Here is a 72,089-nt window from a genome sequence, read left to right as displayed (position 1 = left end):
AATTATTTGTCTCTAAAACAACAACACATTTATTGAAATGTAAACTGGTATAGAATTTTAACCGACTTTAGATTGTCGTATTTATTTATTTTAAATGTATAAAATATTAAATAATAATGCTTTATGAACTTAGTTAATTAATTAGGTTAATATGACACCGGTTCTTTAAATTAATTTTTCCCAAAGCTTTTTCTAATCGCCCACTAGTTTGATTGTTTTCATGTCGACATGATGTGACCTGCACATAAATTGATAACATCGATAGCTGGTACATAATGTGTACCTACAAATATTATATCTACTTACAATTATTGGCCTGTAATCTGAATACGAACAACCCGCTGGGTATAAATAGATAAAAATATATATAATGTATAATAATTATATTTAACATGAATTAGTAGATAATCTAGGTAAACTAACCTATATCACAGATGCAGGGTATCGTAGCTGTCAAATTATATTATAAACAAGTACTTAATTTTTTGAAACAAAGTTTAATATCATCGCAAGTTCCTACATAGTTTGTAAAAAAAAAGCAACACTTTATAATATTAAAATAAGCATTGTTATTCGCAATCTAAAGTGATTGTAAAAGAGATTAGTTTCCAAAAACTAACCTCGAAACTGCAACTTGAAACGTCCGCATTCTCTTGCGTTACGTGAGTGCGAGGGTCCGGGTTGTTTGCATGGCTAGTCTGTGTGTCAAACAAACGCTTGCTTTCTGTATCGGAGTGTGCTCCATCACATTCTCGCTTTACATCCATGTTAAGGGTAAATATTTCAAGAGCAACGTGACAGTACTCGGCCGTAGTGATTTGGCGGGCGCGGCGCGACGGCGTCTTGCGAAACTCAAACGTATAACCGTGTGTATTATGCCCCAAAAAAGACACTGTCTACGAACATTTTACACACGGTTATATTTTTGAGTTCCGCAAGACGCCGCCGCGTCGCCCCCGTGCGACCACTGCATTCTTGCACAAGGACAGGATCCATTCAAGGTAATGTTAGAAAAGTCTTGCCACAATACTGAGACGTATTTTCAGTAGAAACTATCGTAAATACAAACTAGATACGGTGAAACATGAATGGAGATATCATAGTAGATTTTTGGGTTTCCAATGTGTGTCCTTCTTCCTTCTTTCCTCGACGCTTCGGGCTCGTAGCAGAGGCCATTATCAAGAAATGATATATGTCCTATCGAAACGTCGAGGAAAGAAGGAAGGACACCACGGTGGAAACCCAAAAATCTACTACGATAAAAAAACAACCGAGAATGCCTCAAATATTATATGTATGCAGATATGTATTGTTCTCAAAACAAAACAATGGAGCGAAAATTATCGTCAGGATTTGATCGTCGTGCCAAAATAAGCCGATTTTTTTTTAATTTGTGGCGCGTGCCATTCTCTTTTGGCCCACACATGATATAATATAACAAAATCATATTTATTAAAATAAAAATAAAAGTCCATTGGTACCTTACTTTTTGCTTATATAAAAAAATGATACACATAAAATGTAAGGAAATTTAAAAACATTTATTAACATACTAATTTGTGTTTTATGTTTTTGCGAGACTTTTTATATCAGGCTGATAAGTATATCGTTCTAACAGCGGCGGCCTTTACACGCACATTCTTTACCGCGTGCTCAGGATCGTACGCGCCAGAACTCCGGTATTGAGCATGTCAGATGTCTGGTGCTGAAATTTACATCTCAACTACCTATATCTACCGCGATAGAACAACGTTTTGTCTGCAACGTTTTGTCTCCAACGTCTGAAGGCATATTGCGCGTTCATTACGTTCGTTCCTGGAAGTCGTTGGAGCGTACGACAATTCAATGGTTTTAGCAGGAGTGTGTGATTTTATTGTCGAGTAAACTAGTTTAGCTTTATTTTTATACAAGAAAGCATCTGTTCAGGCTTGATTTGTACATTATAATGGATATACAAAGAAGAAATCTAGCTGTAGCTTGTGCAGTCGCAAGTGTAAGGTTAAGTCAAAATAACAAAAAACGAAAAATCTGGGTTAAAGACTGACAGCGTTTTGGTCACCTTACCTTGGTTCGTGAATTAGGAACGTCAAAACTACCCCGATGAGTTTAACAAATATGTAAGAATAAACAGTTCGACTTTGTCAGCACACTTTCTCCACTGAAGAGAACTGCAAGTTTTTAAATAAAATTTTATTCACACAACAAATGCAACATCGTGCAGTGAAGGATTAATAAATTAAACTTCAAAGAAACCCTTCCATATAAATATAATATTATAATATACACAACATAGATATTATATTATATCTATGCTGTGATGTGAAACCCGGTGATTTTTCGATCTTTGCCAATTGTACTATTTTAGTCCTCGTTTAGGTGATTTTAAACATAAATTTTGCTGTCCGGTCAGTCTCCGTTTCAGTAGAGCTGTCAGTTAAACTGACGTGTATTTCGATTTTAGAGTTTCCAGTTCAATTGACGTGTAAATTACTGTGTATTACCGTATTATAGATACTATTTTTCCAAATTTCGATTGAAATATTATTATTTTATTATTATTTATTCAAATATAGGTTGGTACTGTATTATCACAACCAATATAATATGTTTAGAAAGTTATTGTAAAGAAATAGTCATTTTAGTCGATAAAAAATACGTAAATATAATATATCGCTGCTCCCTAACTGCGCATCTAGTCTATACACAAGACTACTTTCGGCCCCTACGGCAGCTATCTAGGGTAGGTTTGTATCGAAGTAATAGCACTTATTGCAACAATTACAATAAGTTTTCCGTCTAAACAGTCAAAACTGTCTTCTAAAATTTATCACAGCCAAAAGAGGTGCTTTAAAAATTACAACTGACGTATAGTAATTATTCCAATAAGTGTTAATACTTCGATACAAACCAACCCTAGATAGCTGTTGTAGTAACTAAGCTGATCGTCTAATGCACCGCCGTTTTAATACTGAACGGACCAAAACGTAAACCTCGACTAAACGGACAACAGAACTAACGTCTAAAATGATCTTTTTTGAATATCTTTAGGCGTAGGTATGATACAATTTATCTTAAAAAAACTAACCTCAATAATACTGTTGGCGTCATCTGTGCATTCTTGCTTTATGTAGATATCGCCATCCGTTGCGTCTGCATTCTCTATGGGTACATCAAACCAATGCTGCTGCTCTGCATCTGATTGAAATTCGTCTGGTTCGCGCTTTACATCCATTCTGCGTAAGTATTTATCAGCTCGAGGACAAAGACGTTCTTATGACTTTCAACTGACAACTTTACTGTCATCGTAGATTAGTGTTGCTATCTCTCTACGTGGGACAGTGTTGCCATATTTTTATATTTTTTATATTTCGGCAACAATTACCTATAGTTAGCTACAATCTTATCTGTAGAATGGGTGGGGGAGTCACAGTCGAAAACTACCCAATCATGACTCGCAATTGGACAGAATCTTAAATTCGAAAGTTCTATTTTTGACTGTAGGTAGGTAGTACGCGTTGTCATAATGTTGAAAATGTATCAGCTTTTGCTTCTCACCAAAAAAATGAGAGAATTTAAGACATTCTGAGATCCCTTTTTATCCAGGTACCTTTTCCAACAAAAAACGCTTTCCCGATGAATTAAAAAAAATGTCATTCAAACCAAAGTCAAGGGGTTTATTTACATTTTTCAAGCATTTTTTCCAGTATCTCCAAATGTTCTTTAATTTCGAAATTAGAGTCGGTACTTTGCATCAATTTCTTGTACAAAATTATAGAAATTTTAGTGCTTACATACCTACTTTTGTGTATTTTTTCCGATATCAAAAATATAGTATTTTCGGCATACTGAACGATGGAACCCACCCCAATTTAACGCCTCCGCGAGTCAAGCACGCATTTACAATAATTATAAGTACATAGGTAAAATAATATTGCAAAATTTCAATGACTTCCAAGCTTTCGAATACGAAACACCACTCACTCGTTCGTAGTAAATTTGTAACGCCGCACGCATCAATTTTCACTACCTACACTAACCTCGCCATTTTTTCATAGTAGAAATAATACTTGTAATATTGTAGCGGCGTGACTTCGAAAAGACACCCATAGATGGCGCGGCCCATTTACTGGACGCCGGAAGCACGATGTAGACAGTTTAGGATTTAACTATATTTATATAGCGCCGTGACTTCGAAAAGAGACGGCGCTGCCTATTGACTTGACGCCGCAATCACTATGTAAATAGATTAAGATTGAACTCTATGTTGACTCCGTTATTGATATCTCTCACAGTCTTACAGCCATATCAAAATGACGAATTTTTTGTTGCAAAGTGCTTTGACTCCAGATTATTACACCAGTCAATTATTCTTAACTGAACATGGTGGCTTTGCTGGCAGGCTCTTTGAGCTTGGCCTTGTTACCCGTTCAACAAGTCCATGTGGCGGGGAAATACAGGATGCAAACCACCTCTGGGAATGTCCTAAAATGTGTACAAAAAGGGAAGAGCTGCTCAAGTCGGTCCAACCAGCAGTTGGGCCCATCGGAACGTCCGACCCGGTCACCACAAAAGCAAATTGTCTTGCATTTAAAAAAATTGCAGCGTCCTACTGCAAGCGAGAAGATCTCTTCACATAATTAGCTTCGTTTTTTGTTTAGTTTTGTTTATATATGATATATTATTTAATTCATTTTCTATTTTGTTGGTTCCCTGTGCTTTTTCTTTCCAGGCACTTTGCATTCAAGTCAAATCAGTAAACTAAGTCAGAGCACACTTAGAGCGTGGCGACGTTACTCTTGGGTATGAGCTGCTCCTGAAACATCACCAGGGGTAAACAACTGCACAAATGATTCACATCAAATAAAATGTAGTACCTCCTACCTCGTGATACGTTCGATTAAGACGAGTGTTGTGCGGGGCGGTTTTGGTTTGGAGGGTGTGTTTGTGTTGTCACATGATTAATTATTTAATTGTCAAATAAATTATTTTAATAAAACACATTAACAATTAAGTACCTACCTATTTATTATTAGAACTCACGACGCAGCGGTGTGATTTTCGGCCACGCTTTCGTTCGGGTTTCTTGTGTACAAACTCATACCTACCTACTTATTTAAAAATACCGATCCTCTTTGTCACGGTGCGGGGGTGCAGGACGGCAGGACAGAATAAATAGTGACGATTATACATTAGGTACATATTAAAAGATGTTTTTCAAAATGTATCTCTATATTCAGATCGTGAATTATTATATTACCTATTATGGCGTTTTAGTAAGAGATAGGAACTTACCTACCTATTAACCGTACACTGCATGACATTTTCTTTTTGAACGATAAAAATATATGTGCTGTGAATTGTGGTAAAAACCATGGGGGAAAAAAATATATTATTTTTTGTATTTTTTTATTCAAAAAAATAATATTATGATGCCAAATAATGGCATCTGCATGCAACCGTTCGTTTCTTTCAACCTGAACGAAACAAATCAAATTAAACCATAGAAATATAACAATACAAATTGTATGAGTAGAAACTTGACCGGAATTGGTTTGAGATTTGACGTTTGGTTCAGTGTATCATTGAAAATCAAACCGTTCTCGGACCATCAGAAATGGTTTGACATGAACCGTCAAACCAATTCGGACGATCCATAGATTAATGGCAATATGTCAAAGTGTTGATAAGCATTATTCGGCATTTATATATTATCGTGAGGTATTCATAATAATATGTTAGACCAGAGGGGGGCAAACTTTTTGGATGGAGGGCCAAATTCAAAAATTCAAAATGAGCGGCGGGCCGCAAGTCAAATACTATTTTTAGATATACACTATTTATTATCACGAACACTAAACATTACAAAAAAATTAATGAGAAGAATGAAACTGTTGTAATTTTTTTTTAAATCCAGGTGTTAATTTTGTAGTTGATATTCTCAAAACTACTTCTAAATGGGCATCGGAGATATTTGATCGTAAAGAATTTTTATTGAGGTTCATGATCGAAAATGTTTGTTCACATATATAGATTGATCCAAAAATAATGAACATTTTTCTTTCATAATCTTTAAGTTGGTCGAATTTGTCTGAATTAAGGGCATTGTAAAATTTGGAGATTTCTTCACGACGATGCAATTCTCTTAAATCAGTGTCACACTGCAGATCAATAATCTTAAGTTGTAGCTCTGTCGGTACACTATCAATATTTATTGAAAATGGATCGCATACTATTGCTAAACTTGTCTCAATTTTTCGGAAGTCACCAAATCTTTGTGAAAAATCGTCATTCAGAGCTTTAATAATTTTACCGTATTCTTCAAATTTATATTCTGGTAGGTATATTCAGCAACTTCAACGTTGGAAAGTGGTCCACGTTGTTATTTGATATTTGTCGAAGGAATAACTTGAGTTTTAATATTGTAATCCATTCAAACTTTTTACCATACCATGGGCATATATTTTTTTTTCCTTGCAACGCGGAGCTAAAAGTATTTAAATGTATCACGATGTTCAACGTAGAAAATAGAGGTTACATAGTGTGAGACGAGACGCAAGGAAGACGTACCTACTGAGATAATACATTTACGAAACAACAAATTCTTCAAATTTTAATCTATTGTCAATATTTTTTAAAAAAATATATAAAAAAGTTATTCGTAATCAGAAGTACAATTAATGATGGCGGGCCGCAAAAAAATAGTTTGCCCCCCGCTGTGTTAGACATTTACACCATAGGAGTTCACATGAATTATGTATATTATAGATTAATAATCAATACATATTATTCATGAGTAGGTAACCATATTACGCGAACATGACGCCGCTTTTGGTCTTATTATCTCAAAATCCAGCACATATTTTCCATGCCAAGAGTTCGATATATAATTATTACGTCAGACCAAGAATTTATTTTCATTTTGCAAACTGTGTTAAATCAACCCGGAATGATCTTTATATTACCTAACGAATTTTATCAATTTAATATGTTCGAATGTCGTCTAAGTCACAATATCATACTGTCGACATGAACAAGTGGTCAATTATTATGAAAAGCTTTAATCAAAAGTAATTTTTAAAAACTCGCCATACCTTTAATCTTTTAAATTAACTAAATGGCTACCTATTCATGAGGCATTCTTTATATTTTTTACATTTAGATTAGATTAGATGGCGTCTGGCATGGTGCCGGCAGCCCACTCCTCACTTTGTAGTAAATATAGTGTCATGTACTCTTAAGTGTTAACCTGTGTTTGAGATGTTCAGAAATTTGCTTTTGATTTCACTAAGAATCTATCTGCTTCATTTTATTTTATATTTGTACTTTGAGTCTCTGTATTGTACCCTTTTAGTCGAGTTTATAGTTTCTGAATACAGAGAGGTCCAAGTATCGCTTGACTTTTATTTATCAAATTTGTTTCCCGTCACTGATGATTTCTTTCAGGATGTTTGTGAAATACGGCGCCCGCATTTTAATAGATTCTGGTCAATAATCATCGTCAACCACCGAGTCCATGGTGATTTCGTAGCACATCTGCTCGAGGGCGTGCTTCTCCAAAAGAGATGCACGGACTCAAACCTTGAGACGAGGTCTCACCGGAGACCTAGCCGGAGAGTCCCGTAGCATCCAAGAGGCTAAACACTATATTTTATTAACCACTATAGTTTCATGATAAGCTAGCCTTCTTTCTAACATTACACCATGTCCTTGGTTATTCGTAAAAGGCGGTTGTTAGTAATTTTGAACAACCACAAATACCCATGCTTTGAGAAAATAACATAAATATATTGTCCGCACCGAGAATTGAACCCGGACAAGGCTCGAAATGGACCGGAGCGCAAAGGTGCTCCGTTCCGGTTTATAAGATCCCCAAAATTAACGCTCCGTCTCGTGGATAAAAATAATTTGACCGTCTGAGCAAAAAATGCCATACTTTTAACAAAAACTAACAATTGTTTTTATAAGATACACATTAAATTAAATCCTACTTGAGTAGGTAACAATAATGTTAAAATATAGATATGAACCCAAAACCACATTGAAATTGCTTATAGTTGCATCATGGTTAATTAAGGAATTACAAAATGGGTGGTATATTAATTCCTTTTTTAAGTACTACATAATGATTTGAAATCCACAAGTTTAGTGGATTTTATCGGAAATCAGATTGTATTTTGGTTACAAATTAAAACAACTAACATTACGTTAAGATCTATAACACTGCATTTTTTTTTTAATTCAGCATCTCTTAAATTTTTTTTCGACTATGTCCGATCCTAATAGGATCATATTATGGGCCTCCACAGAGTAGAGGTTTGTGTATTAACAGATTTTGTTTTTGCGAGAAATGAATGTCAGCACTTGCTCAACCTATTAGGTCCATAACTTGACTCATACACAAATTGACAAACAATTTGTGTACTTGCCAGACCCAGGATGCGAACCTGGGACCCACGGCGCTATAGTCCAACGCTTAAGCCGCGCGGCCACCGTGGTTGCACTTCTGCTCTCTCTCGCTCTCTCTCTTAAATAGTAGGTAGGTAAGTTTTAAAAATAAATACCATCTAAATTATTCTTAAGGTACTGGAACCAGACTATATTTTTTAACCAGTTTTTTAATGCAGATCATCAACATCGTAAAAGTTCAATTCCGCCATCTCTATTACACGAATATGTGATGTGTTTTAATAACAATAATTTATTTTGGTTACTATTTTATTTATTTAACGGATAATTATTCACAATATTTAAGATTGTAGCAATCGTTTCATTGAACAAACATAGTTTGAGAAATATACTTAACCAAAAGATAAAGTTTTTTTTTTAAATACGTCACACAGCAGGATCGCACCTGCGTCCCTCGGGATTCACGCCCACGCACATTGATCCCATTGCCATAGGAATCTTATCTAACTAATTGCGACGAATTTTAACTAAAGACTCACAATACTCTCTCAATCACTTTCAAAATTGATTTACTATTGGCACTAAAATTATCCACATCTCACCTTTTTACAAAAATGACTGACTTGATGTCTTATTATGACACGTCACTGTTTCATAGGATACAACACTAGGTAAGTACTCTAATTTGACATCGATGGTTTTGAGTAAAAAATGAAAATGTAGTAAAATAAATTTAAATATTATGAACAATAAATTAAAATGACGCTTTGTCAGCTTAAAAAACCAAATAAAAAAAATCCATTTCTAATAATTATATTATAATATTCTTATAATGAAACTCCACACTTTATAATTCATTCAATGAAAGAAATATTATTCTTTGAAACAATATGATCAGAAAAACACGATTACGTTGATCATAAATCTTTTAAGATCTTTTTCTGATTATAAAACGAATGGCCACTTTGACACTTGATATTAATTGTATTACCTATGTTAGCTAGATCATTCAAATGACAAACAATTGAAGCAGTGTACTTATTTCAACTGACTAACGTGTATAAACCAAATTATTATTTTAAAATAACAATTAGCCAAACTTAGATTATTAGCCAAAGTAAACTTGGCTACAATAATTACGTGTCCATATTATGGACACGGGTGACACTAGCGTGAGCAATTGGGTCTGGCACTAAAGAGTTAACTAGCTAAAAATTGGTTGTTTCAAATTAGAAACACAAATATTGAAAGTGTTGAATATTTATCTACTCCACTGGTCCTTTCTTTCAAAGAAATCGTATTCGGTACCTATTCTCAACATGGTAAACGAAGGTCTGGAATATTTTAACACCAATTAAGCATTCAGCAGATGTGCACCAGATGACCTGTCGCTGATCTACAGAGAAGTGTATATGCCAAACCTCTCGACTGGTAATGACACGAGAGGACATACTGACTAAAACACTTCACGATGTAGCATTTGCCGTGGACTCGATGGACCCAGGACATAAGTTTGAATGTGAGGTCAAGATACTGGGTCAGAATAAGATATATTTCTCACGATTGGTAAAGGAGCCAATTGAAATACATATTAACTTTTGAAAATTTAATAGGGATGATGGGCTACGGGTAAAAAAGTCATGGCTTTTGACACTGTCAGCGATATTCAATATTCGATCCGTATCTCCGGTTGTCACAACTGATACAGCACAATAATACTCTGAGCAACGTTTTCTCTCAGCTAATGGGATTCATGACATTCTTAGAGAGGCGTTCGTATTCATATACATGCACTACACTTTATTATTACACATTTTATTGAGAATGGTCTTAGCAACGAGCCCGAAACGTCGAGGAAAGAAAAAAGCACACCCCAGAAATCTATAAATACGATACAAAATAACCGTTACAGTCTCATTCAAGTCAACATTTTATTGTTTAGTTTTTTAACTCTCCAAAAACTATTTGAATTGTTTTGTGTTGAATTTATATTGCCATACCTGCTCCAAAGTGAGGGAAATTGCGGACATCTAAGGTTGTGGATTCGGTCAACACTTGTTGGTCGAGCTATAAAATCCCTTAATGTATTCGTCAGAAACTTTTACGTTAAATGTTTAGTTATAAAATTTATATTAAGTAAAGATTTCGGTGGAGGCTTAACAATTAATTAGAAATAATTTAGATAGAAACTACAAGCAAGTTATTTAAATGGGTTTACCTTAAAATGCATTATTTTTTTGTGTTTTTAAAGTACTATAATCTATACCTACCACTGAGGTTAAGGGCAGTATGATGTTCTACAGTAGTATTCCCCATATGATATTCCGTGGAATCCCTGGGTTTGTCGAGGTAAAATTAATGGTATTCGGTGTATTTTTAGCGATTTTTTTTGTATTTTTTAAATAATTAATCTACTTGAATTATTGAGTTGTTGGCTTATTATGAACCATTGATCGCGACTCCCTTCCATGTTAACATAGCAGGTAACATGCGACCCTTGTACGTATTGGATAAATAGCCATTTTTGATAGTCGGAAAACACACTACAAAATAATTATAAAATAAAATTCCAAATGTGAATTATCATCAGATTTAAATAATTTATTATATCACATCGAATTGCATCACATACACGCAAATATTATAACATCTTGGGTCAGGTTGGCGCTAAGGTACAGATTTGGATCTAAAAAAACAAAAATATGAATTATTCAAAATCATTTGAATTTGCGCTGCACGAGAGAAAAACCAATAATCATAGTGTGAAAAACATAACCATAAAATAAAATTTATTAATAAGATGGTATCATTGCACAAATTCAAATTTTATGGTACCTACTTTTAATAATATGTATCTTTTAAGTGGAGAATTTATATTAATAAATTATAAAATAGTTGGGGTGCATCGAAAAGATTAACAGTAGGCATAATACAGAATGATTTAATAAACGCCAAATATAAAATTTAATACAGTTCTAAAACCTAAAAAGTTTTTATAAATAAGCACGGCATAAAATGAGTAATTTTTCAATTATTAGTAAACAAAAAAAGGTAGAAATTGTTTAGTAGAAAAAAACCCAAGCAGTACAGTGGTAATAATGCTATGTATTGTTTTTACATGCACTTCAGATGGAATGGAATGTCAGATAATTTTATTCATACAAAATATTATTTGGTATTATGGGTGCCACTAGCACTGGAGACATATAATTGCCGAACAACTAATTAGAATTACAGTTCACACCTTTATAGCTGTCTTATCCAACAGTATGTACCTACCTGCTTTATTTTATTGAGAATCAAATAATATACCTATAGGTAATACATAATTCCATTATTTTTTGTATTCCCGCACACCTAGTATCCCTCGAAAACATTTATTCTCGAAGCCCAGTAAAGCTCCCTCCACCGTTTTCTGTCCCAAGTTTTTAGCTGCCACGTGCATCCACCGAACTTTATGAGTTAATCTATCCAGCGGGTTATAGTGCGTCCCTATGGGCGTTTATTTCTCTCTGTGTAATACTGGAGCACAGCATTTGTCCAGCAATTGCCCACTCACTGAGAAATACGTCCAGCCTATTGCCATTTCATCTGTTTAGCGACATCTATTATATCGCGTACTCTTGTCTGCTTCTGCTTTAAATTAAGATTTCGTGTTTTATGTACATACGTGAGCAATGGTAGTAAACATGGGTTGAACACCTTAAGCTTACGACACATTGGGAGATCACTTTTGAAAATACTATTCAGGAATGCGAAAAATATCACCAGCATTATATGAATATACATTGCATTTAAGAGGTTATTCACCAACATGTCTCATTTCATGTTTTTTAAGTGTATCGAGTCGCGAGCTGCTATTTTTTTTTTTATTTATTTATTTTATTTATTAAGGAAAACAAACAGTTACATATTGATGACAGAAATTTATAATACGAGGGTGGGTCAATAAGTCCTTAGAAAAGCCGACAAGTGACGCGACTAGTACTGTAAGCGGTTTGTTTTCATGCAGCGGCACTACCGATTCAGTATGCTGCGAAGTTTCAATCAGATTGGTCGGGTTGTTGTGTTTTTCGTACATTTAAAAAAAAAATTTGCTTGTGGAAAATGGGAAAATGGAAAATGGAGAAAATTGAGTTTAGAGCTGTTATTAAACATTTTAATATAAAAGGGTTAACAGCAAAGGAAATAAAAAATGAGTTGGATTTAGTTCACGGCATATCTGCTCCTTCACTTGCAACTATTTATAACTGGTTAAATGAATTTAAACGTGGTCGTACATCAACAAAGGATGAACCACGCTCAGGACGTCCTGTAGAGGTGACTACACCAGAAATGATCAATAAAATCCACGATATGGTGTTAAGTGACCGAAGATTAAAGTTGAGTGAGATAATTGAGGTTACAGGGATCTCAAAAGGTAGCGTCATTTCTATTTTACATGACAAATTGGGCATGAAAAATATTTCTGCAAGATGGGTGCCGCGTTTGCTCACAGTCGACAATAAACGCAATAGGGTGGTGGCCTCTAAAGCCCTGTTGTCGCTCATGCAACGCAATCCGGATGAATTTTTTCGTCGCTTTGTGACTGTAGATGAAACATAGATACACCACTATACTCCCGAGACGAAAGAACAGTCAAAGCAGTGGATTGCGAAGACAAATCATGTCCAAAGAAGGCGAAAACCGTAAAATCAGCTGGTAAGGTTATGGCTACTGTAATTTGGGATGCACGTGAAATTATTTTCGTTGACTATTTGGAAAAAGGAAAAACAATAACAGGGGATTATTATGCATCTTTATTGGACCAGCTAAAAAACGAAATTGAAGAAAAATGGCCTCATTTAAACAGGAAAAAAATCCTCTTTCATCAGAACAATGCCCGTGTTCACACATGTTTACGATCAATGGCTAAAATTGAAGAATTGAAGTTCGAATTGGTCGACCACCCACCGTATTCGCCAGATTTAGCCCCCAGTGACTTTTTCCTTTTCCCAAACTTAAAAAAATGGCTAAGTGGACAAGGTTTTTTTGCAAATGAAGAAGTCATCGATCGGACAAATGCTTATTTTGAGGACCTTCCGAAAACTTATTTTTCTGACGGTTTAAAAAAAATTGAGAAACGTCTAACCAAGTGTATTGAGCTCCAAGGAGATTATGTTGAGAAATAAAAAAAATACAAAAATAAAAACTGTTTTAATGCTTTTTTCTAAGGAATTATTGACCCACCCTCGTATAATAATAAAAAGTTAATGCAACCAGCAAAGTTTTCATATATACATTATAATATAGTTAAGCCTAACAAGATAGAGAGTAAAATAACATAAATATAAAGAAATTACATAAGAAGATTACATGAGAAAAATGAGGAAGAATAATGAATAATTAAATAATATACAAAAGATAAAAAAGAAAAATAAAAAAGTAACATAAAAAATAAAAGAATTAATATATATGTATAAGTAAATGCATTATATATCTATTTATACAAAATTTTTGAGATAGCATGTTTAAATGAAACAGGTGAATTATTAAAAGGGTCAACGGTGGAGAAATACATATTATAATTTAAACAAGAGCGCCGAATAAAGGAGTTTTGTGCATAATTAGAACCGCTACGACTGATATGGTACAAAGTTTGGTTTCGTGTAAATCTTGATGGACAATGGAAACCCACCCTTTCGAGTAGGTTTGGCGAGTCAACAAAACCATTGATAATTTAAAAAAAAAAATATTGATCAGATATAGAACGTTGACTTTCCAAAGATGGTACCATAAAAGTTGCAGCGGTCGAAGTAGAATTAGATAAATCATAACAGTAGGCTTTAAAATTAACGTGCTTGCGAAATCGCTTTTGCACCGCTTCGAGCCGATTTATATAAGTAACGTACTGTAGATTCCATACGACAGAGGCATACTCAACTAAGGATCTAACATAAGAGAAGTAAAGAACCTTCAGAACATCAGGTGATCTGAATGGTTTAGAGATCCGAAGGATAAAACCTAGTAATTTTAATGCTTTATTGATGGTTTCATTGATATGAGCGTTAAAATTCATTTTATTATCCATTATAACACCCAGGTCACGTATTTTTGAGCTGCGTTTCAAGGGTTCGACTCCTAGTTTGTATGTTGTGATGACGGGGTTCAAACTTCTGGAGAATGTTATTGACGAGCATTTGTTGACGTTTAGATAAAGGTGATTCAGTTGACAGTATCTATACAGTCTATCTAAGTCAGATTGTAACTCAATACAATCATCGACTGAAGAGATATTTTTATATATTTTTGTGTCATCTGCATATATGGAAAATTGTGAGTTAAGAAAACAGGTGCTCATATCATTAATATATAAGATGAATAATAAGGGACCAAGGTGGGACCCCTGCGGTACTCCAGATGGAATGTGTATAAAACTGGAGACGAATCCTTTAATTGCAACAGCTTGCGACCGATTTGAGATGTATGAAGAAATCCAACGGAATAAATCCCCGTGAATCCCCAGGGCCCAGTTTTTTAAGTAAGATGCAGTGATTAATTTTGTCGAACGCTTTAGAAAAGTCCGTATATATAGCGTCCACTTGTGTTTTACTGCCCATTGAATTAAGTATGAAATCAGTGAATTCGAGTAGGTAAGTTTCTACGGAGCGTCTCCTAAAAAAACCATGTTGATTTGGTGTGATGAAGTTACGTAGAGCTGCAAAAATATGGTCGGAAATGATCTTTTCTAACAATTTTCCGAAAATATGAAGTTTGGATATCGGCCTGTAATTAGTAATGACGCTTTTGTCCCCACTTTTAAAAATTTGAGTAATTAATGCTTTCTTCCATACATCAGGAAAACATCCGCTTTTAACAGAAAAGTTAAATAAAATTAATAATGGGGAGGCCAATTCTTCTCCACAAGAAGCAATCAAAATGGGAGTTATACGATCAGAACCGGCGTCTTTATTTATGTTTATGTTGTTGATGTATGAAAGAACTGATGACGTAGTGAATATTATTGAATTAATTATCATAGTGCTAACATCTTGCAAAACAGGTGTTTGTAAGGATGACGGAATAAATACAGATTTAAAATAGTCGTTGAATAAATTACATATAGATTTGCCACCCGAAACAATTTTTTTATCAAGGGGCATTTCACCGGGAATATTGGACCCATTGGATTTGGATTTAACGAATGATCAAAAAGATTTTGAGTTTCGCTTCATGGATTTTTCTGCCCGTAAGATGAAGTCTTCATAACATTTTTTAGCAAGGCGTTTTTGCCTTTTTCTTAAAATGACAAATGTATCGTAATCTATGGGGCTACTGTACTTTTTCCATTTCTTATGATACTTTAGTTTTTCATTTATAACTTTTATTAGGGGTTTGGAAAACCAGGGAGGATAACGATGAATTGGAGTTATGCATTTTTTCGGTACGTTAGTATCAATTAACTCCCAAAGTTTTGCATAGAAACAAGCCGATGCCACTTCCATATTTATGTTTGGTAACATAATAGTTTCCCAAGATACTGCAGAGAGATCCTTTTTGAGTTTGGTATAATCGCAATTTTTAAATAAATGTCTCACGAACAGCCGCTTGTAACGTTTTCTTTTTGGTTATACTAAAATTAATAATAAGGGATTTATGATGTGCGTCTTCTGGAGTAAGGGGTGTAATACACGAGGTAACCACGCAGTTACTAATGTCAGAAATTACAAGATCAAGAATACGATTATTAATATTACAATTAGAGTTAAATTGATGCATGTTCGTGAAGGATAAAAAATCAGTTAAACTGGTACAAAACGGACCAATGTTGTAATCAGGGTTGAGATAGTTGACGTCTTCAGATGATGTCCAGTCTAAATTTGGAAGATTGTAATCTCCTACCATAATAAAAACTTCATCAGTATGAGAATGATATATGGTACAGCTTTTTTCCAAGTGCGCGCTAAGATTGGTTTTAAAATCGGTTCCGCGTGGATGGTAGGAATAACATAGATTTATAATTTTAGCGAGACTTTCAGTCTTCAGGGTGACCCAAAAATCCTCAGCACTACTATTCCATTGAGGCTAAAGGGATGCACTGAATTCCAATTTCACTGCGATTAATACACCACCACCCATTTTTTTCCCAACTGATTTATAATCGCGATCTCGACGAAAAATGTTATACCTAAAGTCAATTAGCTCGTGATCCCTAATTTCGTCCAAAAGCCAAGTTTCAGTAAGACAAATTATATCATAGTCGCAGTTAAGGACACTATTTAAAAAGTCGAGCGTCTTCGTGCGGACTCCACGTACGTTTTGATAATAAATTTGGATACCAGAGCCTGGGATAACTTAAGTAATAAATAGTAAATAAAAATATATCGTTGCACCAATAAAGTTAATTACACAAAATAATATGATATCCCTAGGTATCTCAAGATTAATAAAAAGTGAAGTGCTCACGAAGATGAGTTTCATTGTATAGTTTATTTCATTTTCCCTAATTCTTCCTGAACATACATTGCATGCATTAGGTTTTTCACGAGTATGTGTCATTTTATGTGTTTTAAGATGTCTTATTCGCGAACATCTATATAAACAGACATTGTATTCATAAGGTTTTTCACCAGTATGTGTCATTTTATGCCTTTTAAGATTGCTAAGTTTCGACCATATGAACATTCATTGCATTTATGAGGTTTTTCACCGGCGTGTCATTTTATGTCTTTCAAATCATCAAGTTGTGAGCCTCTAAATGAACACTAATTGCATTAATAAGGTTTTTCTCCAGCATGTGTCATTTTATGTATTTTAATATGGCTTATTCGCGAACATCTATATGGACAAACATTGCATTGATAAGGTTTTTACCGGTATGTGTCATTTTATGTCTTTTAAGATCAACAATACGCGAGCATCTATATGAACACACACTGCAATTATAAGGTTTTTCACCGGTATGTGTCATTTTATGTCTCTTAAGATCATTACGTTGCGAGCATCTATATGAACAAACATTGCATTCATAAGGTTTTTCACCACTATGTTTCATTTTATGTTGTTTAAGATTACTAATTCGCGAGCATCTATATGAACACACATTACATTTATAAGGTTTTTCACCGGTATGTGTCATTTTATGATTTTTAAGATGACCAGATGTCGAGGATCTATATAAACATACATTGCATTTATAAGGTTTTTCACCGGTATGCGTCATTTTATGTCTTTTAAGATCACCAATACGCGAGCATTTATATAAACACACACTGCATTTATAAGGTTTTTCAAGAGTAATTGACTTTTTATGTACTTTGACATTACTATGTTGCGAGCCTACTATGCTTTGATTTTGATCAAGAATCACGTCCATGTGCACCATTTTGTGAGTTTTTAGAGCATTTTCGCATCCGAAAACTGCGTTACAAATGCAGCAAATTAAATTACGTGAAAAATGGATTACTCTTCTAAGAATAAGACGAATTTCCTTCGGAGCATCTCGTTCAAGGATGTCTTGTTTAATGTTACTCTCATCTATCGTCACTTCTGAATACTGTATCGTGCTATCCTGGATGCCATCGTCTGAGGATTGTTGACTCTCATCTGTATCGTGATGTCTCGTGAAAAATCCCTTGGTAGAAACCTAGAAAAATCGTAATAATCGATATCAATATGATCAATAATTATGAGTTATAATATTCAATTTCTTTTTTTGACGCTTTTGTTTATCAGCACCTTCAGACATTATTAAATAGCGAAGTGAGAGTGAGAAATTGTTACGGAATGATCCATAAGTGGGTCAAAAGCACTTATATGTATGTATACATCATCTTCGAGAAGAATAATTATATCGTGTTCTGTTTTAGTGTGTCGTTGGAGAGTGTGCACAGTGCCTGTCATGCTGAAAGGCGAAGCTAGAAAATTATGTTCAAAATTCATCAAGCAACCTTGATCATTGACAGTATTTTAATATTTCATACATCAGAATTCCACATGATTTAATAGATTATTAACGACAGGTACTATTCCGTATTGGAGAAAATGTGGGCAATAATTCCCAGTAGAAACCTTTACTGTTGGTTTCAATATATCGTGAATTTGGAACATGATTATTAAAAATATTATCACTATTATTGATGTGCAAATAGATTAATAACGTTTGGCTTGACCACTTTTGCGACACACTTCGCTTTTGTCTATAATCTATTGGTCGTTTAACGATAAAGAGTTCAAGAGAACACAAATTTCCATTAACTTTTATTTGTCTAGTCTGCAACAGATTAGGGTAAGGGGTCCAATCACTTATCCACACTAATATACGCTGCATGAAAGGAGAAGTGAACCAAGAATATCTTACTTTAGAGATAAATCTTTAACCACAACACATGACTACACTCATTAAAGAAGGTATTTGTTTTTATAATAATATTAATTTTATTTGCTTTGCGGGCCAAAAAGAGATCCTCGTCAATGGCACTCAGCTCGGACAGGTGAAAAGCTACATCCATCTGGGACAAGTGTCTATAGATGGATGTATATTTGATGAAATATTTCGCAGAGTAAAGCTAGGCTGGAGTGCTTTTGGCCGCCTGAATAATGTCTTCAAAAGTGACTTTCTACAGTGCCTAAAGCGCAAAGTGTTCAACCAGTGTGTGCTTCCTATGATCACATATGCGTGTGAAACATGGACCCTAAGTAAAAGAGAGATCCAGAAACTTAGAGTAGCACAACGTGGATGGAGAGGTGCATGCTGGGCATAACGCGAAAGGACAAGCAGAGGAATGAGTGGATAAGGAAGCAGACAAGGGTTTGCAATGTAATAGAGTTTATTAAAAGCCTTAAATGGGGATGGGCTGGACACATAGCTCGAATAAAAGACAATCGTTGGACAAATCTAGTCATCCAGTGATATCCAAGAAGTACAAAACGTCCGCAAGGTAAACCTAGAGGCCACTGGATCGATGAAATGATAAAGTTCTGCAGAAGTACGTGGCAACGCAATGCACAGGACCGAGAGAAGTGGAAGCAGCTTGAAAAGGCCTTCATCTAGCAGTGGATAGATCCAGAGTGACGATCGCACTACATTGAACGACGGCGCCCTATGTCGAGTAGTAAAAGGCAGACGCCTGATAATAGTACCACGCTCGCAGCAGCGGGCAGTCATAAGGGCGTACCATAACGACACTAAAGCAGGTCATTCCGGAGCGAAAGAGACCAACAGGGCGATCGGACGACAATATTTTTGGAAGGAGCAACGAAAACAAGTAGACGACTACGTCCGCAGGTTTCGGACCTGCGCCACCAAGAAAACTTACAGACGGCAGCTACACAAAGGCCGCATACAGAAGCGCGCCGCTCATGGGACAAAGCATCCAATACCACCAAGAATGGCAGTTTTCATTTACGCCGTGTATAAGACGGAACAAATATGTAGCGAATAAAGATCCTTTTAAACTTAAAGCTACATACAGTATGTGGGCATACCTAATGATCAGTATACCTCGCCCGGCAAATCTTTATGAATATAACCACGCTGGACCAATGGTAATAAAGTATCCGTATTCAGTTAGAAAATCCGTTGTCAATTTACGCAAATTATAACTTTTTTTAGATGCCTTTATGCCTTGATGCCTCACATTTACTATCGAGTTTCATTCAGGCATATGGCATTTAAACTACTCTACTTGATGCTAACCCAACTTATAGCTGCATTTTATCGCAAAATTGCGTTTAGCGATGACGCTCATTTTTGCTTTAATAAGGAAAATTTCCTACACGGAAAAATACCAATCCAGAAGACTTCCTATATTTCATTACATCCTCAAAAATGCATCATTTGGTGCGGTTTACACGCTGGAGGCTTCTCCGCACAATTCTTCAAAAATGGGACCAAAGCTTACGTTAAGGTCAATAGATATCCTTGTCGAACCATGATTAATACTTTGTTTAAAATATGGAATCATTCAAAGAACAGTGATTTCAACAGGAAGTGCTATACAGCTACCACAACTATCGCTTTTTTGAATCAAGATTTGGCGATAAATTGATTTTCAGAAATGGAACTGTCAATTGGCATAGTGGATTGTGCGATTTGACATCTCTGTATTATTTTCTGTGAGTCTTCGTGAAGTCACTGTTATAAGCTGATAAACCAGCAGCATTTAACGCATTAGAAGTCAACATTTTCCGTACTATACGAGCAGCAGTGCTTTAATAAAACTAGTCCGAATTGGGCGCCCAGAATTTGACGTCGGCTCATCGGACATTAAAAAAACATGTGTAATTAAACATACCTGGTCTAATGGCTTGTATTGTAGATTGGAGCAGCCAGGTTCAGTTAATTCATCATTAATTTGGTGAATTGCATTCTCAAGTAATTCCTCTTTGATGATGACTGCCTCATCATTATTCTCATACTTAATATTCATCGGACCATTTTCACGCTTCTGAAAATAACATTATAAATATTAAGTAACAGTATCATCATAACGATAAGCCAGAAAAGGTTTGACCAATGTTTGACTTAATTTGGCAGGCGAATGTATAATCACCGTACGACATTCTAATGTTATTGGCGATCCAACAAAATAGTGCCTTCTTGCGGTCATACTTGTTTGTTTTATTTCAATAATTAAGACTACATATTATTCATGGCTGGGTTAGTTTTTTAAAATGCATTAAGCCTTGCCTATACCAAACCAAAATAAATAAAAAATATTCTTCCATCGATAAATTATCCAAAATTCTGTATGATTAAATCATGTAATAACATAATATTATGGCTTGGTTTCGCAGGATTTTTTTTTAAACTAGCACCGTCAGTAAATTATTGATTAATTAATTAAACAAATATGTATAACTGACAAAGATGTGTGTGTACTATTTACATCAGATATTGGCAGCCCAGTTTTTCTTTCGCCACTGGATGGCACCTATTGTGTATGAAAAATAATATATTGATATATTAGTATTTTGTAGTTGTGAACATTATCGTCACAACTACAAAATAAAAGGGAAAGCCGACAGGATGGAATAGAGTATAGTTAAAGTTAAGAGAGCATGAGACATAAGCAAGTGCCATGAGTTACCCGATCCCTTTCAAGCTGAACAATAATTACTTCCGTAACCTCGCAACTGACAACTGTAAATTTAATTAGAAAACAAGGAAGTACACGGCTGAAGGCGCGTGCAATCTATGGTTAAAAATGTACATAATAAAGTCCTGGGCGCCACACAATCGTGAGACCGTGAAAGATTATATTTATTTAACAGTGTGGAATAAAGCGGGAACAATAAATAAAAGAGCAATTTATATACTTGCAGAAACTATATTATCGTCAAAGCAAGAAATTAGAATTAAATTAAAAGGTTATTAAGCGGCTTGATATTGAAATTTGGATATACTAAAAAATATACGAGCAGCTAAGTTAGAAAAGAAACATTGGAAGAGTAGTGAATCAAATAATAATAGTTTTAAAATACCAAACTGGAACGACAAGAGGCCTCAAGCACTGCGGCTGCAATCGTGCTCCGTTAAGTGACGTCCATTATAAATGTTGGGTAAAACTCAAGCGGAGCACGACTATACTTGACGACAGTCAGAATCAAAAAGCCTTATTGCTTGTTTCACACCTCGCGACGTCCGTTGCGGCCGGAAATTCTATCAGCGACATCTCTCAAATCGCGTACGCTCCATTGCCGTGACCATAGATATTCGTCGGGGTTGCCAGAGGTATGAATGTTAGTTATGTTCATTTTGAACATAACAATATATATATATATATTTTTTTTTCGACCATGTCCGATCCTAATAGAATCATATGGGCCTCCACAGAGTAGAGGTGTATTAACAGATTTTGTTTTTTACGAGAAATGGATGTCATCCACTTGCTCAACCTATTAGGTCCATACCCATTGCATACAAATTGAAAAACAATATTTGTACTTGCCAGACCCAGGATTCGAACCTGGGACCCACGGCGTGATATTCCAACGTTTAAGCCATCGTTTAAGTTAATAACTTTATTTGTAATGGCTATATATATTAGAAGAATAATTGGAGGTAGAAATTCTAAGACAACTAATGAACCTAGCTAAAGATAACGTGATCAGACTTGTCTCGAGGCTTGTTTGGTATTAAGTGAGAGGTGGTGGGGACCGCTACTTGAAAAAAAATGGATTGACTCAATTAAATGAGTTTACTAAATAATTACTCGACTAAATTTCTGCTCATACATGTTTAATTACTAAATTACTCGCCACCCGACTTAATTGATCGACTAATACAAACTGACCTTTAATTTGAGTGATACAATTATTTGTCCTTGTCGTGTTACTATACCCACAGATTCAAATACAATATAATAGGTATGTTCCATTGAAATTCAATCAAAACGGAAAGTTGGATTTCGGACCATTTGGCAGAATTTCCACGGGAACGCGATTTCTGACTACCTACTAATTAGTGTTGCCGATACTCAAAATTAATCCGATAACTTATTTATCTCTAAAACAGCAACACATTTATTGAAATGTCAACTTGTTATGAAATTTTAACCTATAGCTCGGCTTCTACAATAACACAAATTTAACTATCGTATTCACTTAATTTAAATGTACAAAATATAAATAATGCTCCATGAATATTATGACTCTGACGACAATCGAACATAAATTGATAAGCTTCGTTAGGTATTATAAAACCTGATCATTCCGGGTTGATTTAACACAGTTTGTAGTTTAGAATCTCCGTTACAAAATATAAATAAAATGAAAATAAATTCTTGGTCTGACATGACAACATGGGTGGTTACCTAATGATATTAAATCGAACTATTTGCATAGATAATATGGCTGGAATTTTGGGACAATAGGACCAAAAGCGATTTCTTGTTCGCGTACCTATGGTAACTTATAAATAATAGGTGGGTATTGATTATTAAGATATACCTAGTATAAATACCTAATTCAAGTGAACTATGGTGTAAATGTCTAAAATATTAATATGAGCGTCTCACGATATAAAAATGCCGAATAAGGCTTTTCATCACTTTAATTTTAACAGATCGTCATTAGTCTATGGATTGTCAGAATTAGTTTGACGTTTCATTCCAAACCATTTCTGACAGTTGTGAATGGTTTGATTTTCAATGGAACACTGAAGCAAACGTCAAATCTCAAACCGTATCCGGTTTACTTCCTACCCACATAAAACAATTTAATGCGCTCACACCAACGAAATAGCTTAGGTACCTAATTAACAAAAAATAACATACCTACAAACTATGGAGTGATGGTGGGTTTCAAATGTGATATGAAAAAATCTTAATAAATAGTCATCAGCTTCTTTAGCACCCACAGGTTCAACGATCGAACACTAAACTAATTCAAGTACTTATATGAATGTAGGTAAGTACCTAAATAGAGTTACCTCGAAGAAGAAGTGACATAGTTATAGTTATAGCTGATCCAGAATTGAGATAGAATGCAATTCGGTTGCCGACCTTCGACAGACGTCATCGAGGAGATGAAATCTTTACATCTAAAATCGGACATACCTGTTGTACTGGTCTGTATTCTGAATACGAGCATCCTGAATACGAGCATCCTGATTGAGGATCTTCATCATAAAATGGATCTACTGTATCTTCGACAAGCTCGCGCTTAACGTCAACAAACCCACAGTTAGTCTCAGGTTTTGCAGGGTACTGAAAGGAACATAATACATAGGTACTATACGATCACAATATCCCAATATAAATAATATAGCCTATGTACCTATCGTTATATTTCTGATATTTTTAGGAGAATTGGAGTATATTATGTTATTATAGACAAGTTAGCGTATGTTTCCTACACAGAGTTAAAAAATAATTACCTACTTATGCATTTTTTATTATTTTAATACAAAATTTTGAGTAGGTACCTACCTATATTAGATGCTATGATATGATATAAAGCAGCAGGGGGCAAACTGCGGCCCGCGGGCCGCATGTGGCCCGCCGGGTATTTTTTGCGGCCCGCCATCATTAATTGTAGTTCTGATTACGAATAACTTTTTTATATTTTTTTTAACAATATTGACAATAGGTTAAAATTTGAAGAATTTGTTGTTTCGTAAATGTATTATCTCAGGACGTCTTCCTTGCGTCTCGTCTCACACTATGTAACCACTATTTTCTACGTTGAACATGGTGACACATTTAAATACTTTTAACTCCGCGTTGCAAGGTAAAAAATATATGCCCATGATAATATATGGTAAAAAGTTTGAATGGATTTCAATTAAAACTTAAGTTATTCCTTCGACAAATATCGAATAACAACGTGGACCACTTTCCAACTTTGAAGTTGCTGAATATACCAGAATATAAATTTGAAGAATATGGTAAAATTATTAAAGCTCTGAATGACGATTTTTCACAAAGATTTGGTGACTTCCGAAAAATTGAGACAAGTTTAGCAATAGTACGCGATCCATTTTCAATAGATATTGATATTGTACTGACAGAGCTACAACTTGAGATTATTGATCTGCAGTGTGACACTGATTTAAGAGAATTGCATCGTCGTGAAGAAATCTCCAAAATTTACAATGCCCTTAATTCAGACTAATTCGAACAATTTAAAGATTACGCAAGAAAAATGTTCGTTATTTTTGGATCAAACTATATATGTGAACAAACATTTTCGAACATGAACCTCAATAAAAATACTTTACGATCAAATATCTCCGATGCCCATTTACAAGCAGTTGTGAGAATATCAACTACAAAATTAACACCTGAATTTAAAAAAATGTACAATAGTTTCATATTGCTCATTAATTTTTTTTGAAATGTTTATTTTTCGTGATAATAAATAGTGTATATCTAAAAATGGTATTTAACTTGCGGCCCGCCGCTCATTTTGAATTCCTGAATTTGGTCCTCCATCCAAAAAGTTTGCCCCCCCTGATATAAAGGTTATATACAATCACGAAATGTGTTTTGACAGTTAGCTATATTCGTTTAAAATCGCAGTATCTTTTAGTAAGATACACCTTCCAGCAGCTTAGGTAGATTAATAGCGCCTGTACACGTACATGGGTTTATTTGCAGCAATCGTGAGTATTTTAAACTATCGTGGCAATAATTGTTTACACGTAAAAGTGCTGACTCTCTCCGATTTCATTTATCAAGAGTAAGCGAGAAGCGATGTTTACTTCCACGGTAAAAAAATCGGTTATCCTCAAAATGAGCGGTGAAGTTTGTTTTTTTGCCGGCCGGATCGCCACTATCGTTCTACTGCGCTGGCACAGATTTGTCGCATAAAAATTCAGAAGCTTCCGAACTTTTTTGATTGATGCATGCAATATTGCAACTTGCCTGACAATACGTGCATTTTCTTGTTATGGCCATGATAATACGTACTGTCAGCAGTAAATCCATGCACGTGTAAATGAGTTATACGCCTAACATGTACTTACATAATGATGAACAATTATTACTAAAATAAAATAATACTTGCTGCTGAATTGAATGTTAGTGTCATTGATTAAACAAAATTTGAAAACATTTTTAAATAGTTTGTAAAATATAAAAACATACTATAGGTACTCCATACTGTTGTTTTGCAGTAGTATTTGACAGGTTCTTAAAAAAACTAACCTCAAACTTGTAACCTGAATCATCAGCATTCTCTTGCTTTATGGTGGAGGTGTCCGGGACATATGGGTTCGTAATTATTGGTACTTCAAACCAAGGCTGCACTTCCTCATCAGGATCGCGCTTGATAATAGTATCCATGCTTCAATATTTGGGCTTTGGTCTGCGTAATAGTATGCTGCTCAGTGCCAGAAAGGAAAATGAAGCGTCCTCGTTCGTGTTGTCATAATCAAGAAAATAATATTTTGTGAAACGAATTATACCCACATAAGATAGGTACCTACATAAAATCAGATAATATTATTTTAATATAGTTAGGTACAATCATTGATATAATATTATATCAAAAAAATCAACGTAAGTAGTGTTGTTAAAATCAATTGAATAATTCATCATATTAAATAATATATAGGTACCACATGAGATATTCCGGGTTCTATTAGCTTCTTCTCAAGATGTTGACTGAACCCAGGAATCACACAATTAAATATTAATGAAAAGTCTTTCTTTGTTGAACACGTGGCTTTATATTATTTTCAACGGTTATTTTTATAAAATAAAATTATGCTAAACAGCACACAAATATTCATATTGTTAATTAATTGTTAGTTTCCTAAGGCTAATTATTATATCCTATTTGTATACTATAATAATGATATTAATGCCCCGAGGCGGCATTTTGTCCAGGGACGTCACTGGAGGCGGCAAAATTATTATGGTATACATATAGGATATAATAATTAACCTTAGGAATCTAACAATTATAAAACAATATGAATAAATGAGAAATAAATGAATAAAAAATAAATAACTCTATTAAAATAATAGTATCTGATTTTATGTAGGTATCTCATGTAGGTATACTTCGTTTCACAAAATATTATTTTCTTGATTATGGCAACACGATCGAGGACCCTTCATTTTCCTTTCTCGCAGTGAGCAGGGCCGTAGATTAATATACTACGCAGACCAAAGCCCAAATATTGAAGCATGGATACTTTTATCAAGCGCGATCCTGATGAGGTAGTGCAGCCTTGGTTTGAAGTACCAATAATTACGAACCCAAACGTCCCGGACGCCCCCACCATAAAGCAAGAGAATGCTGATGATTCAGGTTACCAGTTTGAGGTTAGTTTTTTTAAGAATCTGTCAAATACTCTTGCAAAACACCAGTATGGAGTACCTATAGTATATTTTATATTTTACAAACTATTTAAAAATGTTTTCTAATTTTGTTTAATCAATGACACTCTAACATTCAATTCAGCAGCAATTATTATTTTATTTTAGTAATAATTGTTCATGATTGTGTAAGTACATGCTAGGCGTATAACTCGTTTACACATGCATGGATTTACTGCTGACAGTACGTATTATCGCGGCCATAACAAGAAAATACACGTATTGTCATGCAAGTTGCAATATTGCATGCATCAATCAAGAAAGTTCGGAAGCTTCTGAATTTTTATGCGACAAATCTGTGCCAGCGCAGTAGAACGATAGTGGCGAACCTGCCGGCAAAAAAACAAACTTCACCCTCATTTTGAGGTGAACCGATTTTTTTTACCGTGAAATGATAACATCGCGTCTCGCTTACTCTTGATAAATGAGATTAGAAAGAGACAGCACTTTTACGTTTAAACAACTATTGTCACGATAGTTTAAAATAATCACGATTGCTGCAAATAAATCCGTACACGTTCACGGGCACTATTAATCTACCTACCCATGCTGCTAGATATATTGTGTATCTTACTAAAAGATACTGCGATTTTAAACGAATATAGCTTACTGTCAAACATATTTCGTGATTGTATTTAACTTACTTATCATATCATAGCATATATACCTACTCAATTTTTTGTATTAAAAGAATAAGCATTGCATGAGTACCTAGGTGATTATTTTTTAACTATGCTAAGGAAACGTACGTTAACTTCCCTTTAATTAGTAATAACATAATATAGGTACTCCAATTCTCCTACAAATAACATGAAAACGTGTATTAATTAAGGCGCCAAGTACCAAATTTTTAAAACTGACATTTTTATAGAAAACTGTTCTACGTACCAATGCCAATACTATTAACTATGGTCTAAGTGCCTTAAGCAAGTCAAAAAAATACAATAAAATATTTAAATCTGGTGACGATGTAAGTACATTGGCGTGTTTTATTTGTAAGTACCACTTCAGTGTTCAACGGCATTCCATATAAAATGGCTGAAAACGGTGTGTTGACACTCACGAGTTTTGTTAAAAAACGTCTCCAAAAAGATAAAGGAAGTGTCCAAAATGTAAAAAAAAACTATAAACTAGTCGCCAGGAGTACTCCACAAATAATAGTAAAGTGATTCCAGCCAAAAAACCTTGAAATTCTGAGGTAGGTACATTTTTATAATTGTTTCACACAATCCGCTAATTTGTCAAGAAAGCGCTAGTGATGTTCAATGCGTATCGTTATAAATGTTATAATATCGACATTAAGCAACTTTTTTTTAAAATACATTTTTCGGTACTGTTCGGTTATACCGGAGGCAGCGGAAAACGCATTTTGAAAATAGCCGATAAACTGGATTATTTGTTAGGTTAACCTAACCAAACCTAACCTAACCTAACCTAACCTAACCTAACCCAACCTAACCGAACCTAAACTAACCCAAACTAACAAATAATCCAGTTTATCGGCTATTTTCAAAATGCGTTTTCCGCTGCCTCCGGTATAACCGAACAGTACCCATTTTTCTTCTTGGTTTGAAAATCAGAATATTAAGTATATCTGATATATAAAAATCAATACCTTTTTGTTTGTTTGTTTGTTCGTATTTTATGCGCTGTCATACCGTTCATCCGATTGCGATGACATTTTGTTAAGTGGTTATATGCACACCCGCAAAGGTTTCTGAATTAGAAAAATCATCATCTTCTTCTTCTTCTTAATTCTATTTTTATTCGTATGATTCCTATACCATTCATCCGATTGCGATGAAACCGTCGTTAGTTGTTGTGATAACACCGGCAAAGGTTTCTGAATTAGTACAACCATCTTCTTCTTCTTCTATTCTATATTCTTTTATTCGTATGCGTTCCTATTCCATTCATCCAATTGCAATAAAATTTTCGTCAGTTGTTGTGATAACACCGGCAAAGGTTTCTGAATTAGTACAACCATCTTCTGCTTCTTCTCTTCTATATTCTTTTATTCATATGCGTTCATATTCCATTCATCCAATTGCAATAAAATTTTCGTCAGTAGTTGTGCCAACACCCGCGAAGGTTTCTGAATTAGTACAACCATTTTCATCTTCTTCTTTTATTCTACCTTCTTCGATTCGTATGCGTTCCTACACTATTCGTCCGATTGCAATGAAATATTGAATTAGTACATATCTTCTGCTTCTTCTATTCGTATGCATTCCTATACCATTCGTCTGATTCCAATGAAGTTTTTATCAAGTGTTGTTCTCACTCCCGCAAAGGTTTCTGAATTATAAAATCATCTTCATCTTCTGTTCGTATGCGTTCCTATACCATTCAGCCGATTGCAATGAAACTATTGTCAGTTGTGCGCACACCTGCGAAGGTTTCTAAATTAGTATTATCTAAAATACAAAGTTTGTTGTTTGTCTGTTCCATCCAATTTTTACTACATATTAATAACATTAATAACGTTTTCATATTTTGGATTTGATTTTAATTTAGTGTTCCTTTGTTTGACCTTTACTCCTATTAAAATTATTTTCATATTGCCATATTGTTTTAGACAGATATTTTAATATAAAAAAAATATTTACCTCTTATTATTTTTAAATATCTAAGATAAATATAACCACAAAGCGACCCTGTGCAAAGCCAGGTACTTAAGCTAGTTATATATATATATATATATAAAACACATTGTACCTACTTCTCCAATAATTTACATAATAGAATAATAATAACATATTATGCCTTATTGAATTAAAAGGGATATATACATCCTATCATTAATTAAGAACATATTTTATATTAATTATTTCACGATTGCTAAGTTGTACGGTATCAAATGTGTACTACTATTTAAATTAAAACATTTCATAGTGTGATATTGACTGACTCACATAATATGTACCTACTTAATACAAAACAAAAGCAAAGACAAAGTTCAAAATAATTAATGATAATTTATCAGTTATATCACCAGTAGATGTTTATAATATAGAGACAGGCTGGGTATTGTTTACAGGTAAAGGATAAAGGGAATCACTGCACACATAATGACATAACATAACAAGCATTTTATTATGACCGGCCTATTTACTGCAGAGTTGTAGAATAGTTGATAATGCACTTTTAACATTATTTTATTAATTGTAAAAAAGTTCCTGATCTCGGGGCCCGCTTCAGGATGTAGGGTCCATGATAGAATCCATTTGTCAATAAACAAGTCAATTGAAATTGATTATGCTAACAAACAAGTACATTCATCGCATGAAAAACAAATTAATTTAAAAATGAATATATAAGCACTTAGTAAAACCTTGTTTATTTTTTTTCATTTTGTGTTAGTACACTGTTGACTATTTTAAAAGGTGTCTGTATTATTTAATGAACTAAAGGGGGGGGGGGTGCCAAGATTAGTTTATTTTTAAAAGGGAGGGCGTAGTAACATAAAGTTTGGAAACCACTGCTCTATAGTCACTAGGGTCATATGCACATCGCCGAAATAAAACGCAGAATGATTGTATTAGGACTAGGTAAATAAATAATTGAATTATTAAAACAAAAGTATCGATAAATCTTCTTTTTTTTAATTTGTAATATTTTACACATCTCTATTGAAAATGTGATCAGTGTGTACTTATATCCCACCAGCGTCCCTGAGCTAGTACTTAGACCTTAAAATAGGATTCTTTGCGTGGTACTTACACCGTGACCGGAAATGTTAATTTCAAAGCTATGTACTGTGGAAATTCAAAATAAATTTATGTTTTAAAATTATAGAAGCTGCCGAGATTGCTTCATACTGTGAAACTACATTTTTCAAAATGTCTGCTTCATACAATTTTATTTGACAAATCAGTATTTTGTAGCCACAAGCAAAACTACTTTTTGATACTTAGCCCCTTAATTAATACACGTATTCACATGTATAACGATACATTGGCTATACTATACTATTGCCACCCCGGAAGTCCGGGTAGGGAGGGGAGTCGGGGCCACACGGCCGATCCGACCTCAGAGCTCGACTCTCCGGTCAACCGGGCGTTAATGACGCCCTCGTAGCGTGCCGTCGGCAGAACGCGGGAGCCACACGACCAGCTTCCACCCTTCGACTAGCTCAGAATGGTTCAAGGCGGTCAATAGTAGCTGGTTTTTAGTTCGGTAGAGCACGTTCAGTGTATGGTAGGTCTTGACAGTTAGGGGTAAATGCAGGATTGACGGGATGGTAAAATGATGAACGCACGTTGTTCGTAGCACAAATCGTTGCCGAAAGTTTTATTATTAATTAGGGTTCACAACAAAAACAAAAAAATTACATACACAACACAATACACATTAACACAATTATTAAGTTTCACACGGTTATAAAATTTTAACAGCCCTAAATTTATTAAAGATGGGCGCCTTAGGCTGTCAATTAAAATCACAGACACACAGTCCGTCGCGTTTCGGAGACTTCCGCTAACTGCCTCGCAGCCCCGACACCTACCTTGTCTCCTCTTTTGGCTTTATCGCTGTCCCTTTCAATCTACCACTGAACGTCCACCCCTCTCTATCATTCTTGCCCGCCGCAGAATGGTTGGATTTGCCTTTTTTTTTTTACCGTAAGGGTCGTCCAAGTTACCTTTTTGCTAGGTAGATTGAAAGTTACAGAGATTTCTAAGAATTGAGCCCAAAAGAAGCAACATTTATAGTTGATTACTAAAGAGCATTATATTCATACAGCGGCGACAAAGGGACTCCGGCTTGGCGGATTATAAGAACCATGAATGCGGCATCCATACCTTCGCTCGTACTAAACCCTTAAGGGGTCCTCCATGCACGTAGAAACGTGGGGGTATCACTATTATATTGTGATCTTATAGTATTATGTTCTTTTCAGTACCCCGCAAAATCTGAGAAAGACTGTGAGTTTGTTGACGTCAAGTGCGAGCTTATCGAAGATACAGTAAACCCATTTTATGATGAAGCTCCTCAACCTGGATGCTCGTATTCAGATTACAGACCAGTACAACAGGTATGTCCAATTTTACATGTAAAGACTTCATCTCCTGGGTGACGTCTTCTGTCGAACGTCGGCAACCGAATTGCATTATATCTCAATTCTGGGTCAGCTATAACTATAACTATGTCACTTCTTTGCGGTAACTCTATTTAGGTACTTACCTACAGTCATATAAGTACTTGAATTAGTTAAGTATTTGATCGTTGAACCTGTGTGTGCTAAAGAAGCTGATGAATATATTAAGATTTTTTCATATCACATTTGATACCCACCATCACCCTGACTTGACCCGGCTCGCGGCTAGCTCATTAATGTCAACCGGGCCGTCACTAAGGAGACTAGGGATGAACTAGGAGGGTGGATCTCCCTTGTGGTAACACAACTTTTGATTATCCGTAAATAAAACTCTTGGTTGGTGTGATACCAAATTTATTTAGGTTCTATGTTCACGGGTTCATGGGAAATCAGATCAGAGTGTATTTTTAACGTGTCAATTTATTTTTTTACACGAAAAAAACGCACTCGATTGGATTCAAACCACCGATTGTTCGGTTATCAAGTCAACGCACTACCTTTACGCCACGGTATTCTACTGCAATCGTGACGATTATATGGTATAATATTATAAAAAAAATAGATATGTTTCGTTGCCTAGGCAGCAAATTTAATATTGTGGGCCATTTGCAATTCCTTACGTAGACAAACGATTAATCGACAGAGTAACCTTTGGTACTTTAAAAATAAAAATAACGAGAAACCATTATTTAATTTAGTAATATAAGTTAAAGTCTAAAGAAATAAACCAACGTTGTTCCAATAAGCGGTCCTAAGTGTGTTGGAGTCACAAGTTTTGTTTTTGTTTTGTTACGCCAAAAAAGTATAAATTTCTACGCGCGTACATAAGTACACACATCGATTGTTTTTCATTACTTATCACATTTGAAACCCACCATCACTCCATAGTGTGTATGTTTATTTTTTTGTTAAATACCAAAGCTATTCTGTTTGTGTGAGAGCATTCACTTGTTTTCCATATTCACCCTTTTTCACATACTACAGTAAGTAAATTACATTGATGGAGATAAAACTTGTTGGCCTCTTTCAATTCCTACAAAAGAATATGTATTTAATGTATACCAGTTCGTCAATCCAGCGACTTTTAGGGCGACCCTGTGGCCGTTTCGTGCCTCGTAGGTACCACTGGATGACGGTATTTGTCCAGCGGCCGTCCTTTCGGCGAGAAAAGTGCCCTGCCCCTCTCCATTTCAGCTGTTTGGCAACGTCTATTACATCGCGTACTCCTGTCTGCTTCCAAACCCATTCGTTTCTCTTACGTTCCTTTCGCGTGATGCACAACATACACCGCTCCATGCCTAGCTGTGCGACTCTTAGCCTTTGGAAATCTCTCGTGTTGAGGGTCCACATCTCGCTGCCATTCGAGAGCACGGGTAGCACACATTGGTTGAACTCCCTACGCTTAACACATATTGGTAGGTCACTCTTGAAAATACTATTCAGGGTCCGAAAGCACTCTATCCCAGCCTTGTTCTTCGAGCAATTTCATCGTGCATGCTTCCGTCGATGGGGACCAGCTGTTCGAGATAGACGTAGCTGCTGACTTGCTCGAGTTGGGTGCCATTAATACTGATAATCGCAGGGTCCTAAAAAGAGTTCTTCATCACATTTGTCCTTGAAACGTTTATCTTTAGGCCGACCGTTTGACTGACATCCGCGAGTTCTTGCATTCTATCTTGGAAGTCTTTCGGGTCTAGTGAGAGTATAACAATATCATCTGCAAAGCGCAGGTGACTGAGGTGCTCCCCATTAATTGGAACACCTTTTCCTCTCAATCAAGTTTCCTAAATAAGTCCTCAAGAGTACTGGAGAGTAGTTTAGGGAAAATGGTATCATGGATGCGTCTACACCTAGGAAGCAATCAAGCTGTAACTTTTTAACTTCTCGGTCTGCAGGTCTAGCTTTTCAGCGAAAGATTTACATTTTTCTGTAATCTTGATGATGTTTTCGTTTGCTCCTTGCATTTCGGAAAAGAAGGAAGAAAGGAAAGAAAATTGTAACCCATATTTTCAGCATGGAAGAAAGAAATAATTTCTGCTTGTAGAGATAAATCGTGGCCGTACTTTTCCTTTTGAGAGTCAACGTACTTCAGTATGAAGCACTCAGACACAGCGACAGATATTTATTAGAAATTGTAAATGTTGAATTTTTTATTATTATAAAATTGAAAAAAAAATTAAATGTATAGGGGTTATTTAAAATCAACCGTTTTGAGGCTTCTTCATTCGCGGCACACCCAAAGACTTCTTGCGGCACAGAGTTTGGCAGACCCTGATCTACAGCAATGTTTTGTTCTACACATGTATTATTTTGATTCAATGTTGCATGTCTGTTATTTGGTAGACTTGTTTAATGTGGGGATAGCAGCGAATTATGAAATAATGTTTGATTTCATTTTCAATGCAAATTATGATTTCCCTCAACCTAGTTGCTCTAATTCCGAATACAACCCAGGAAGTCAGGTATATATTAATCTATTTATTTTAAGGAATCAACATTTTACTTATACGACTTATCAACATACACTCCTTCATCTAAATTTGATCCTCGCAGCATGTCAAGATTTCTACATAATTACGTTAAGATGTTTGGTTTGTTAATGCGATACTTTACCTTGTTTTAGTTGATTCCTGCAACCACTGACGTGACCTATTTCGGTCTCGGACTGTCAGAGAAAATGTTTAAAGTACAGGAGCCATACGATGAAATAGAAATTGACTATAAAGACGTTAAAAAAGAATTGGGGATATATGCAACCAATGAAAATATAATATGTCGCACTATTAAGCGTAAGAATATACAATCTAACTTGACAGATCCCAAATTATTAGTACCTGTTGATTGCTTAAACATTCAAACAAATTTTAAGAATTTATACAAAATTAATCATTCTGGCGAAAAGCCATTTACATGTGAGCAGTGTAATTACTCTTGTATAACATTAAGTGATATGGATAGGCACAAAATGAGTCACTCTGGTGAAAAACCATTTAAATGTGACCAATGTAATTACTCTTGTATAGCATCTGTTACGTTGAAAATACACAAAATGACTCATTCTGGTGAAACGCCATTTAAATGTGATCAATGTAAATACTCTTCTATTACATTATGTGGTATGAATAGACACAAAATGACGCATTCCAGTGAAAGGCCATTTAAATGTGACCAATGTAATTACTCTTGTATACAATCCGGTACGATGAAAACACACAAAATGACTCATTCTGGTGTAAAGCCATTTCAATGTGATCAATGTAATTACTCTTGTACAACATCGAGTAATATGAAAGTACACAAAATGATTCATTCTGGTGAAAAACCATTTAAATGTGAGCAATGTGATTACTCGTGTATAAAATATGCTAAGATGAAATTACACAAAATGACTCATTCTGGTGAAAAACCTTATAAATGTGACCAATGTAAATACTCTTGTATAATGCCTGTTGCATTGAAAAGACACAAAATGACGCATTCCAGTGAAAAGCCATTTCAATGTGACCAATGTAATTACTCTTGTATACAATCCGGTACGATGAAAACACACAAAATGACTCATTCTGGTGATAAGCCATTTCAATGTGATCAATGTTATTACTCTTGTACAAAATTAGGTAATATGAAATTACACAAAATGACTCATTCTGGTGAAAAACCATATAAATGTGACCAATGTAAATACTCTTGTATAATGTCTAGTACGTTGAAAAGACACAAAATGACGCACTCTAGTGAAAGGCCGTTTAAATGTGACCAATGTTATTACTCTTGTATAACATTTGGTAACATGAAATTACACAAAATGACTCATTCTGGTGAAAAGCCATTTTAATGTGATCAATGTAATTACACTTGTACAACATTTTGTAACATACAAGTACACAAAATGACTCATTCTGGTGAAAAGCCGTTTAAGTGTGACCAATCTCATTATTCTTGCCAAACATCTAGTAAACTAAAAAAACACAAAACGACTCACGTTCGTAATAATATAAAATCATTATATTGAATGTTACAATGCAATATGTAAATAATTTCGTACCAACATAATTCAAAAAGAGTTTCATGCTAACCTTTATCAATCGTATTAATTAATATTGTTCATATGTTTTAAGTCATTGATTAAGACATTTTATTTTTAAATTCATCAAGTTTATGAGTTATTCAATAACATATTTGTTTACATTTAATATGAGATAGATCACACGCATATGGTATTTCTCCTGTTTCGTTTTATGAACTTTAAGATAATGTTGTGCCGAGGCTCCGTATAAGTAGTCAATTTATTTAAAAGGTTATTCACCATTTTGTATCTTTAAATGTGTTTGAAGATTACTCCGTCGTGAGCATCCAAATGAACATACATTGCATTTATAAGAATTTTCACGAGTATGTTCTATTATAATATGTATATTTTCATTTCATGTGTTTTAAGACAACTAAGTCGCACGCATTTATATGAATATACATCGCATTTTGCAGGTTTTTTTACCAGAATTTGTCATTTGTTTGTTTTTAAGATGACTAAGTTGCTAGTATCTATGTGAGCATACGTTGCATTTATAAGGTTTTTTACCAGTCACTAAAAATGCCGGCGTGGCTGAAGAGTAAGGCTATTGCGTCGAGGGTCTAGGGTTCTCATCCTCGGTCTGGCAAGTTCGCATATAATTCGCGAGAATCTATATGAACATACATTGCATTTATTAGATTTTTCTTCAGAATGTGTCATTGTATGTATTTTTAAACTTTAATTCGTGAGCATCTATATAAACAAAAATCGCATTTGTGAGGGTGTACACCAGTATTCTTATTCCACATATTTTAAGACTACAAGGTATTTTAAAATGACATATTTGATTACATTTCAAATCACATTCATCACACGCAACTGGTTTGGAAAACAAAATGTGTCATAATATGTAGGTATTTTAAGACTACCACGTTGCGAGAATCTATATGAACATACATTGCATTTATTAGATTTTTCATCAGAATGTGTCATTGTGTCTTTTAAAAAATTAATTCGCAAGCATCTATATGAACACAAATCGCATGTATGAGGGTGTGCCCCGTTAGGTATGTTCCATTTTATAGATTTGAAGGTTTCTAGGTTGCGAGCATCTTTATGAACAAATATTGCATTTATTAGATTTTTCAACACTATTTGTCATCTCATGTATTTTTAAACTTTTATGTTGCGAGCATTTATATAAACATTCATCGCATTTGTAAGGTTTTATTATATTTGATTATATTGGAAATCACATTCATCACACGCAAATAGGTTTTCTCCTGAATGTGTAAGTTCATATAAGTTCTTTCATTGAATAAGTTTATGTAATTTGAATATGTTTCTAATATTTCTTCCATATACCTTCTGTTGAAAGTAATGTAATTTCTATGCCATTTTACCATAATATTTACAAACTTATTTCGGAAGTCCTAACTTTTAGCTCAACTATTGAAAAATAATAAAACTGTTAGGTAATAGTATTACAAAGATGTTACCACTGCATTTCATTGGTTAGATTTGTATCTAGATCAATACGGTAAACATCTTTACAGTATTTTAATGTTGGGAAATTGGAAAATCAAGTGCTACGTATTTTTATCAACATAATGAATAGCTAAAAAAACATTGTTCTTAAAATCGGATGATCTTGATTTTTTTTGCTGGTGATGATTGTGATTTGAAATGTAATCAAATATGTCATTTATAAATACCTAGTTGTCTTAAAACATGTGGAATGGCAATAATACTGGTGGTATGTCACATACGCAATTTGTGTTAATATTGATGCTCGCGAATTAAAGTTTTAAAAGACATACAATGACACATTCTGATGAAAAATCTAATAAATGGAATGTATGTTCATATAGATCCTCGCTATGTGGTAGTCTCAAAATACCTACTAATACCGGGAAGAAGAAAAGGGCTCACATATATGTCGGTGGTAGAACCTCCTCCAGTATCATATCGGTTAGAGGGATGTGTGTGACGTCATTACTGACGGGGTGAATAATAACACAGAAACTTTTTGATCCAATAGTCCTGCGCAGGCTCGGTTTATTTACACTAAATTATACAGGTTAGGAATACAAGGGTTTAGCATGACTGAGATAAAGTAACATTTAAATAACAGGGACCACGCGGAGTATGTCGGTAGCCAGAGGGCACGCGGCGTTCGAATAGACAACACTTCACTTTGCATTCTTTTTCACATGGACGCGTTTGCACCTTATTTAATTTCGCGGGCACTTTGATATTCATCACAATGTCTATTGATAATTAAAAATTGGTTTGGTAATTGGCTAGAAGCACGGTTGATCACGCCATTGCACGGCTGATACCGCCGCCGGCGTGACGCTGGTTTTATGTCATCACTTCGTTGTAGGTAGATTCGAACTGCCCGCAAAAACTATTTTTTCCAGGAACGCTTCCCCCTCGCGGGGTAAGGGATGAAGTTGCTTAACAAAAACTCGCACGAATTACGGTATTTTTCAGTGCGGAGTGAGCGACTGTAAATGCCCTTGGTCGTAGGCAGGTACTTCCCTTTGTGACCGTGGATACCCGAGATTCGCATCGTCGTTTTGAAAGATAATGTTTGTGAGGTAGGGCTGTGCAACCTTTTAGTTGGGGAGGTGTTTTGATATTAATGTTAAATCGTTGATCTAGAATTTGAAACAGTCACGCCGGGGCCTTCTCTTTTTTTGTCTGGTAACACTACATATTATGACACATTTTGTTTTCCAAAGCAGTTACTGGTGATGATTATGATTTGAAATGTAATCAAATGTTTCATTTAAAAATACCTTGTAGTCTTAAAATATGTTGAATGACAATACTGGTGTACACCCTTATAAATGCAATGTATGCTCATATAGATGCTCGCAACTTAGTCATATTAAAAACAAACAAATGACAAATTCTTGTGAAAAACCTTTAAATTGCGATGTATATTCATATTAATGCGTGCGACTTAGTTGTCTTAAAACACATGAAATGAATTTATACATATTATAATAGAACAAACTCGTGAAAAATCTTATAAATGCAATGTATGTTCATTTGGATGCACGTGACGGAGTAATCTTCAAACACATTTAAAGATACAAAAGGGTGAATAACCTTTTAAATAAATTGACTACTTATACGGAGCCTCGGCACAACATTATCTTAAAGTTCTTAAAACGAAACAGGAGAAAAACCATTTGCGTGTGATTTATTTCATTTTAAATGTAAACAAATATGTCATTTAAAAACTCATAAACGTGATGTATTTAAATATAAATATAAACAGATATGTAGGTCGGTACGTTGCTTAAGAACTCATAAACTCACACATTCAGAAGAAAACCATTTGCGTGAAACAATTGTCGAAGCCGTCAGAGGCAATAACTTTTTAAAGTACCTACAAAACTTCATTTGATATCGATTCTGAAGAGCATAATATGAAGTTTTTGTCTAACACTTATCTCCTAACATAATACCTACCAGAACTACAAGCATACGTTGCACCATCTGGAGAAACTAAGAAAAAGAAAAAAATTATAATACCTATGCTAATATTATTAGGAAGGGTTAAGTGCCTGCAAGGTACCTCCTATATATAAAATAAATGTAAATGTCATTTTTATATTATCTTTTGAAGAAAATATCGTTGCATAAAAATATATTGCATTTTTCAAAAATATGCATACCTAATTGTATTCTAATAAATTATTTATTTTTATTACGGATCATATTGTTAAAAAACAGTAGGTAAGAATAATTATTATTTACTGCTTTTTCCTACATGCAACTGACATTGATCTATTCAAAATCATAAATAAAAAGATAAATGTTAAGAATGTTGAATGTTTTTGTAAGTTTGACACTTTTGTGTAATCAAAATATCAATTTTAAGGTAGTCTATTATAAACCGACATATTTAGTGAGCATTACACCGTTTTGGCTATTTTGTGTAGACTCTTGACTGGATGTTCCAAACGGTGTTTAAATGAAAAAACATTAAAAACTTCATAAAAAATGATGTAATTAAATTACTCAAAGGTGTGCATTTAAAAAATGTGGAAAAAAAATTTTTGGTGTTAAAACTTGACGGCCACTCAAAATAAAATTACTAGCTTAATATAAGAGATAAAATTTTTAAAAAACTTCTCAAAAGTTTACACAAATATGCTTAATCGGATGCACTTAATAAAAAAAATTTAAGGCAAATTTAATGGTTTAAGTATCAAGTCACTAAATTTTAAAAATAATATCTCACGATATAATCGATAAAACAAAAATAGCACGTAATAATAGACAAATTGATGACATAATAAAAAGTAAAAAAAAATTGTTGGGTGGTTCTACTTGACGTTCATCAATTTATTTAATATCGAATAACTCACGTACTATATGAGAAAAAAAATAACAAAGTATGCAGAATTGCACACTAGCTATGCGTCAAGAGATTTCGCTAAAAAAAATTTTAAACCCACGCAGATAGGTTTTGCATACAAACTTAAAAATCAAATAGCACACTGAATAAAGGTGAAAAAGCAAAAAAAATAGTGCACTTTCGTTCACTACCAAAGCACAAGCGTTTACAATTTAAATTTAAGAAAAAACCCAAGTTTAGTGACACAAGTATCCAGCATTTAGCTGGGTCACTCAAATTGAAATGCGAATAACCCCCTTAATGTGCGTGCACTAATGAAAAAAACGCGTGCACAAACGTGCACTAACGATGCACAAACGAATGCACTCAAAAAAAGTTGAAATTTTAACATTGGGTGACCTGACGTTTAGCTGGAACACCCAATTTATAATTGGAATTTTTCGGTTATTATAAGTGCACAAACGAAAAAAATCGTGCACTAACGATGCACAAATGCACCCAAAAAAGTTGGAGTTTTAACATTGGGTGATTCAGGTAATTGGACCTCTTTGTACAGGTTTTGGAAATGTATAAAAATAGGATTATTAATACTTATAAATTCCTGTACTGTAAAACAATAAAGAATAAAAACTTATACTTACCTATAAAATTAGATTAAGGTAGAGTTAAGCTACTATTATAAAAAATTGTAAACACGTACTTATGTCAATATATGCGTAATCTTAAAATACAGATTCTAAATGTTAATAACTCGGAAATTCTAATAATTAATATGAAAGCGATTAGTGGAATATCTCGAGACATTGGCTTAGATGGGTTTCCACCCATAAGTAACAATAATTATTGATCGCACTCTAAATAAATAAAGAAACAAGATTCAATATGTCAGAATAGTCTCGTGAACTTGAAAAATTCGAATGACGACTCGCCATAATATTCAGAACGGCTGCATTGTTTGTGTGATGCGGGGAAATAGATTGAAGGTCACATTTAAATTGCTATATTTAACTCTATTAAATAAACAGATAAATTAGAGGATGCATATAATTAACATCCCTTTTAATTTAGGACGTATACTTACATCTATATAAGCAGTAGGTAGGTATATTATTATAATATCATTTTACGTGTTCATTTTCGCTCCAAGGGGAAATAGTGAATGAGAAAGTTGCATCATGGCAGATAAGTTTTGTTAAAACTAGATAAATTTTCATTGGTTTAGAATGATCTAGAGTGGTGGTAAGACACCATACACAAATTTAGGTGGGGGTGACGTCTTCTGCACCGTCATTTGAGAATAAGGGTTGCCATCCCCTTATTTCGCATACAAATACCTACTACGATAGCTTATTGGAAAGGTAAAAACTTTTCCTTTCATTTAGATTTATAAAACTATACAAAATCGACCGCTTTTGATTCGTCATCATAACTGCGTAGTTACGGCGTATGTTCCGGAGGTTCTTAAAATAACTCAGATCGATACGCAGTTTTGTGAAAATAATGTAAAGTAAATTTGGTTCGATTATAGCAGAAGTTGTTTCTATTAGAAAGATGTGATAGATAGAAGATATACCTAAGTTTATCTTTTGTGCGAAAGGGACAAATTTGCTATCCCTTACGGACAATTTCCCACTGGACCTCGATCCAGAGGGTATAAAAAGAGGCAACATTTCTATACAAACAACAGTACATCAGTTCAACGATTCTTCAAGATCTTCTAGCAGCAATAGCGGGACATGGTTCCCAGTAGCATTCGCGAAACGTCGAATAGCAAGCCCTCTACCGAGAGGCGATCAGTAACGCGATAATCGGCTAACTGTAAACATCAGATTTTTCGAACGGTGAAAAACACGTGACGTCACTCGCGTAAATTACTCCGCATTTCGCTCCTGGAAAAGACACGTGGATTTCGCTACGTATTTTCCGGGATGAGATGATGTAATCAGAATAAATTCAAGTGGAAGTTTGTTTTTAAATGAAAACAAATTAATAAACTGAGTTTGAAATTAATAATAATAAATATTTGAAACTATATTTATAAATAATAATAAACTTTTGAAACTATATTTATAAATAATAAATAAACTCTTAGTAAATAAGGTTGTCAACAATAAATAAACTTTTAGTAAATAAGTTTGTAAACATAAATAAACTTTTTGTGAAGAAGTTTGTAAAATAAAAAAATATTTTATAAATTTAATATTATGTGAATACGAAATAATTATAACTTTTTATAAGAAAATATTTTATGAAATAAAAATATTTATCGGACATTTCCATGTATATTCCTCGAATTGAGTGTGAACATTTCGAAACTTTTTGAAAGTTTCATGGAGATTATACAATAATCAAATAAATAGTTTACGGACATCTTTATAAGTTTTAATTGTTAGAACAATAATAAATAATATGATTAAAACACTGTGAACATTCAACCTGAATAAATTTGGTCTTACACTACTGAGTTTTATTTCTTCTTCTTCTTTCACCCTGTCACGTCCCAACATTGGGGCATAGGGCAAGCACAAGTTGGCGCCACTTCCCTCGGTCCATCGCCAACTCCTGTGCCTTCCGCCATGTCAGACCTGCAGCACGTAGGTCGCTTTTGTAGCATCACTGCAGGGTGATGGAGGGCCGGCCACGGCGACGGAACCCTTGAGGCTGTGCCACAAGGGTACGAAGTGCCGCACTCTTTGGCGGCATCTGGAATACATGTCCCAGCCACGTAAATCATCTCTTCGTGATAGCTTCAATCACCGAAGGCTGTTGTGTCTGCTCACGAACTTGGGTGTTTGTAACGCGGTCGAACCAATGTACCCCTAAGATTCTGCGGAGACATCGATTCTCAAAGCTCAAAAGCCGAGACTCTTGAAGCTTAGTAAGATGCCATGTCTCACAGCCATACAGGAGCACAGATAGCACGCACGCGTTAAACAAACGACATTTTTGGTCCTCACAGAATACAGCCTTGACCTCCTTGCGACTCCAAGTTGGTTGAACGCAGAGCCAGCCACACCCATGCGGATTCCAAGCTCACTAGAAATACCACCATCATCGGCAACCGTGGCACCCAAGTATTTGAATCTGGACACCAGCTCGACGGGCAGACCAGAAACCCGCAGCAGAGTGTCGGCGTCGATGCAAGCAGCACTGCACATGGATTTGGTCTTAGCGGCATTCAGATGAAGACCCACACGTATCGAGTTTGCGGCTAGCCTGTTCACGGCCAACTCCAACCTTTCGATCGTCGAGTCAAACACGACTACGTCGTCTGCATACTCCAAGTAGCACAGTCTTTCTTCGTATAGATCGCTTGTGTCATCATGATGTAGGCGTATCCCACTGTCGGGGCAAACCGTCTTACGCATTATGAAATCCATCATGTTGATAAAAAGAAAGGGCGCAAGTACACATCCTTGCTTGACTCCTTCCGTGATTTCAAAGAGGTCACAGGATGTTCCGGCTGCTCTCACGCGACACTCTGTTTTGGTGTAGAGAGCACTTATCACGGCGACCAGTTTCCGTGGGACACCATAGCCTAGCAGAATTTGCCACAGAGATTCACGATGAGGACTCTCAAATGCCTTTTCATAGTCCACGAAGCAGCAGGCGACAGGTATATTCATCTCTTGGTACTGTTGCAGGAGGCGTCAAAGAGTTTAAATATGCTCTGAGCAGGACTTCCCCGGGACAAATCCACTCTGCTGCGCACACAAAACGTCCAGCATGGGACTTCTAATCCTATACAGAAGAATCTGCGCCAACACCTTCCCGGGAACGCTGAGGAGAGTGATTCCTCTGTAATTATGTCTTGTGGGTTACCCTTTTTGTGCAGAGTAACAATGGTATCATCCCTCCAGGCTTTGGGGCATTGCTCCCTTTCCCACATCTCGTGTAGAGAGTTTTATTTACGGATAATTAAAAGTTGTGGTGCTACGTAAGAGACCGACATCCTAGATCATTCCTAGTATCCTTGTTGACAGCCCGGTTCATATTCTGAGCTAGCCGCTAGCCGGGTTACGTCACTACCCTACTTGAAGCGGTATAAAGGCTACAGAATGTTGTGTGGAAAAATGTGGAGTACATAAACTTTAACACGTAGGTATTAAGAAAACGTTATTTCCAATAATAACGCCTATAATATGGTACCTAATAATAATATCCTTTCACGTTAGCTACGCACCTAAATGTACTCGTAACGTGCATCCAATATTGCGGCTGTCAGCACGCTTTGTTAATCTTGGGCTATACGGCCTGACCGCCATACTCTGCTTCAAAACATTAGTCCACTGCGATGGCTTTTACATTTTTTTTTATAATTTAATGCTATTTATTATTCTGTTCTGAAATAAATCCGTTAAAATTAATCTACCTCATATTAGTAGGTACCTGCAGTACTTAGTAACATGTCACGTTCTATCGTACAGGAAGTTGTAATAACAGAACCCATGTAGGGGAGAGGGGCGCCTTCAGCCACTTTTCACAAGACTATTTTTCACAGCCTGGGAATATAATATTTCCACGTTTCTCTGGTAGTTTATACATTTACCTAAGAAAATAGTTTAAATTTTTTAAACTCTGAATCTAAAATAAATCTAAAATATTTGCTCTGGAAAAAAAGAGAAACTTGCTGAAAGTGCCCCATGGCCGGGGAACTTTCAGCCATTTCATGTTTCAGAGAGGGGTAGATTCAGCCACTGTAACAATTTTAGGTTAATTAAAAAAATAGATAAAATGAATGTCAATCTTTATTTTAAATGATTTGTGGAATATATAAAAATATAAAACAGGACATAATAATTATTATGTACTTAGGTATGATATTATTTTATATTAAAATTAGAAAAACCATATATAAATGTGCATGATTGCATTGTTCGTGCTGTTCCATTTGTCTGTACAGGTTGCAGCGATTTCGCGACAACGTCATTGAGATTTATAGATTTATAGATGCGATATCTTACAGCGTAAAAAATTGATCACATGATCACGATCCATTTTCTCAATCACATTTCCTACACAGCAAACACTCGTAGACTTCGTCAAAAATTGGATTAAGTTTCAAATAATCATCTTTTTCGATCACTTCATTGTCCAATATTCCCATATCACATAAGAGTACTTATATCGCCCTCTCCTGCACTCGCTAGACATAATGAATCATCTGACTCAAGCATCATGTCAGAATCAGAATCACTAGAAGAAAATGAATATTTAGGTCTTTTATTCTTTGAAGAAGTATTTGAAAAGATGTTTTTCATGATGCATTTATTTTTTTCTCATTCTTACCATCTGAAACAACATTAAAGTAATATTAACACCTTTTAGGAGCAGATTCACCCATGCTGATTGTACCCAGGCAGTTATTGCTGAATGTGCCCTGGGTACTGTATTTTTAAAAAAAGTTGTCATATACCAACAGCGAAAGGGTGAAGTTAAATTTATGATATAAAAGTATTCGTTTTTAACACTCTGTTTAATCGAATAAGTAAAAAAAATATGAAACTCAAGTACAAAACATAAATCACAATATAAGCTGCAGTGAAAATCTTACCTTTGAGTATGAAAAATACACTTTATTTTTTATATTTTTTCCAATGTAGAAAAAACTCCAGCGACAAGCTCAGATGACAAACGGAAGTATTGTCAGTTATAATATATTTTTTCCCCAATTAATATTCTACAGGGTTAGGAAATAATTATTTTAAAACAAATATTTTTGTTAAATATTGGTTTAACATTAAAAAACGGTTTAGAATTTAACACATTGTTTATATTTCGATATATAACTAAAAATAAAAACACGATAATAATATTTTGGTTTTTTGTATTGAAAAAAGATTACACATGAGAAATGCTTACCTACATTTATTGCGAGGAGGTATGAGGATGATGAGGTAGGTAGATGGACTTCAATGAATCGAAGGTAGATGCGTGTTTGAGTAAATAACCGTTTATTCTCCTCAACAATACTTGAAACAATTCTTAGACAATATATTTAATATTAAGATTAAATTGATAAAATTAAATTATAATGGCGTGTTTCTATGAGAAAAGTTGAGCTGAATGCGACGAGCAGAGATTTGACCGTAGGTTACAAGGATTTGACGACGTGTGTTATCAGATTCGCCCCGCTTTGAGCTTTTATAGAAATTATAACAAAGAAAGGTTATCTGGGGTCAGGACGTTGACCGGTGACCACCTGTCACTTGTTTACTGTGAGTTTACTAAGTACAAGCAAATCTGATAAGTTCGCACATTTCCGGATTGCTTTATATGGCAATGCAATATTTAATAAAGCGTACTTCGTTACAAAGTTGCTAAATAATTCTTATGAATAATTACATTTTATCAAGAAAGCAAATGTGTTATGATGAAATTTGATGTCTTGCAAATTGCTAAGTGAGTTGATTGACCTGGCGTCATGCCGTCAGTCAGATTGTGTGAATCATGAAACACGCCTTTCTTATCAACTAGTTTACATAGTAACAAATATTATTAGATACTTAAATATATTATGATAATTTATATCTAATGATGAGGTTCCATGCTAGTCACCTCACATTTTCCAAAAAACATACGAGAGATTTCTTTGTATCATGTGATGACAGTTTAACTAAAGATCTTTATCTTATTTTTTTCATTTATATTGAGAAAATTGTGATTTCGTGTCACCAGAGTGTGTGGAGACATTCGAACGGCTATTGGCCAGAATGGTCATTCTTTGAAGTTGCCGGGAAAAAGAACGAATCAATGGGTAAATAAAAAAAATAGAAAAAATACACGTTTTCTTATCACAAGAATTACCTATTCATTTTGTGTGTTTTCGTCTCACCAGTCCTGTATGCATAGGAAATTGGAATTCTAATGGATTTAAGTTTTGTACTAAGTATTGGTACATTACAATTTAAATTAAAATTCCATCAAGTACCTTCGGTCGATAGTATTAATATTATAAGAAATATGATTCAATAGGTAATTTTATTATGCTTAGTTCATTTACTGGTTTCTTTCATGTTCATTTTTTCGATCTTGTGTTTAATTACCTGATTTTACAAGGTTTTTCTTAGCTTGCAATCGATTTTTAACTACCTAACTTCCCGACTAGCTAGACTATTGAAACTTTTCGACACCATCATTGGTTGCTAAGCGGATGGTCCTAGTAACTAAATTATTATTATATACGTGCGTTACTATGGAAATCAATAGGAATGTCAAAGTGTCATCTCAGTACTAATACTATAACGTACAAATTTTTTTGATCGTTTAAGATAGTTAAGTCAAGTGTATATGATTCAACAGAAAATTTAAAAACGTTTAATATAAAAAGTTCTTTTTATCTTGTAAACATTTTTGTGTTGATTTTATATTAAGTATTTTTTTATTGAACGGAGATCTATTGCAAATTCTATCTATGAAATTCATAAATCTACACAAGTTATATGTGAGTAGGTACACTATTTTTTGGGAGAACTATAATAATAAAATATAATGTATAAAGAAATTTTACAATTCTCAATAGTTCTCAAGTGTGCGGACTATCATACATATTGGTTAAACCAACGCATGGTTAAATACATTTGCGTAAACCAATGACTGATGGTTTCAAGTCCCATCGGGCGTCGTATTTCTATATAAAAATGATTTTTATTTAGTAGGTATGTATTTCAGGTGTTTTCAAAATATGAATATTCTTTATATTGGCTTTTTATCAGAATGAGTCTTTGGTGTCTTTTGAGATAATCTGGTGATGCAGATGAGTATAAACGTCATGACATTAATAAAAAATTTGACCACCGAATGGGTCATTTTATGTCTCTTCATGCGATAAGACTGTTTACCTGAGCAACTTTTCTTGACACATGTTTGCGCTAGAATTGATTTAAAGAAGGTTTAAGTGATATTTAAAACATTTAATAAAGTTTAGTGACTAAATTTAATATAATAAAAAAATCATCACCAGTATGTTCTGAACTCACAGAAGAATATAGGAGTATTGTGCTAGAACTATTATATATCGTGCAATGAATCGATCATACAAATATACGAATTCACCGTTAACTCACGTAAACTACAGTGACTCTGAAAAATCGCTTACAAAAATATATTCTTTTTCTGATCAATATCAAAGTATGTGAGTACGCTTTTCCTATTAAAAACCTCTTTGATTTTAATGCAGAGCTATTTAGTTATGAAGAGTGTTTATGGCTTTGATTTTCATATTACTTTTAAAAAAGCACCTATAATTTTGATCAGAATTGGTAGTTGTTTTGTTGGATGTTACCTACTATATATACGTGACATTTTTAAATCAATATATCATGTGAAAGTAAGTACCTACCTACCTTAACAATAATTTTCAAATATATAATTTTAATACGCGATTATCATTGAACGCGGGACTTATGGCATAAAAAATCATGTAAACGATACACCTAGATGTTGCTAAAATACTTTTAGAATCATAAAGATATTTTTAAAACCTTGGAAAAAAAGTAATAATTGGTTAATTTTCAATATTAACTGAAAAAATTTAGTTTTTTTCCTTCTAAGGTCACATCGTTACCTGCGACTCAAATTCAACAAATATCGAAAAGAAGCTGCCAACCAATTTATACTAAAGATAGTTTAGACATGGTATTGTTAATCTACTTAGGTATATTTGTTATTGATATGGCATTAAATTCAAAACGACCAAACACGACAAAAATCGTGTAATGTCTTGGTATAATCAATTTTACAAATTTAATACACTACGTATGCAATATTTTGCATGCGTATAAAATTATACTCAATTAATTGTATTGATTTCTGGAAAACCGTTTATTACAACTCTGTAGTTTAGGACGACTAGCATTACCAATATAGTTTGGAAGCTCTAATCTCCACAATGTTGAGTTATTGCAGCTAAAGTGCAGTATATTATGCTATTAAAACATACAAATTCCTCCAAATTTATGGAATTTGACACTATAGATTTGTAATTGCACACCTCAGATTTAAATGGCCTTCCAATTTAATATTGAATTTTATGTATTTTAATGCTAGTTGACCTTACACATGAGTAATTGTAATACATCATCTTAAAATGGCTTTTTAGCAGAATGAGTCATTTTATGATACTCCATGCCACCTGACTGTGCACATGAGTAATTGAACACATTACATTTAAATGGCTTCTCCCCAGAATGAGTCATCTTATGTTTTTTCATGCTACCTGACAGTGCACATGGGTAATTACACACATTACATTTAAATGGCTTCTCCCCAGAATGAGTCATTTATGTTTCTTCATGCTACCTGACAATGCACATGAGTAATTACACACATCACATTTAAATGGCTTCTCCTCAGAATGAGTCATTTTATGTTTCTTCATATCACCCGACAGTACACATGAGTATTTGCAGACGTCACATTTAAATGACTTTTCACCAGAATGATTCACATTTTTATGAAACTTCAAGTTACTTGACTGAACACATGAGTAATTGCACACATCACATTTAAATGGCTTCTCCTCAGAATGAGTCATTTTATGTAGCTTCATGTTGCCTAAAGTGACACATGTGTAATTGCAACCATCACATTTGAATGGCTTTACACCGGAATGAGTCATTTTATGATACTTCATGCTACCTGACTGCACACATGAGTAAGTGCACAGATCACATTTAAATGGCTTCTCCCCAGAATGAGTCATTTTATGTTTCTTCATATTACCTGACCGTATACATGAGTAATTGCACACATCACATTTATATGGCTTCTCCTCAGAATGAGTCATTTTATGAACCTTCATGTTGCCTAAAGTGACGCATGTGTAATTGCAACCATCACATTTGAATGGCTTTACACCGGAATGAGTCATTTTATGATACTTCATGCTATCTGACTGCACACATGAGTAAGTGCACAGATCACATTTAAATGGCTTCTCCCCAGAATGAGTCATTTTATGTTTCTTCATATTACCTGACCGTATACATGAATAATTGCATACATCACAATTAAATGGCTTCTCCTCAGAATGAGTCATTTTATGTACCTTCATGTTGCCTAAAGTGACGCATGTGTAATTGCAACCATCACATTTAAATGGCTTTACACCGAAATGAGTCATTTTATGTTTTTTCATATTACCTGAATGTATACATGAGTAATTGCATACATCACATTTAAATGCCTTATTAGTAGAATGAGTCATTTTATGTATCTTCATAGTATCTGACCTTGCACAAGAGTAATTGCACACTTCACACTTAAGTGGTTTTTCTCCAGAATGAGTCATTTTATGTCTCTTCATATGACAAAACTGCTTACATGAGTAACTACACTTACTTGTATTTTCATGCAATAATTTGTGAATGTTCATTAGGACGAACGATCCAAAAATATTATAGCAGATACTGCACACAAAATTATTTTTATGAAACGATTTCTTTTCCAATTTTATAACAACCTCTTTTAGTTCAGAATTTGTCACATTCGATTGAACAATATGATGTTTAGCAGTGTGGCAGATCACGTTTATATCACTAAACCTTTCGATGTATTCCTGGACATCTTTCTTAATATACTGTTCGTCAATCTGTATGTCTTCCCAAGTATCTTGGACATCAGTCATCTCCGACGATGATGAGAGTCTCCCAATGCTGGCCGTTACTGAGCTTCCAGTGACAAACTAAAAAAAACAACCATGAACAAAGAAGAATCAGTTAGTGAGACAGGACATTTTTACAACGTTTTTATTAGGTTGTATTCTTATTTGTCCTGTGGTTATCTATCCAGTACAAATCTTGCAACTAACTTCCCGACTAGCTAGACATTTAAAACTTTTACAATACCTATATCAGAACACGATGCCAATACATTTTTAATAGTTTTAGCCATCTTTTTGTTAGAATATATTAGAACACGATGACAATGCATTTTTTAATACGTTTAGCCTACTTTAAGTAAAATTGAATTTATTTTCAAATAATTTTGTTTGGTATGAAAAGTTATTTCGACACCATTATCGGTTGCTAGCAACTAAATTATCAATATATACCTACGTGCGTTACTATGGAAATCGACATGACATGTCAAAATGATATTTCAGTATTATTTCTATGAAGTACAAATTTTTTTGATCGTTTAAGCTAGTCAACAGAAAATTTTAAAACGTTGTATATAAAAAGTTCTTTTTATCTTGTTATTATTTAATTATAAAATATTACCAAATGAAGATTTTAAGCCCAACCCTTTACTAATAAAATTTGACCATAGAATGTCGGCAAAGCGAAATGGTGAAAGTCGCGAGAATACCCACCCACAGCTTGCCAAGGGAAATAAATATCTTATGCAGAAAAGAGCTACACTCCCAAATGCAACTGTCCGCAAAGTCAGACTGCAGATTGAGTTTCTTGTGCAACAATTACTACCGTTGTCTCGAGATAATAAATATATATTTTTTAAATGACTATTTCATTTATGTTTGATTTATTTAAAGTAGTCTGATCTATTACGGTAGTCATTAATTCATATACAAAACAAATTCTAATAAGTATGTATTTTTAACCGGCTATTTTAAATATAATATACAATATTCATGTTTACACGTCGCGCCGGCATCGTCCGTGTGGTTTCGCTTTGCCAAATGCCTCGACATTCAGAAGCGTGTTCCCTCGATCGCTCAAGCACCCATCCTTTGTAATGAGAATGAGTGTGATAGCAATAATATTCGTCTGTAGCTGGTAGCGTGCGATAGCATTACTTCTTCGAGCGCCGCTCACGGCTCGTTTTGGCACGTCCGTACTCGAACCGTATAAACGTATAACCAAAAAAAGACTTTGTTTACGAACATTTTCACACACGGTTATACAAGGCACGTAAGACGCCCAGTAAAACCTCCCGAAAGCGGATTCATATTAATTGTCTGTTATTTACTGCTTGGATATTTTATATAATGCTGATGTTGCCTCAGCATTATTAAACATTTTAATAGAAAAAAAATCTTATCGACACATTTACGAAAACGGTTTTACTATGCAACTTAATTTGCACTATTCCGATGACATCGGTGTTAAGTGAAAGTTGTTTTTCTACACTCAAACAAATCAACTGTTTTAGCAGAAAAACCATCACGCAACCATTATATTCGCATTATATATGATCAGTGTCCAAAAAAGAATGATACAATACATTCCTGACTTCAACAAATGTGTGATTAAAAATTTGTGTCGATGAAAAACAGAAGAATAGATTTATCCTACAAATAACATAGGTACTTTAAAAAAAATAAACTCCCAGTAAAGTAACTCACCGGTCGCCACTGCAATCTACCTTTGCGAGACTTTCTTATTTCAAGCGAGTTCTGGTCGTTTATTTGTATATTTTAAGGTCTCTCGATTTTGATCATACGATCCATCATCGCGGATTATCCCATGTTGGAGATTATCACATTTGAAAGCTTTTATAATTATTTTTTTCCGACCATATCCGATCATATGGATCCTATGGAAGATCATATCGGCCTCCATAGTGTTGAGGTTTGTATTAAATGGTTTTGTTTTTACGAAGAATGGATGTCAGCCACTTGCTCAACCCATTAGTCCCATATTTAAAACCATACACAAATTAAAAAACAATATTTATTGACCCAGTATTCGAACCTGGGACCCACGAAGCTATAGGCCGATGCATAATAACGGATGTAAAATAAATAGTTCACTAAATATCCGCAGGAAGTTGATACATTTGTTTGTCCGCATAAAAAGTGATTGGTGTACATGCTGAAATCATTACTATAATGTGATGTCATAATTACACAAATTTTCAGACAAAGGTTCTTTGTTTTACCTTTGACACACAAAATGGCTCTAAAATTGTCAAAAAAATATTTATATTTTCTATAAACTCTACAAATACCAGTGGCGAAGGCTCCATACTAAGCGATTATTTAAAGCTTACCATCTTTTTTCAAGTATTTAATTTAAATAAATAAATATCTATATTGTCTAGGACTAGGTTATAATAAAAATATTGATTGTCATCTATCATCGGTATTTAGAAGTAGAGCGTTTAATTTAGTCAAGTTTCGATTCAAAAATAAATGACGGAACGTCACAACATGAGTGCTATTTTTAGAATTATGTCGACATAATCCAAGCCGTATTTTCTACCGCAATTCAGTTGCCAACTTCATACATGTTTGCGTTTGTGTTCCAGACGTGGAAGCGTTATGCCGGCGCTTTATTGGCATGCAAGTCAGACGATTTACAGTCTTCGGACTTTTTTTTCGCGTGGAGCATCCCAGGTCTGCGGACTTTATAATCCGCAGACGAAGCTCGTTGCATTTCAAACATGTTTAATATTTTACTCTCTGAGTTGCCAGACTTCGTCCGTCGATCACTATGGAAATTCGATATCACATTAATACGCATTCGGACCGAAAAAAATCTGTAATTGATTTAAACATTTTTATTGATTAATTTGTTTATTTACACATTAGAAAATGAAAGATTATCAATATTTTTTTTTTGATTTGAATTTACGGAATTCATAAAATAAAACGTAAAACTTGTGTTGTTTTCACTGCTATATTATTTTATACAAGTCTACATATAAATAACACAAAATTATAGGATTATCCGAAGACATTACGATAATCGCAACTTTTGACAGCTCGACTTTTTTATTCGTTCGTTGTTCAGTAGCAGAGCATAGACAAATCGGACGATTTATTGTCGTCGGACTTTTGGCTTGCCAATGGAGCGCTGGCATTACAGAACAAGCTTACGCGCTATGTTGATTTGTTTATTGTCGATGATTATCTTTTAAAGCAAATAATAAATAATAAATAATAGGGATGATTAAAAAAAACTATTGTGTTCGAACACATATAATTTATAAATTGTAATTAAAAATAAATATTGTATTAATTCGCAATTATTATTTAGGTTACTTCACGTCGCTATAGGATTTGTTTCCCGAATATCCATTTTTGTCGAAATCGACATTTTAATGCAGTTCAATTTCTTTTATCGAACTCTACCGAAATCATTTATAAAAAAAATATTTTTTTATCTAGGAACAGAGATATTTTTTTGAAAAACCCGAATACGCCATGTTAAGTTACAATTACTCCGTGTTGTTCTCCCGAATGTCCAACTATTCGTACCTGAATATCCAAGTTAATTTCGGTCGAAATAAATCTCTGGCTGAGTTTTTATTTCCCGAATATGACTTTTAGCCAATCAAACCGCGCTGACGCCGTGCATCTCGCTCCCACATTCACGCTGTCTAGCTCTAAAACAATCACGCCCACTCTCATATTTTTCGGCCGTCTGGAATCCTCTTTCAAATTTCGTCTTATTGATATTGTTTTTAAAGTTACTATTGTTTTAATAGTGAATTCATCTAATTTGAAGAGATCGTTTATAGCTGATACATCACCAGTTTGCCCTGAACTTATAGTAAAGTTATGGAAGTGAGTATTTTAACCTAAATAACTGCATTTCGTTTTGATAAATGACACAAAATCCCAACGGTTATATGAATTCTACAGTATGACCCGGCAACTACTATGACGTAAAAAATAATTATTATTTCAAATTATTATTAATCAAACATTGTTTGTCTTTATTTTACTTTTAATCTAGGTATTTCTATGAAAATAAAGGCGATGCTATGATTTATTTTTGAATGCGCTGATAGTTAATTTAATTTAATATGTATGTTAGTAACTATTTATTTGGTGAATATTATATACTTAGGATATTGGTACCTACCTAATATTAGCAGCCAATGGTAATTAATTTATAGATGCTATTATTTTGTGTTGTCATTCCAATAGTAAATATATAATATTTATTTGGTGGTTTGTAATAAGTTTAATTGTTAATTATAGAAATATATAGGTATAAGAATATACAGATATATATACATAGTTTTTTTTTTTTTTTGAAAAAGTATTAATATAACATTGTTAGCAAGTACGAGTAAGTACCATCATAAAATATTGGAGAAATCCGTGACGTCGGTTAGTAATTGAAGTAGTAGATACCTACTTTTATTTAATAAACAAAAACCGATCGCCAATAGTCGCTTGATTTTGAAGAATACTGATGAGCAGGCATTAACAGGCCAATAGTTAAAGTTTGTCGTCATAAGTATGTCACCTCGTAGCATAGTGGATAATTCGTGGACTTGGTCGTAAACCCAGGAGATGCAGGGACGATTCCTGCTGGGTGTCTTACTTTTTTCAAAAAGATTTTTTCTATTGGTTTTAATATATTTTCTCAGAAGTGATTTTCAAAATTATGTATGTTCAATAATTAGAATGGTACATTCTTAAATCTTGTGAATTATTCGTTGAATAAAAAAAAAAGATTATTAAAAACTATTTTATTACTTATTACGAAAAAAACCGAAAAAAGCGAATGCCGCATGTTATTATTACCTACGAACTTGGGTTATTACGATCATTAGGTATTTAAATAGTAAAAGTAATCATTACCAATTATCGTGTAAATAAATATAACATTTGAGGTGCGTACTTTTTAACCACTCAGTAATCCGTGGGCCGTGCAGCAATACGCTACGGTCTTAAGTCCCGAACGTCCATGATTTGTCCCGAATATCCATTATTCTGAGAGAGCGCTAAAAATTTCCCGAATATCCACAACGAGTACTTGTAAATAAAACGCATTTTCTGTGCATTTACTGATTTATACCAGTATATCATTCTTGGAATCTATTCTTAGATAATGTTGCAATCATACAGTGTAGAAAGAATGATTGATACATCTACTGATATTTCAATATACGACAATGAAATTTGTTTTTCGTCTCCTGAAAAATTGACATTTGGTCTATTCGGGAAACAAATCCTATAGCGACGTTCAGTCAAAGACAAACATACCATGCTATTCACAGTTCATGTCATATTGACAGTTCAAAGCGGTGATAAAGTTTTATTTTATAATACAAAATTCAGTGTATTACTGTGTTGAATGTGGAAAAATTATCTCATATTGTACCAAAATCATTTGCCAGTGCTTTAAATATATAAGTATTAATTAAATTGTCTAGTGTCCCCATCAAAGATGTGTGAACGATTGCATTAAAAAAATCATTCCCGGCTTTGACGTTTCTTCAAAAATTTAAAATTATCAAAGCTTGACTTTTCAAGGGTTCATTTAGATTTGAATACAGCAAAAAAACTTATATTAGACATTTTCACAACAATTTATATGATAAATATTTGTTTTTAACTAGCAGTTATACATTAAACAAACTTTTTTGTTGGCGATGCGTATTGTTTGCTAAAGAAAAGTCTGCATGGAATTCTACTGCCATTAGTGATTTAAATAATTTGAGAAATTCAGCTGTGAAACCTATGACCAGTGTGTCGTTGTCATTAGTGTGCACCTATTCATCAGTAGTAATATCGTAAGTATTATCTTCTTATTTCCCGTAAGTTACCTGACAAGTGTGCTCTTTTTCTCTGATCTCTACAGCTTACCTCTTTCTAAAAGTCACCCTTCGCCACTGACAAATACTTACATAAACAAAGTGATGAAATATGTTCTTATAATTTATTAATTAATATAAAACAAAATACAAATGAATCCGTTACATTAGACCACCGGTTATTTGGCGCACCACTTTATGTAGGCTGAATCACAAGGAACGAAAACCAAACCAATGAACATACAGTAAATTACATCGCTTAATTGGGACAGAACATTAACAAAATCCAAAGAGTGTGATCAGGATGGATATAATCAATTGCCTTTCTTTATCTCCAATGACCAGTCTAGACTAGGGATTCCAATCCCGGGATCTCGAACTATTTTATGAATCCCTGGATTGGTAAACAGAATCCCGAAACGTTCGGGATTGAATTTTTTATCATTTTTTTATGGAAAACAAAATAAAAACGAAAATATAATAGAAAAAATACTTTTAATAACAAATAACTAGCCAGCATTGTCATGCAAAATGTACTAGACGAGATCCAACCGAGAGAACAAGCCAGATTTAGAGGAGGATACAGCACTATGGACCATATCCAAGTCGTCAGAGAAATCATAGAGCGGTGCCAGGAATACAAACTGCCATTATGCATGGGTTTTATAGACTATGAGAAGGCGTTTGATTCGGTAAAAAAATGTTTAATACTCGACGCACTCAGAAAACAAGAAATCCCTGGGCGCTATATAAATATTTTCAATAATATATACAGTAGCGCAACAGCATCTGTAAATCTCCATAAACCATCGCGCAGATTTCCTATCAGCAAAGGAGTCCGACAAGGTGATACAATCTCACCTAAACTATTTACAGCTACCCTTGAAGACTTATTCAGGCAACTTGACTGGGATCCCCATAAATGGAGAATACCTGAGTCATCTGCGCTTTGCCGATGACATAGTAATTTTCTCGCAAGACTCAGAAGACCTCCAAAGCAGAATGCAGGAACTCGCTGAAGTAAGCAACAAAGTAGGTTTGAAAATAAATATACGAAAATAAAAATAAACGAAAGTCATGTTAAACTGCTTTGAAGGCCAAAAAGAGATCCTCATCAATGGCACTCAGCTCGAACAGGTGAAAAGCTACATCTATCTGGGACAACAAGTGTCTATAGATGGATGTATATTTGATGAAATTGTTCGCAGAGTAAAGCTAGGCTGGAGTGCTTTTGGCCGCCTGAATAAATTCTTCGAAAATGCCTAAAGTGCAAAGTGTTCAACCAGTGTATGCTTCCCGTGATGAAATATGCGTGTGAAACATGGACCCTAAGTAAAAGAGAGATCCAGAAACTCAGAGTAGCACAACGTGGTATGGAGATGTGCATGCTGGGCATAACGCGAAAGGACAAAAAGAGGAATGAGTGGATAAGGAAGCAGACAAGGGTTTGCGATGTAATAGAGTTTATAAAAAGCCTTAAATGGAGATGGACTGGACACATAGCTCGAAGAAGAGACAATCGTTGGACAAATCTAGTCATCCAGTGGTATCCAAGAAGTACAAAACGTCCACAAGGTAGACCTAGAGGCCGCTGGATCGATGAAATGATAAAGTTCTGCGGAAGTACGTGGCAACGCAATGCACAGGACCTAGAGAAGTGGAAGCAACTTGAAGAGGCCTTCATCCAGCAGTGGATAGATTCAGGCTGATGATGATGATGATGATGATGATGATGATATTAGAAATAAACCGTGTTTGAAAGAAGTTTGATTTAATACCCATGTGTAAGTTGCCAAGTCATTTTATTTTATCACATAAATTAATAAAAATGAGAAAGATTGGAAAAAATAATGCTTCGAACTTTTAACCAAATAATTCCACCGTGATCTCCAGAACCAAATATTTCATGAAATATGGAATGAATTTGGCTGACTAATTAGATTTATGAAGCAGAAAGGCCATACACCATGATTCACTTTACTATTTAAAATCTCGCTAACCTCAATCTCATATTATAATATATGTAAACACTAAACACAATATTGATTTTTCGAAATTTTATAAATGAAAATCGTTTTGATTAATTGTAAACAGTTTAACAGTTAAGTAAATTAAATGTTCCCCATAATATGTACGATACGGGTAACATCCGTATTAACAAATGAATTTGAGAAATATAATATATAAATCAAGAAACATTCAGTTAGATGTTTTAGCCATTTACACCTAAGCTGTAGAAAGTAAACCATTGCGCACTACCAGAAAATGCTATTCTGGAAGTTACTTCGGGCATATTATTCAGAATAATATTTTAATTACTTAAATCTTTAATTTTATTCAACACAATATGTTATTTTGTATTTTAATCGAAATTGTATTTTATTTGTTATCTTTTCATAATTAAAAAAAAACTGTTTTACTTTCACATTATTATTTATATTACAATATTATTTACTCCATTAAACCTATGTATTTCCAAGATTAAACGTACAAAATATTAACAATAAATTTCTTAAATAGTATAAATTTTAATTATACTAGATTTGTTTTTGACTGATTTTATCAATGTTATTTGTATATATATAAACTTTATATTAACTATGGAAAAAAATGCCAATCCCGGGACCAATCGCGGGACCCCGGGATTGTCAAATTGTAATCCCGAAATCCCGGGATCAAAATTTTGGCTCGGGATTGTATCTGTGTGTTCTGATACATATTATTTTGTACAAGAACAATTGAAATATTTTCTCGTAGGTAGTAAAAATCGAAGGCAGTTATTATACAATCTTCAATTTGTCTAATCTTGGAAATAAACTGTAAATCCATATTGCGGGTAGGAACCTAGTTGGTTTTAAGTTAATGAATTCCATTAGACCTACTTCGTTTTTGATGGCTCGATTGAAAGAGCTAATCGGTCCCAATATATGTGAAGAATGAATTAATGTACCTATACCAAGATAGGCTATGCCAAAATATTAGCTCTAGATTGCACCAATTGTCCCAACAAAAGACGGTTATAATAATAAAATCTTTACATTATTTATGTACTATACGGGTAATTAACTGCACAATGTGTGCATTGCTATTAAATAGGATAGGACGACCAAACGGATTGTTTTGTATCGGTCATTTCGGCAAAATAAACTGAATCACGATTTGAAATTCTAACCTCAAAAGTGCAACTGTCATCTTGCTCATCCTCTTGCTTTATTACTTGGTTTTCTAGAGAGTTTGAATGTAAAATTTGTACGTCATGCTGGTCTCCTGCATCATATGCGTTCAATTCATCCGGCTCAAGTTTCACGTCCATTTTTCTGAATTTTGTAAACTTAATGATAGGAAGCAACCACCTCGTGCTTTTATTACCATAGACAAAATTGGTGTCGACGGTATTGCCATTTTATATTTTTATTATTCCTCAAGTGTGGGTACGCTGATAATGTTTTGTACCAAAGAGATTGAAAGACTGGAGAGGGAACACGCTATCATTTATGTACTAAAAAATACGAACCGGAGAAAGACAGTTGGTAATGTTGGTATTCTGGAGCTTCTTCAAGTTTGTGTGGTAAAACAACATGGCGGATATGATATTGTTATTCTCTCGATTTATACGTATTATACGTTATTATTCGGTAAAAAAATGTTTATTAATGGAAGAATACAAATGAGTAACAGCATTTCGGAACAATATGCATACTATTAATTATTTATACATTGATAGTTTTTCCTAAAAGATCTTTTACAATAACAATTCAAAAATTTTACATCAAACGTCAAATGGTTGTTTATTGCGAAAAATCCAGGGCCGTATGCATAATATTATTTTGAACCCAAAATATACGATGTCTTTTTCAAAGTAAAAACTGTTAGTGCCAGTTAATGACATTCATTATTTACATAGATTTTATATTTCATTTCAGAGTTAAATATATTTTTAAGAATACCAAACAAAAAATTGTATTTAATATGAAGTATGTAATGGAGTATATATATGTAGCAATTTCATAATGTTATAGGTATAAATTAAATTATTTCAGATTTCCGAAAAATGAAGTTCTTTGGAAATTGTGGATTGATGCAGTCGGGCGGGAGAGCTGGGTGCCATCTAAATATTCATTACTGTGTAAGAAGCATTTCTCGGAAAGTGACGTTAAATGAGTGTTAAAGTTAAATGAGAGTTAAAAAAGTGAGTTAAATAGATAAAATATTGTAATTAACTACATAATCAAATTTTCAACATACCTACCTGTATTTTGTCTCTAATAGGTTTGTATAAACAAGTAATTTTATACACAATATGTCAAAAACGAACCCATGTTATATTTTTATTTCATAAAATATTTCCAAAATACACATGTGTAAATAGATAGGTAATATAATATTTTTTTTTTGTTTGTAATCAACTATAATTATTTGTGTTTTTTATTTAACCGTTTTATCTGAACAATAATGCTATGTTATTTTATATAGAACAATATGTAAAAACAAGACCATATTTCTTATTCCAATATTTAACCATTTGCTATTAACTGATTTGTGTATAATTTTTCGTAATATTATTGTGTTATTAAAAATAAAATGCATACATCCATTTGCATTATTTTTTCTTACCCTGAATCCTAATAGAGTTTTTATTGCGGGAACTTTTTATAATGAAAATACGTTTATCATAAATTGGTTGTAAGCTTGTGTTGATAAAAAAAAAATACTCAGTGAGGCGTTTTTATTTATTTATTTATTTATTTGAATAAGACACGTTGAGTACATAACAAATTATTAATTCAGGACGTTCACAACATGACATTTAGAATAAAAATTACAAGTAATCAGTTAGGAAAATCAGAAAAAACAAAGTGGAGGAAAAAAAGAAAGCAAAAATAGTTTTATACAAAAGAAATAAAATTTAAGAAAACAACAATGATTCAAAAAATACAAATTAAACAATAAAATAGAATTTAAAAAACAGAATATATAATGGATCGCCAAAAATATCTACATCTCTAGGGAGTGCATTGACCAACCGCACAGCCCTCGCTATTGGTGCCTGGTGAGCCTGACATGAGGAAACTTTAAACTTTAAAATTATGTCCAAGTATGGCCCATTTGCAGCAAAGTGTACCTAATTTCAGAGAAGTAGAACTTTCTCTCACAAAACGAGTACACACTGACATTTGTGTGCTACCTCTGGGGGAGGAGTCCAATCTCTTTGTTTTGTACCTACTATATAATACAAAAAATATAATCTGTTCAATAATCATTGCAAATTTTAAGAGAAATATTATTATAATATTATCTACCTACCTAATATTTAGTTTAAAACACCGTCAGTTAAATGTCGAATTGGTTAAAACGCGTTTCTTCAGTTCTCTTCAAACCTAAGAAGAATTATTGTGTTATCTGTATATAGATAGAATAAAATAATAGCTGTTATGTTATTATAAATTTTTGTTTCTCGTCATTTTTTTATGAAATTGAAGAGTGACTGTTCATAATACAATAAGTGCCAACTTTTTGTTGCAAACCTACCTTAAGTTTGATAATATTGATCACTTTAGCTGAGAATAATTTATTATTGAATAGACCCTCTGAAGTAGGTAAATATGTCTGTCTCTTCATATTATGAACACGATATTTTCATCATTTAAATAGGTACCTATGTAGATCCAGTTATATTCTCTATTTCACTTGAGAATTTGTTTGGTTACCATGCTAAGCAAGTCTTATAGGTACCTACTCTACTGACTACTTACTACCTACGTATCGTTGTGAGTAAGTTGTTGAGAACACAAATCAAACCAAAACCTAATACCACAAACTGTAACAAAAAAATAGCTTGAATTGGATTTTGGTCTAAGCCTATATAAATCCTAGGGAACATAAAAAATGAAACTGAAATGAAACTGGCTTAGCTACTGACATGGCCACGAAATGCACGTCTTCAGCCGGCATTTCTTGTGACTATTTTGTGACGTCACAACTTTTCAGTCCGATCGTAAATGTCGATTTTTGTATGAAATTGCGCGGCCCACCTCTAAACAAAGCTATAATGAACATGTAATGAGTCCCGTAGTACAATCTGAGCAGCTTACAGCCACTCTGAGTGAACTATGGATGAATTTCTTTCAGGTAGACCAAACGGTCTTGTAAAAAAAATGTGAGTAATTGAAATGTCTAGAATTTATAAATCAATACTTGTCGTAGGAATCTTACTTAGATCTAAAACCATATCTCAAGTTTAAAGTACCTCATAAATGTAATTATATAAATTTTAATCGTACCTACCCCCAGCGGAGTAGAACCGGTGTGGAAGGTACGGGTATAAAAGAAAAGACGGAATTACATTTTGACTCATTTCTTTTACACTGACATACCAGAACAGTTGATTTTGTTATTCGCATTAGCGATACGCATCGTTTTGAACCGATAGTTTTTTTATTTTTCATAATCGCAATCCTGATAAATAAATCAGAAGATATTTAGCTAATCTGTGTCAAAAGTACCAGAGGGACTTTTTCGATTATTACGAAACTTGTTTCACATATTTAGATACCTGTAGGCCGCTTATTTTTACCTAATCAAATATTCATAATTTTCCGGAAAAGCCGGGAAATGAACTGCTTTTCTGTAATTGGTCCAAGAAGCTGGCTCTGGGTCTGATGGCGGAGGTAGAAAAACTGCCCCATTGGTCCACTTTTAGCGTGTGAACACGCCCCGATAAGTAGTGTACGACCTTTTCCTATCTTTTTATGTATTTTTAGTTAATAAAATCAATATTTCAATGACAAGTATTTGAATCCTTACGCGTAGACATAATTTCTTACTCAAAATTATGAACGATTCTTTAGATTATCGATGAAAACATAAATTCAGAGTGGGGGAAGTTTGCATCTGTGACGTTAATTTTCGGGGAAATCCCATCTAGAGGGTATAAAAATACGTCTTTTTCTATACAAAGTCAGTCGCCAATCTTCAATACTAGAATTAGAGCTCTCACAGACGGGATTCCGGTGTCGAGCCACCGAAGAATCCAGCCACTCCACACTGCAATGGCTGTGGCAGCCACTGAATTCATATCGCACCATCACAACTAAACCGCCACAAGTGCAAATATATATGATTTGAGTTAATTATTCCGTTTAACCGCTTCACCGCGGAACATTTAATTACTATTTAAATACCACGTTTAAATAACATGCAAATTATATCTAATGGCCACCAAATGAGGATACAACAGCTGAGCTGTCAGCGCTGTAAGGATTAATAGTCTCTCATTCATAGTAGGGGAAATGTGTTCAAAATGGCATAGTGGGGAAAAATAAACTTTTGCTCTACTGGCGAAATGGTGCAGTCTAACATGATGCAACTAGCTCAGGAACAATGCATGACCCTTCTTTTAAATATTCAGCCATATTGAGTTTACTCAAAACAGCCGTACAAGAAGATCATACAGTGGAAAGATTTGTGAACCATACGAATATTTTTGCAGCTTGTCGACAAAAGGTAATATTACATGTATTTTATATTATTAAATGTATATATATATATATATATAAACCAGCTTAAGTAGCCGTTATAAGTGTTCATGTACGATGTAAATTTATCATAATTACTGACTAATGACGGCATATTATGTGATTTATGATTTTATTGTTTCTTAAAGATTATGTTCCGAAATTACCTACGTAAAACTCTGTAAGAGACATGAGATACAATGAAAATAAATCAGGCAGTTTTAGCTATGAAAATGGAATGGAAGAACTTAAAGAAGGCATTTTTTAAATATAAATAAAACAATAAAAACGGAGATAAACATCTTGGAAGATTTATGACTACTTTTCCAGTGGAAATTGAATGTCAAAATGTGAAATTTTTATTTGATAATATATTTTTGTTTCTATTTTTGACAAATATTTATGTCGTTTGCCATTTTGTACAACCGGAGGGGTGAAATGATTTTTAACTACACGTTTTTACTTCTTTTTTTTAATTAGTTTTACTTTATATTCATGCTCCATTTTTATAATACATTATACGTTTTGATATTCTTTTTTTCATTAAACTAAACACTATGCCATTTTGTATACCCATCCCCTACGTATACCGATTCATATTGAAAAGGGAAGGAGACTCGGGTGGTCGAAATGAAACGCTCGATCGTCTCAACAGAGATCCATTTAATGCGGTAGACGACAGAAATATTGGGTTACAATCTTATTTATTACAAATACAGGTTTGGTCGTAAAGTTTCATAAAAACCAGAACATTCGGTCAGTTATTATATTAGGAATTTACATCGCCAAGTGTAGTGACCTGAAGGGGTTAATCCATCATGCGGGTACAGCCCACATTATATAGTCGTAGGAACACGTCAAATCTCAAGTATCAGATCGAAAATCTTACTTTTATAAAGAAAAATTACATACCAATTTATTCCTATAAAGTACGGACAATATAGGGCTTTGTTTGGGAGTACTGGGCCAAAGGCGCCCAGTGTGACAACCGCTGGTTGAAGCTTTATAGATTCAGCTACCCAAAGCCGCTCCACAATCCGCGAATTCAGTCCTTTACAGGGAGGGGTCCGCCTGCGGGTTTTCTAACTCAATTATTTTTATTTAATTAAGTGCATTTTTCCTCGTGTTCTATGGACTGAACACAGATGGCAATAGCAAAAAAAAAAGAAGAAATTATACTTATTTAATTTATATTCGAGGATTGTGGACCGTCAAAAGCTGGCTGGTCAGATGGGTGCAGTTGTATTGATGATTAGACCAACCGCAGACAAAGAAAGCCCTATATTATACGTATATTTGGTGAGATGTGGCACCACAAAACTCTCCGATCATATGACAATCACGTCCGGTGAAATGCCCTTTCTGCGCGCGGGAAGAACGGTTTTGTCCCGCGGGAATTATCCCGGCGTAATTAATTTATTTGGTAGGATTGATTTGCCCGGGTGGAATAACGGAATGCGTAAACAAAACAATTAAAAAAAAACCAAGAAGGCCAAGCACAGAAATCGATATATCGACGCAAAAAGGCTCGCGTGTCAGGTAACGTGCCTCTATCTGATTTTTACAGATGGCAGTGCAGGTTCAGGAAATCGATAAACGCCGTTCTTTTTTAAACCAAGAAAAAGGACGAAATATGAGAATTTAAGACGACAATTGACTACTTTACGCCTCGCTTAACGTATATTGTGGCACCACATACCACACTCCAAACCTCGCAGGTCAATTAAACTTAATTCCTTAACATGTAAATGGCAATATTCGAATTAATAGAGAGGGAATTAACTTTAAACACAACCACGGAATAATCTAACACACACGTAAATCGGCAATACAAAAAGGGATCCTATACGCTACGAAACAATTACACTATGACAATTAAAATTAATACCAATAACACCTAGAATTAATTTTTCATTGACAGGACATGGCTTTAATATTATATAATCCCAGAGGGGGGCAAGCTTGAAATAAATTCGCGTAAAATTAGACACGAAATAAAAGAATAACAAAAGGGAAGACAAGAGTTATTAACAAACCAAGTTATACTTATAGTTATACAAATATTATATAGTGATAGTTATACAATATACAAGTTATACAAAGGAGAAATTAACAAAAAAAAAGAAAAAAAATATTGATACAGGGTACTCAAGGTTTGGCGGCGTGCTGGTGGATGGCACCTTCGGATGAAGGTCCTGTGGAGACCCAGGTAGGGTCTTCAAGGCGTCGGAGGAGAAAAGAGGCCTCTTCGAGTTGCGTAAGCTTCTTTGTGCCGCCCGCGTGGAGGGGGCATTTCGGCGGCCGTCGTTAGTTCCGCTATCCGCCGCTGAGGTAGATCCCGGCCTTTTTTACTACGGCACGGTATGTCGGTGGGATATTTAAACTGGCCGAGGGCCTTATGGGATGTCGTCCACCACGCCCTCCTGGTTCTGGGGTTATTGGCGTTCGCCTTCCTTCGCATAGGTGTAGAACGGCGATGCCTCACGCAGGTGACCGAGTTTGCCGCTACCCGCGGCGAGATGTCGCTAGGATGCCCGTTTTTGATATCCGATAGCTGCGGCGGGAAAAGTTCGATCTTTTGAAGATACCGACCTAATGAGACTCCCGGGGTTCCAGCGGCTAGCTCAGAAAGTGTATAGAACCCCGGATTCACAAAAAAAAAAGTTATAAATGATTGGAGTGTAAATAAAACACGGTCTTTCGTGCTCGTAACGTGGTCTTCTTATATTTTACATTTTCTTTAAACGTTTACATATTTTGTTTTAACAATAAGTTTCCGTACATGTTGGAAAAGGGACGCTCACTGATTTTTTTTTTCTTTTTCAAACTTCGCGTACCCACGCCATTCTACAAAAAGGACTTTCGTGATTGGCCAAATTTTATCGCGTGATGTTTTTTTGAGTTGACGAATCACGAGGACCACCCCGGCGCAGGCGCGTGGAAATTTGGACGTTGCCGACAAGCGTGGCAAAATTTATTATATGAATACTTATATTTAGTCTTAAAATTATCTCTTTCATCCATCATCATTTATACTTTTTAAATTAAAATAAATGTATCTTAATTGCACCTCCGCCCAATATGTGATCTTCACACACCGGACGAAGGCCTTTACTTATGAATAAAAAATACTTACATGGTTGAGCAAGGAATCAGATTAGATGTTTTATGAAGCCGTTTCTAGAGGTCAGGGTTACGTTTCGACTTGATAGCTACTAAATGTACTAAATGATTATTTTACACCGGGAGAAGCCCGCCTGTAACAGGGGTGTATCACTAACCACTATTGCCGGCTTATTTGAACATCAGTCATTTACAATATTAAGTCAACTGGAGTGGATATTCGAGCGGTAATGTCTATTTCCCGGGCTTTGAGAGCGTCAGGTTTTGCGCCGTCATGTTATGTGCCATTCAAATTTGTACCGTTAGTTAGCCAGCCAGTGGGTTCGACAGGCTGCAACATGTTACATCTTGTTCATTTCTTAAGCTTGTTGCATTATATTTATTGTTTCCTTCCTAGTAGTATTCCAGAATAAAAAACAGTTCTCAGTTGGACGTCTCACAAGAAACACGCATTTGTGTACTTAGTAATATTCAACCTTGTATTAGTATACCAGTAATATTAAGTTATCTGATTTTGTGTTATAAATCGGAAATAAAGGAAAACGTTAAATATAATTAATAATATCTTTTAATAATTCCAACCCATAACAGTCACGTACGTCGATTTTTGCATCGGATGCCTTATGATCAACTTGCTCTGCGTAAGACAGCAGGTAGTACGGTAAGGGTCGCATTGCTGACCTTGGAACATCCGCGATCCGCCGCTTTCTTAAAAGAACCGTTATCCGTTTGCCCTGTCCAGTGCAGGGATAGACAACCTTAGCGCGACGGGGGTCGCACGTATTGATTTGGTGACAATAGGTAGACAGGGTTCAGATGATTCTGGCAGTGCAGGCGACTCATTTAGGTGTCAGTATTGTTACTTTCAAATGACAATAACACCGTTCCAATGTGATTCGGTCATGCCAGAAGAATCTGTCCTTCCTCTATTTAGTAACCGGGTGTTTTACAACTTTAAATGAAAATTAAGTAGGTGTATAGATAGTATATTTTTTCTAGTATAATGTTTACATGGTAGATGGATTATAATGGTTTTGAAATATAGTTATTTTTGTTAATTCTACTTTAACTGAGTCATTTACCTTGACAGCTGTTTCGGCACATAAACTCATTTTCGGAACATTCAACAATAATTTGTGATTATAAAAGAGCTACAGGTCATGTAGCAAATTAAATACGCTTAGTTAAATAATAATTACGTAGGTACCACATAATTTTACAAAATATCTACACCACATACATCCATCGAATATGGTATATAAAATACAGATTCCAGTATCAAATAATTCTTGGATAAATAGATGTTTATGTAAGTATATGTTTTTTTTAAATACCTACATGATACTGTGTTGTATAACATTTCAATTTATATTTTTGATTTTGATACCTACATAAATTTGTAATGTACAGTAGGTACTTAATTACATTTTTACCATTAAGAAATTACCATTATTCTATCCACCCGCCATGTCTATAATTACCCCAACGCTGGATAGAAAGAGACATCACACAAAATTGGCTGTTTGATAATAAATGGTAGTTGAAAAATATTTTAGAGTATGATTATGTCCATAGAAACAGGTTTTAAGTCATTCATGTTTGTCCGAATAGTGTGTAGCAGAAAAATAGAAATTTTAAAAAGGGTCTATTCAGTATTCTACGGCAAACATTTTTCTTAATAAAAATAGGTACATCAATAGAGTAATCATAAAATGGACCTTGGCCCTCGCCCACACCTTATTCATCCTTGTATATTATATTATCACACTTACATATCAACTAACATTGTGCACAAACGCCACTTTTGTTGATTGACACTTCACTTAGTTGATCTCTTTGTTCACGTGAAGTACAATAAAAGTATGTAGCAGCGAAGAACTAGAGACCGAAATTAGTGGAAGGTGCTAGAAGAGGCTTTCATCCAACAGTGGAATGACCCCGACTGATGTTGATGATGAAATATTATTTTAATCCTGGTAATGCCGGGGGTTTCATTTTTAATTTCTTCTGGTGCTTTGTACGTTGAAAGGTTGAAGATCTTTGCTAAAATTAAATTCATCGCATAGCATTAGTATATCTCCAACATTATTCAGGTAGGTATCGATGATGGGAATATATTATTATGTACTTAGAGGAGGTAGCTGACCTTTATATTTACATACTCATAAAATTATTAATCTTATTGCCTAATGCGGACCAAGATATACATACCTACATAATATCACATGAACAGAAGTTTAAGAACATCTCAATTAAGTTTAAAATGTGTGTAGGTATACAAATTAATGTGAAACAGAAAACATTGGTTATGTTAGGTAGGTACATGGAACATGTAGATATTATCTTGGTTCGCGGTCGGAACTGGGCAAAACCAGTGTATTAGCTCAATATACCTATACATAATGAAGGAAATATATAGTAGGTATGTAGGTACATATCGTTTTTGTGATTGAGGTCTTTTGAGATCAAAAAACAAACACAACCTAGGTACGTCATACTGTAGATAACCCAATAGTAAGTAGGATGTGTAAGGTTTTTGGTCTAAAACCTTACAAAATACCACCATGACGACATGGAGTACCTACTTATCTACCTATATGTGTATTATATCTTTAGCCACAATAGAAATGCAATGCTGCATAATGTTAGATGCAAAAAAATAATCTTAAAGACTACCTACCTAACCTAAAAAAATATTATCAAGATATTATCGACGAATATAAAATGGGTATTTACGTGACTGATACCGAATATGATTGAAGTATTGTAACTGATACCTAATTATAACATTATTGATATGACTGCTCGAAAGTCGAAACGAAAACGTCAAACGATCGCAATTAGTTAGAACTGTCAGTACGCTGACAATCAAAGTTATAAAGTTTCTGTTATTAAAGGCTGTGCATGACGCAAATTAATAATATGTATTTTTTAAATATCGGGACCTTAGATTAAAGTTAATTATTTATAATAGCATATTCATCCTGTCAAAAAACTTTACATACTTTGGTTAGATAAAGATACCTACATTAATATTATTATGACGACCTTCATACCATTTTCAACAATTTCCCTGCCAATTTCATCCCATATCTTATCTTTCTTTCTTATGTTTAGTAGTCACTGTCAGAGAAATCATAAAGGATTGGATATTTCCGGACTAACTCGATCAGCTGCTCAATATCTTCGCCATTTTGATTTTACTAATTCCCTTGGCGAAAGGCGAAATCTGTCCGCCGCGAATAAATTCGCTGTCGAGACTCAAGACGCAAAGCGGTCGCGCAAGCGTGCACTGTCCCGTAAGCCAATACGAGCTTGATTGGCGAATAATTCGCTGCGAATATTCGCTTTGGTGTGTGGAGCCCTTAAAGGTAGGTACATAAAAGCTGTTTTTTTTTGTCTATAATTATTCAATATTCTTTCTCATTTATCTCTTTATCTAATTTCTCTGTATTTAAATTATAATATGATTAACTATAACTATTATAATTTATTTGGAAACTTTGCTTGTTCAATATCTTTTTCTAGTCTATTTTATACATATTTTTAGTATAATATGTAACTGTTTGTTTTCCTTAATATAAAAATATAAACATAATAAAAATAAAATATATTAAGTAGGTACATCATTTTCATTCTAGAGCTGGGGTGCAAAAGTTATGAAGCGTACATTCTACACCTACATTCACACCATATGAACCGAAAAGTCTTTTTTAAACTTTAACTTACATATTATCCAATATATAATCAAATTATAAAATCGACCAAGGGTACTTGATGGAATTTGAATTTAAATTCATAAATATAAATTTACCAAATAAACAGGAATTAACTGTATCAGATGACAGTGTATATTCACCATTGATGGTGTTTGAAGATGCCAAAAGGCGATAGTCGGATCGCAAAAAATGACTCAAAAAGAATAGAAAAAAACTTAGATCAATTAGAATATACTTAATCAAATATTTTCTCATGTTACTCTTTTTCGAAAAACTTGTTTGGTTGTTCCCGCAGTTTCTTGTATAAGTTATAAAATTCTTCTGTTAAATTAATGCTTTCCATATTGATTTCATTGGCCCCATATTTTGCTGCAAAGTTTTGCCATTTCAAATAGGAGTTTTCCAGTAAAAACTTTTCTGTGTTTATGGTTTCCTATCCCTGATTTGACGCTGAACACGACTGGACGCGCGCGGGCTACTACGGACACTCTACCCGTGCCCGTCCCCGCGCCTATTCCGCGTCGAAGACGCCCCATGACTACGGCCCAGTGTTGCCAAGTCAAAATTTTTAA

General features: G+C 34.3%; 1 protein-coding gene and 2 long non-coding RNA genes across 4 annotated transcripts in view; 1 reads left to right on the top strand and 2 right to left on the bottom strand.

Moving 5' to 3' along the window:
- LOC147074152 (uncharacterized) overlaps window positions 1–3,293 on the bottom strand; it is an 8,716-nt gene extending 5,423 nt beyond the window's left edge. Inside the window, exon 1 of the long non-coding RNA XR_015070197.1 lies at window positions 3,086–3,293. This is a non-coding gene — a long non-coding RNA (uncharacterized LOC147074152). The remainder of the gene's footprint in view (window positions 1–3,085) is intronic.
- Window positions 3,294–16,011: 12,718 nt separating this feature from the next.
- Window positions 16,012–26,240, bottom strand: LOC147074151 (uncharacterized). The gene is made up of 4 exons (XM_085943876.1): window positions 26,037–26,240; window positions 23,946–24,095; window positions 20,682–20,834; window positions 16,012–18,031 (listed from the first exon to the last, which is right to left on the bottom strand). Exons 1-4 carry the CDS (start codon window positions 26,172–26,174, stop codon window positions 17,210–17,212), a joined length of 1,263 nt encoding a protein of 420 aa, XP_085800002.1. The 5' UTR covers window positions 26,175–26,240; the 3' UTR covers window positions 16,012–17,209.
- A 730-nt stretch (window positions 26,241–26,970) lies between these two features.
- LOC147074150 (uncharacterized) lies at window positions 26,971–46,084 on the top strand. Of its 2 annotated transcripts, none has more exons than XR_015070302.1 (3): window positions 26,971–27,161; window positions 32,116–32,250; window positions 46,032–46,084. It is a non-coding gene; the product is annotated as an uncharacterized LOC147074150 (long non-coding RNA). The 2 variants fall into 2 exon arrangements; XR_015070303.1 differs by lacking the exon at window positions 46,032–46,084 and adding an exon at window positions 34,937–35,779.
- The last annotated feature ends 26,005 nt before the right edge of the window (window positions 46,085–72,089 follow it).

Source organism: Rhyacophila brunnea, unplaced genomic scaffold (genome assembly GCF_057557595.1).
Source record: "Rhyacophila brunnea isolate RB1 unplaced genomic scaffold, BYU_Rbru_1.0 scaffold_16, whole genome shotgun sequence".
NCBI lineage: Eukaryota > Metazoa > Arthropoda > Insecta > Trichoptera > Rhyacophilidae > Rhyacophila > Rhyacophila brunnea.
The sequence above is the reverse complement of the archived record's forward strand: the minus strand, read 5'-3'. Positions and strand labels throughout refer to the sequence as shown.

Excerpts from the sequence above, each read along its gene's own strand:
- LOC147074151 (XM_085943876.1), bottom strand. The coding sequence starts at position 26,174 with ATGGATACTATTATCAAGCGCGATCCTGATGAGGAAGTGCAGCCTTGG. Across the intron at positions 24,096-26,036 it reads ATTCAGGTTACAAGTTTGAG|TACCCTGCAAAACCTGAGAC; the intron begins GTTAGTTTTTTT and ends TGTTCCTTTCAG. Across the intron at positions 20,835-23,945 it reads AATACAGACCAGTACAACAG|AAGCGTGAAAATGGTCCGAT; the intron begins GTATGTCCGATT and ends TGTTATTTTCAG.